At 40.1% G+C, this 60,948-nt stretch overlaps 2 protein-coding genes across 2 annotated transcripts; both read right to left on the bottom strand.

Annotated features, from left to right (window-relative positions):
* Window positions 1-13,526: 13,526 nt before the first annotated feature.
* Window positions 13,527-14,285, bottom strand: LOC141630765 (uncharacterized). Its single transcript, XM_074443524.1, has one exon. It carries the CDS (start codon window positions 14,283-14,285, stop codon window positions 13,527-13,529), a length of 759 nt encoding a protein of 252 aa, XP_074299625.1.
* Window positions 14,286-16,050: 1,765 nt separating this feature from the next.
* Window positions 16,051-18,118, bottom strand: LOC141630764 (uncharacterized). Its single transcript, XM_074443523.1, has 2 exons — window positions 16,905-18,118; window positions 16,051-16,744 (listed from the first exon to the last, which is right to left on the bottom strand). Exons 1-2 carry the CDS (start codon window positions 18,116-18,118, stop codon window positions 16,051-16,053), a joined length of 1,908 nt encoding a protein of 635 aa, XP_074299624.1.
* Window positions 18,119-60,948: the final 42,830 nt, after the last annotated feature.

The raw sequence follows: 60,948 nt of genomic DNA, 5'->3' as shown, positions 1-60,948 counted from the left end.
CTCGCACTCACCACATGTGCTGCTCCTTACATCATAAGATTGGGTAACTTACGCGTCAGGACCAATACATACGTAAAACAATGCATACAGAAGCAAAAGAACACCTTTGAATTAAACATAATATGCAACGAAGTCAAAAGATAAGCATATGACCCAAAACAGGGGTCACTAGATCGAGTACAGGTCACTCGATCGAGTGAATGGCTTACTCGATCGAGTAGGTGAAGGTCAGAGACACGTATAACAAATTAAAAGGGCTACTCGATCGAGTAAGGATTACTCGATCGAGTAACAAGAGGTGCACTCGATCGAGTAACAAGAGGTGCACTCGATCAAGTGAGGGCCACCCGATCGAGTACCCTACGCATTTCTCAGCACTGGTCAATTTTTATAAAACGGTCATAACTCACTCGTTTCTTGGTCGTTTTGGGCGTGTGACCTATCATTAGAATCGTAACAGAACAAACTATCACCTCCAATTGGAATCACATAAATATAATTTATGCATCTCAAGTTATAACAGTTTAAAGACAACTTCGCTATAATCGAAAAACACAACTACTTGATTTTTCTTCCAAACAACTTAAACAACAATAAGGTACACAAAAACAACTCAATACTCATAAAGCCACTATCCCTAACCACATGTTACTATCTTCAAAAGCCAAGCAACAAATAACTCAATGCACATATATCATTCAACTTACCAATCACATATTACCCGCATGTTTTTATTATATAACTTTACGTAAACAAAATCACAAATATATGACATCAAGTCCCCTATTCACATGTTACTAGCATAACTACATTATAAAATAACTTCCATCATATAACATGCTTATCATAAATCATATTATCATGCAACAATTATTCATATTTTTCCACCAATTCATCCATCATACCACCTATTCATCCACCATATTCGTTCAACATATTCACCCAACATATGCATAAGAACAATAGTAAACACAGAATCTGACCAGAAGCTTTTGCTAAGACGTACTCGATCGAACCTATAACCCACTCGATCGAGCTGACCCCACTCGATCGAGTGCCCCTACCTACTCGATCGAGAGCCCAAAATCTCGGTTCTGCCCAGAAAACGTAAACTACCCACTCGATCGAGTCAGACCCACTCGATCGAGCCATGTAGACTCGTAAACAATACCCGCTTGCTCTTACTCAAACTTTCAGCTATATAAATCTCATACAAAATGACAAACACAACATATATATGTATATAACTCTTTGTACAACTCAAGCAAAAGCAACCTTCCTTCCATATTTCTAAAATGCCATATCGTAAATCAATTATCATGCTTCCAACCAACAACATATAAATCACATCATCACCATTTTCTCTACACATTCCCCATCCTCCACATACACACATCCACCAATTCATAAAACTCATTATTATATGAATACATAACACACAAGATAAACACATAGCGATCCCGACTCACATCCCATGGCGACCGGTTCAAAATTGTAGGGCGAGTTCACGACTATAGGACGTCTCCCAAGCCTTTGCATTAGCTCCTACAACTTCTACCCCGGGTTCATTTTAATTCGACTCCCTATGTTCATTAGGTTCATTGGTTACAAGTTTCAAGATCTTCGCTCTGATACCACTTTGTGACACCCCCATACTCCAAGTGCCTTACAAGGACCACTTAAGATATTGAAACGTCACCATCTCGGTTACCCAAGGAAATGAAAATCATAAGACAATAAATAAACATACTTTAAAAGTAAATACGGTTTAAGTGTTTACATGTCCAAACCAAAACTGTTAAACTGAAATACAAAGTACTCAAAAATGTCTACTAGCCAAAACTGTCACAACTATAAGACATCGTCTGACACAGCGAAAGACTCTTCTAACAGCCACATGATGACTCATCCCAGCTATCCCATTGCGTCATACCATACATGCTTAATAACTGCTCACCATCCCCGAATGGAACACCATGGTTTTTAAAACAATTAAACGGGGTCAGTATTAATCACACAATACAAACCATTATGACACAAATGCCAAACAACTCAATCAACACATCAAAACCCCAGTCTCCATCACCAAACTCCACACAACTGACTACACACTAAGTGTGTAGCCCTGCCAGAGTACCCATCGCAACAGATACTCCACACCGCCAATGGGGGACCGCAGCCGTTCCCACCTAAGCCCCGCTCATCTCATCCGAGCGATAAAGCCATGTTCATTAATGTGCACATCCCTTCTGTGGTGGGTTCCACAGAAGGCGAATCAAGGGCATGAAGCCACTCCCGCAAGTGACTCCACTCAGCCAGGGACGCACCCTGAAGACCACAGACAGATACAACAACAATCAACGATATTAATCAACAATACAACCAACAACATAACCAACAATCATCACAACCACCAATAATATACTTTAACAACAATCATAATGAAACCACCAAACACATCATGTAATTAATACCGAGTAGGGAAACTCTACCTGGAATGAAATCACAGAATCAGACGATCTAGCAGCTGTCTCAAAATCTCTCTTCTACGAACCCTCCTCCTATATACACATTCATACAATTACTACTACAACAATACAAATCATAAAAACCCTTAATTCCCAAATTAGGTTTTAACCAACACTAACAAAATAATATAAAAGTTTTATGTAAAGCTTACCCTCGACGCAAGAATCACAAAGATATAAAGAATGACGAAATCCGACACTTCTAGCTCTGCGATTTGCTAATAATGCGGCGATGATGATTCAACGTAACTCCCAATCTTCTCTTGAAGGTTTTTAGGTTGTAAAAGTGTTTTGAGAAAAGTGACGAAAGCCTTATATACCATTCCCGCATTATTAACAAAACCCGTCAAATATCACTCGTAAAACCACTTACTCGATCGAGTAAGTCACTTACTCGATCGAGTGCCACTTACTCGATCGAGTGCCAAGCCTACTCGATCGAGTACCCTACAGGCAGACTACTGTTTCATATAAAAACATACTTACTCGACAGAGTAAGTGTAATACCCGCCCTTTTAGGGACCCTTTGACCATCGTTGACCGACCTTGGGAGCGGAAGTAGTCTTAGGAAAGTATGCCAAAACCTGTTTGAGCTGCGTGTTAAGAGTGGTACTCGATAGAGTAGAGGCTACTCGATCGAGTAGCTAGGGTACTCGATCGAGTAGGGGGCCACTCGATCGAGTAGGTTGGGTACTCGATCGAGTACCGGGTTTTCAGCGAGGGTTTTATATCGCGTTTTGTTATATCCGCAAATCACTACCGCCACTTTCCTCCTATCCTTCAGTCGCCCCTTTCCCTTCCCTTCACCTCAAAACCTTCATGGAAGCCTTTTTGAAGATCTTTGAACTTTGGGAGGGCGTCACTGGTGTCGGGTAGCGATCTCTTGCTGAGTTTTCCCTAATAGGTATGTCACTATCATCATCCGTGTCTTTGTCTCTTTAGTTAGGGTTTGCTTGTTAGTAATAGATATTTGTATGGTGGTTATAGGCTTTGCTTGGTCGCTGGATGTGTTATCTGTCGGCATGGATTGGTTGCGGTTGCTTAAAGGTAGGTTCGCCTACTCAGTTTCTGTAGATGGTCTAGTGTGTCGGTCGTTATGGTAGTATTGTGGTTGTTTGATATAGTAATTGATTGTACTGTGTTTGTGGTTGTGATTGCTGGTGATGGTTCTCGAGATGCGTTCTCGGCTGAGTGGGGTCACTTGCGGGAGTGACTTCACGCCCTAGTTTCGCCCTTCGTGGAACCCGCCACGGAAGGGGATGTGCACATTAATGGACAGAGTTATCGCTTGGTATGATGAGCGGGGCTTAGGTGGGAACGGCTGCGGTCCCCCACTGGCAGGGCTGGTCCAGTGGACAGTCAGTGACAGAGTTGATTGGATCGTGGTGAATGTGTTTGGGGTTGGTAGTGTTGTTTGCATTGATATCTGTAGTTGCCGTTGTCTTATCTGATCTCAGTACTGACCTTGTGTGGTTGTTTCTTTGTTATGTGTCTGCCGTGATCCCTTATGGTGAGCAGTCGGTCTTAGCGGTGTTGATGTTGTTGATAGGCGAGGTCCCGGGGCGGGAGGAGTCTTCACGAGATATGATGGTCATAGCGAGTAGTCTTTGAGTTGTACCTTTGTATCGTATTTTGGTTTGAATCACTTGTAATATAACTTAATAGTTACATTATTGACGTTTGATGATTACTTACCTCGGGCAACCGAGATGGTAACGCCTTATATGCTAAGGAAGGCCTAGGTAAGGCTCCTCTGGATATGGGGGTGTTACAAAGTGGTATCAGAGCGACGATTTTGGAACCTGTAACAAATGAACATAATGAACGTAGAGAGTCTAATAAAATGAACCTGGTGTATGTGTAATGGGAGCCCCAGCTGATGCTAGATTTTGGGTGAGTCCCTGCCCTCATTTCAAAATCTTGGCCCCATGACACTTAAGCCAGTCACATGGGATGGGAATGTGGAGTCCGTGTGTCTATGTGTGTTGTGTATGTTAATTGTGCCGGAGCTACCTCCGGTTAAGTCTTTGTTAGAATTAATAGAGGTGTGATAGTAATGTTTGGGCCGAGTATGGTAATTGTTGATGAGATTATGGAGTTCTTTGAATGATTAGTGAGCTTATATGACAGCTATGAGATACGTGACGAAATTATACGTCATGGAGATGCGTGAAAGTGTGAAATCGAATGTGTAATATGAATAGTGAACACGTGGGTGTTTGCCATAAAATTAATGATGACGGAAGTTGTACGTGAGATTATAGATCCTACCGCGATGACTATAATGATAATTATAGTATAGATGAGTAATAATCCGAATCACGGTATGTGGTAATGTGTTTATGCTTTGCTATTTAGTTGAAATTTTTCCGCTGCGTAGTATTTGATTTATGCAAGATATATTGCTTGGGATAGAATGTAAGACGTAATTGAATAAGTGGGTTACAAAGTGTATAATTATGTGATAAGTGAAAGGAGGAATTAATGTAAATTATACGTTTCAATTTGAAGTAAACACGAGTTTAGTAATAGCACGTAAAGTAAGTTTAAGTGTAATAAAATGACACGACTAGGTTCATAAATGACTCGGTGACAGGTAGACCGAGTTGGGTAATTTGTATAACGTAACGTGATATGTCTCTTAATTGTTGAAGGGTTGTATTTTGTGTGACAATGGTTATAAAACGTGATTGAATGTGATAATTAGTGTCGAATCCCGAACTTAGTTTGGAATCGACACGCGGCGTTGTTTTGCAGGTATCTTCGAGTTACTTAGTGTTCGGACCGAGTACTTAACTACACTTGACCGAGTGCGAGTGCTTACTTGACCGAGTAGACCTCACTCGATCTAATTAGGAAGCTATGATGTCGGGATGTGGGAAAATTCCTGAGCTTGCTCGACGATTTAGCTCCTACTCGATCGAGTAAGGTGGTACTCGATCGAGTACCCAAGGCACTCGATCGAGTAGGTTATCGTGCGGCAAATAATCCTACGGGTTTTCTTAAAACCCCTAATCTTTCTATTTCTTCTTCTTATTCCTCTATATTTCGACACACCTACACCTAAATCACTCTCAATCCCTTATTTCCTCTCAAATCCTCTCTTTCTCTTGGGTTAGTAGTGATTCTTGGGGTTGATTTCTTAGTTTGATTTCGTTTCTCTACTTTGTTCATCAATCAAGGTATGCTATTCTTCCTAATGTACATGGTTTATTGCTTTGAATGTGCTAGGAAAGTAAAACAATCTGAAATTTTCGATTATAATGACCAATTTGGTGCTTTTAATTGTTGAAACATGATTCACATGCCTTCTTTCCATGTTTGTTGGTGGTTAATTGCTGTAAATTAGATTAGAAATTGCAAAGATGAACCCGAAATTTCTAGGGTTTCCAAAATTGAAATCGATTTTTGGTTGTTTTACAATGGTTAGATGGTAGAATTGAGCCTTATGTATTGTTTATATCATGTTGGAGGATAGATTTTGATGATTTTACCCTTAGAAAGTTGCCTTAGAACTCCGTCTTAAAAGTGCCTTAAATGGAAATTCGTGATTTATAACTGAAAAAAATTGATGTTGTAATTGACAGTACAAGCATGAGTTGAACTTCAATATAGTAATAGAAACGATGCTTGATGAAAATATGCCAAAATTGTCTCAGCTGTAAAGACCGTCTGAAAATTTTAGTTGAGTTATTGAACATAATATGAAAGTGATGATGATATGCCATAAATTATTCTCTCTCTTGAATTAGTAACATGTAATTAGCAATGTAAACGGAATGACCTTTAGAAGCATGCTAGGATATTCGAATTGCTGAGTATATGTGTTCACATGCCAAATTTTCATAATTGTGGTTTATAAGTGGCTAAAAACTGAGACTATATGTTAAAATTGAGGAAACTATTGATGACATGTGTGGACCTAGCTGAGCATCTAAGTTTAATGGCATGATTTATGAGCTTCAAATATTGAACTGGTTGATGAGTTAGTGAACTTGCTAAGTATATAGAACTCAAATTGTATGAAGTATATGCCTACATGTTTTATATAAATTGTTTGAACTTATACCTAAAGCAGATGCCGAGACTGAACCTTGGAACCCGCCAAAGTAAGAGGGGGAGGGGTAACCCACCTGAGACGGGAGAGGGGAGTGGACCTGTGGTACCCGCAGTCCCCGAATACCCTACAGTTGTTTTTGTTGACTTCAAGCAAAGGGAGCGTTTTGTAGCCTTACAAAAACGCAAAATGAGACCTACAAAGTGTATAGACACCAGTGTGTTAGAGGAGTTGGAGATAGAGACGGATGTCCGTCACATATTCGAGACCTTGGGTTTTACGGGTTTGTATAGGCTGAGGAAGCATACTTACCCTTTTCTTACCTTGGAGTTCATGTGCTCTTTTAACTATGACCCAGTAGGTCGATCATCAGTTTAGATTGATGAATAACGGTTTTTACATGACTATGGAATTGTTTGCCTCTCACCTTGGGTTGGCCAAGCCTCCCAAGGACTCCATCACCGACATTCCACTGAGTGCGGCGTCGCCGCCTAATGCCTTGCTTGATCGGGAAGCAAGCCCCCACCTCGAGCAACATGCTGATTAATGATGTTCAGCATGTTACCTTGAGGGTCTTTCTCCGTTCTCTCTCGAACCTCCTCTATGACCGAAAGGATATCAGTAAATTGAATAACCATGAGGTCTTACTTTTGATGTCGTACCTCAACCCGGAGCGGGCCAGGAAAGTGGTCTTTAATGCTCCTTCTATAGTCTGTCTTTGCCCTTGCCTTGATGGCTTCTTCCTCTTCCCGTGCACCGAGTTGTGGTGCTATTGCCACTCGGTTAGTTTAAAAAGCTAACCTCCTTTGAGGCTTCTTCGGCGTACGTGCCTCTAGCTACCCCGTGCCTACCATGGATCGTGAATACTATCTCGACCAGAAATGGTTGAGGACCTTGGCTGACGGCAGCCTAGCATGGAGGGTGCATGGGATGAGTTGGATGAAGATTCCAGCTCCTGAGCACCTCCCACCCACGGAGCCCTTGGAGCCGACAGTAGTGACGGTGGACTCCGATGACGAGGAGGAGGAGGATGATGACGGACCCCGCCAGCTACAGACCTATCTCATCGACGGCACCATCCTTGAGGAGATGCCGGAGTCGACGAAGGGCGAGAATGCGGGAGTTCAGGTGGTAGAGAGACCCAGAGTGGTGAGGGGACCCCGTCGAGTGAGGGAGAGGGCCTCGCACCACAGCAGCAGCAGCCTTTTCCATGCTACCCTTACCTCGACACCCCGGAGACGCGATCCAACTACTTGGCGGAGAGAGTGTCATCTACTCTGACACTCAGGAACATGCACGAGATGGCGTACACTCAGGGGATAGGGACCGAGGGACCCCACCCGGTTTGGTGGAGTGGAGTCGGGGACTACACAGGGGTTTTCCATTCCTACGGGGTGGATCAGTCGACGTGGGGAGCACCTCAGTCCTTCCCTTACGGTGGCTTGACTCCATGGTACGTGGGCCCGGGAGCAGGAGCAGGAGGTGATGCGGGAGTGGGTTCATCAGGTGCGGGTATGGCTGGAGGTGGTGGTGGTGACGATGAGGTGATGTTTGAGCAGCAGCAACAGCAGCAGGAGTGATACTCCTTGTTTCTATCTTCGTTCATGATTGTTGGTGGTAGTTGTTGTTGGTAACGTGGTTAGATTTTCGGTTGTTTTAGTTGAAACTTTATTTATGAACTTGTATCGTTAGGCCATAAGGCCGGATTAGCTACTTTAACCGTTTGCAGGATGATTAAGAGTTGGGGCGTCATCCCGACTCAATTTATGTGACAGTCATGTTTATATATGTTGGTCTATAACGGGTTGTGTAAGGTACTTGGCCTGCAGGTACTCGACAGAGTACCCCACACTCTATCGAGTAGCTGCAGGAAAGGAAGAAAGAAAACATTCTGAACTCGGGCTACTCGATCGAGTAGCCAAGACACTCGATCGAGTAGCATGGCACTCGATCGAGTACCGCTACATACTCGATCGAGTAGCACTGTTACAGGAGGTTTTTGAAAATTAACAAAGTTTAATTGTTTTATAATTGCGAGTTTAATGTTTAAAGTAGTTGTGAGTGCGTAGTAACGCCTTTGAACCGTTAATTTCATATGTTACAAGTCATGATTGAAGTTTTATAAGCATATTTGTTACAATTAGTGAAGCGGTAATAATTTCTTGTTAATATTGCATACGCCTCATTACGATCTATTTATCGGAGTTGTAACTTCGCCTATATTTGTGCATATCATTTTAACGTGTGTTGTCAACGGTAACTAGTTATTCCGGTGACTTGCGTATGATTTCTAACTTAACGAGTGTATAATTAGCGAGTAATGTCCACAACAAATAATATGGTTTTCTTTAATGATTAAGATGCAAATAATAAATAATATGCGTTGAAATTAGGGTGGTGAACTTCGGGGACGAAGTTCCTTTTTAGAGGGGAAGAGTAATGTCGCGAAATAAAAAGGCTGTTTTTGAATAATGCTTTGCTTGTTTATAATGTTGTTGGTATTATATTATGTTTTGCTTTGATTACAAAAATTTCTGAGATATAACGAATTACTTTAGTTATTTAAAGGGAAGGGGTTGTATGTTTCAAGAGACGGTCATGAAAAATAGTTATAGTGTGATAAATCGTACTCGAATCACGTTGCCAAGTAACATGGTGGCATTGGTTGTACCATATGATAATTGATATGAGACATGTTCTAGATCGATAGTTTGATAGTCGATACTATATGTCGGTACTGTATGTCGGGTGATCGTAGGTGGTGATTCGCATGGCGAGTTTGATGTTTCATAGGTATATAGAGTAACGGTTGACGGTGATAACGCTTGCATGACAGTAATAAGAATCGATAGGCATTAGTGTAGACGGTGATGATGATGACATGGGGGGGGGGGGGGGGAAATGGTATTTCCAGGGAGTAATGGGTTGAGCGGGAAGATGGGTAAGGACGTGTTGTTCTCGTGTCTCGAGCGGGAGATGGGTGAGGTGAACTTCGGGGACGAAGTTCTTTTTAAGGGGGGAAGACTGTAATACCCGCCCTTTTAGGGACCCTTTGACCATCGTTGACCGACCTTGGGAGCGGAAGTAGTCTTAGGAAAGTATGCCAAAACCTGTTTGAGCTGCGTGTTAAGAGTGGTACTCGATAGAGTAGAGGCTACTCGATCGAGTAGCTAGGGTACTCGATCGAGTAGGGAGCCACTCGATCGAGTAGGTTGGGTACTCGATCGAGTACCGGGTTTTCAGCGAGGGTTTTATATCGCGTTTTGTTATATCCGCAAATCACTTCCGCCACTTTCCTCCTATCCTTCAGTCGCCCCTTTCCCTTCCCTTCACCTCAAAACCTTCATGGAAGCCTTTTTGAAGATCTTTGAACCTTGGGAGGGCGTCACTGGTGTCGGGTAGCGATCTCTTGCTGAGTTTTCCCTAATAGGTATGTCACAATCATCATCCGTGTCTTTGTCTCTTTAGTTAGGGTTTGCTTGTTAGTAATAGATATTTGTATGGTGGTTATAGGCTTTGCTTGGTCGCTGGATGTGTTATCTGTCGGCATGGATTGGTTGCGGTTGCTTAAAGGTAGGTTCGCCTACTCAGTTTCTGTAGATGGTCTAGTGTGTCGGTCGTTATGGTAGTATTGTGGTTGTTTGATATAGTAATTGATTGTACTGTGTTTGTGGTTGTGATTGCTGGTGATGGTTCTCGAGATGCGTTCTCGGCTGAGTGGGGTCACTTGCGGGAGTGACTTCACGCCCTAGTTTCGCCCTTCGTGGAACCCGCCACGGAAGGGGATGTGCACATTAATGGACAGGGTTATCGCTCGGTATGATGAGCGGGGCTTAGGTGGGAACGGCTGCGGTCCCCCACTGGCAGGGCTGGTCCAGTGGACAGTAAGTGACAGAGTTGATTGGATCGTGGTGAATGTGTTTGGGGTTGGTAGTGTTGTTTGCATTGATATCTGTAGTTGCCGTTGTCTTATCTGATCTCAGTACTGACCTTGTGTGGTTGTTTGTTTGTTATGTGTCTGCCGTGATCCCTTATGGTGAGTAGTCGGTCTTAGCAGGTGTTGATGTTGTTGATAGCTGAGGTCCGGGCAGGGAGGAGTCTTCACGAGATATGATGGTCATAGCGAGTAGTCTTTGAGTTGTACCTTTGTATCGTATTTTGGTTTGAATCACTTGTAATATAACTTAATAGTTCTGTTATTGACGTTTGATAATTACTTTCCTCGGGCAACCGAGATGGTAACGCCCTTATATGCTAAGGAAGGCCTAGTTAAGGCTCCTCTGGATATGGGGGTGTTACAGTAAGCCCCACCCGATAGAGTACCCAAAGACTCACAAAACCGTAGTATTACACATAATTGCTAAAAAAATACTTTAATATGAGGAAGAACAGAAAATTTCCAAATCTTACTCCAAAGCCATTTATCTCGGGTGAAATCCGACTGTTCTATCCCACCATCATTATCAACAAGTAATTTATAGGCCGAGCGAACAGAATATTCACCATCCTTCTCGAAGTCCCAATACCAATCATCTACTGGTCTCATCACACTAACACGGATACTATAAATTCTCTATTGTTCAAAGGGGAGGAAAAGAGAACTCACCTTCTGCCGATCGCACCCCAAGTCGTCTTCACGCAGCAGATGGGCAACCTTCATTTCTACATCGTTATCGAGCCTAGGAGAAATGACACGTCGTGATTGAGTATTCGGGATCCAAGGATCCGACCACACCGAGGTGCTCTAACCATCCCCAATTCACCGTCTTGTTCCTCTCATAACAACCTCCCTAGCTTCCCAAATGCTTCTCCAAGTGTAGCTCGAATTGTGACCGAGCTCCGCGTCCATAAAAGATCGATCCCCGAAATATTTTCCTTTGAGAACTCAGGCCATATGGCAAGTATCATTTGTCATTAGTCTCCAAGCTTGTTTTCCTAAAAGAGCTTTATTAAACTTAGTGAAATCCCAAAATCCCAACCCTCCGCGATACTTCGGCCTGCACATTTTACTCCACGCCACCCACGGCATTTTCTTCCTCCCATTTTCCGATCCCCACCAAAAGGCAGACACCATAGAGCGTAGGTCGTCACAGAAAGTCGTCGAGATTTTGAAAACACTCATGGCAAAGGTGGGCATAGCCTGTACAACCGCCTTAATCAAAGTCTCTTTGCCCGCCTTGCTAAAGAGGATCCCTCTCCACCCTTAACGTTTCTTACTTAGTTTATGCCGAATAATGTTAGTATGAACTTTCTTCGACTGGCCAATTACCGTAGGTAGCCCCAAGTATTTCTCCTGCACATCCACTTCCCTAACTCCTAAGGCACCGATCACTCCCTCCTTACGAAAAGCCTTGGTTCCCTTACTAAAAGAAATGGTTGTCTTGTCTAGATTAACCAATTGGCCCGACACATTTTCATATCTTCTCAGAATATCCCGAACCACGCAAGCTTCCCGTACATTGGCCTTAGCAAAAATAATACTATCGTCCGCAAACAACAGATGGGATACAACCGGAGCCGAAGGTGCAATACGAATACCGTGAATGCTGCCCCGTTCCATAGCACGTCGGAGCATACCTGACATAACTTCAGCATAAATGATAAACAAATAGGGTGACAACGGATCCCCTTGCCTTAACCCTCTTGTCGGGAGAAAAGTCTCCGATTCCGTCCCATTTATTAAAACCGAATAGGAGACTGTTCTCACACACTCCATCACTCTATTAATCCTGTTGGAGTTAGTATCCTCCACAATAGTGCGTTTACATAATAAATCTCATTAAAGGAATATCATCAGGATATTTATTATTTGATCCTCGTCAGTTGATTAACGTAAATCGATAACGGTTGGCTGACTAGAGTTTGACATTATTGTCGTGAGACGGCAGTGATCAACTGACCCCTTTCGGTCACACATAAAGGAACGAACCCCAATTGACAACTAATTAATTGTATGAGATACAATTTATTTAGTCCCTTGATTTATTGACTAAAAGGTTAGTCGATCCTTTTTAGAGAGATTTCGAGTTGCGAGCTCAAGGCGCGGCAGTTATTATTTAATTATGCGATAATCAAATAATAAATTTTATGAGGCGGGTTTTAGTTAATTAATTGTTAATTCACTAAAATAGTACTAATTGATTAATGTGATTAATATTAGTACGTAAATAATATGTGTAGCGGTACACATATATTTACGGAGTGTTTTGAACTAAATTTATTGGGAAGCATTTAAACATAAAACGATGTTTAAAGTAAAATTACACGTATTTGTGCGACAAATATAAGAACCGATATGGACCCGTAAATGGGACATTGGACCGTGTAAATGGAGTGTAAATGGATGATTATAAACATAATCATTACACTCATGACTTTGATCTATCCCATCAACTTTTGTTCTATTTTATGCACAATGACAATTGGACATAAAATAAAGCAAAATCTCTCCCACACTCCACCCTTACCAACCGTCCTCTCCCTTCCATATAGACCAACAATTTTGTTCTTTTATTTACTACTCACTTGGCATATTTTGCATGTGAATAAAAAGTTGGTTTATCTCTCTAAAAATTAATATACATCACTTACTAAGATTGTTAGTAAACAAAAATAAATACTAAGTGTATTAGTACTATTTACATATTATTAAGGGTAGATTTAACAAGTATCTAGTTAATACCTGTTAAATTATTGGGTTTTGTTCTTGGGTGCATATTGAAGGAGATCTTCTAAATTGATGATTTGTTCTAGGAGGATCATCCATCTTTTATTAGCACAAGAACAATCTAGATAGGTGATCTAGATTGTGTCCTTATTACCATTAAAATCAATGTAAGGAAATTGTATTTCTTTTTTTTTTTTTTTTTTTTTGGGAAAGGTAAGCTTTTCATTAAAAATTATAGTCCCTTACACCACATATAGAGAAGGCATTTTCATGCTCATCCTACCTCATTACATAGCTTTTCAATCCAATGTTTAACACTACTCTTAATACTCACTATTCTACAACTTCTAATTCTCATACGAATTTCATTCCTAACTAGACTAGCCACTAGCTTAGGACTATGGATATACTGCTCCACTCGACACACATTGCGACTCCACCACACATGCTGCATCAAACTCGCCAAAATCATAGCCACAATCCTCTTCCTGCAAATATCACGAACTCGCCACTTAAGCCACCAGTCCACACAACTCGTCATTGGTATATCAATGCAGCACCAGGTAGCTATCAGTGCTCTGCATCTTTCACTGTACACACATCTGAAAAAAAGGTGTTCATGACTTTCCTCTTCAACACCACAAAATAAGCACACATTAGTCTGCACAATGCCCATCTTCATCAATCTATCCTGGGTCAATAATCTTTGTTGCGCCACCACCCATACCAAGAACCTGTGACGAGGAATTATCCATCCTATTCTAATCCAAGGATACCAAGGTACCTGCTCCCCTTCAGGAACCAGAAACTTATACCCCTGTAAAGTAGAATAATTCCCTCCTGAACCATTCCCCCCGTATAAGACTTGCCTCAGAACAGTCCTGACTTGACAAATTTTCCGCCAATCCCAGCTACTGTTAACAGTTGGTTCATAATCCTTCCAAACCTTTCCTTTAATATAAACAGCATGAACCCATTTGACCCATAGGTGGTCAGCTTTTTGCTCTATCCACCAGACATACTTTCCTAACATTGCTAAATTCTATTCATGAAGCTTTCTAATCCCCAGTCCACCTTGCTTTATAGGCTGGCAGATAGACTCCCATGACACCAGGGCAGGCCTTTCAGTCTGCTCATTCCCATGCCACAGAAACCCCTTGCAAATGGATTCAATCCTCTTAATAACAGTCTTAGGGATAACAAAGATCCTAGCCCAGTAGGAGTGCAAATTGCTTAATACAGACCGTATCAAAACCACCCTCCCAGCGTAGGATAACTGCCTAGCACCCATTCCCCTAATCCTGTCAACAACTTTGTCTACCAAACAAGCACAGTCAAGCACAGACAATCTCTTTGGAGAAACATTAATGCCTAGATACTTGAATGGAACAGTCCCTCTATGCATACCAATCTCATCCTCTATCCCTTTGATCAAATGCTCAGCCACCCCATTACAGTAAAAATTAGACTTAGATCTATTCATCATCAGACCTGAAGCCTTTGAGAAAAATTTAAACCCATTAACCATCAATTCAATACTCTTTCTGTCCCCTTTGCAAAACATAATAAGATCGTCTGCGAAGCATAAATGATTTAAGCCCAAACTTTTGCACAGGGGATGAAACCTGAACTGCCCATGTTGCTGTACTGCATAAAGTATTCTACTCAGATACTCAACACATATCGTAAAGATCAAAGGGGATAGAGGGTCCCCTTGTCTTAACCCTCGTCTCCCCTTAAAGAAACCAAATGTCTCTCCATTCACTGCAATTGAATAGGAAGGATTGGAAATGCATTGCATAATGAGCCGAATAGTCTGGTCAGGAAAACCCAAAGCATGCATCATCCCATTCACAAACTCCCACTCTGACTAATCGTATGCTTTTTGCAAGTCCAACTTCATAAGGATCCGAGGAGAACAATTTTTTCTCTTGTAAAGCCTAATCAAATCCTGACAAATGAGGATATTCCCTACTATGTCCCTCCCTCTGATAAATGCACTCTGAGAAGGACTAACAATCTCAGGTAGAATATCACTTAATCTGTTGCATATCACCTTAGATAAGCATTTGTAGAGAGTGTTGCAACATGCAATGGGTCTGAACTGCAACACACTCTCAGGGATTTCAACCTTAGGAACAAGTGTGATAATAGTGTTATTACACTGTTTCAGCAACTGCCCTTTAGTAAACACATCTCGAACAGCTCCACAAATCTCCTTCCCTACAATATTCCAACTATCCTTAAAGAATCGCTCACAAAAACCATCTGGTCCAGGCGCCTTAGTTCCAGGGATATCAAACATAGCATTTTTGATTTCAAGATCGAAGAGGAGCTACTAATCTTGCACGATGCTCATCTGTAAGGCGACTCCTCATAGCAACAATATTCTGGTTCACCTTTACAACAGTTTGGACTCCCCGGTAATGACTTATAATAGCTCTCAAACGCACCTTTGATCTCCTCCCCGTCCCTACAGTCATTCCGATGCATATCCCGCACATGAAATACCCTATTCTGACTTCTCCTTCTTTTAATAGAAGCATGAAAAACCGAGGTATTCTCATCCCCCTCCTCCAACCAAGCAATTTTAGCCTTCTGACTTAAGAACATATTCCTAGCTTTTACTAATTCAAATCGATCAGCAAAGACAACTCTTTTCAAAGACTACAAATCTCCTCATTCAGGGATCATCAATCAACGATCTTTGCAAATCTTTGAGGGCCAATTCAGTGACATTGGTGAGATTCTCAATGTCACTAAACTGTTCCTTATTCAACTGCTTAAGCTCCTTTTTTTCAAAGCATTTTCAGCTTAGAGACAACCCTGAACATAGGAGTGCCTTGAACTTCAATGCTCCAGCAGCTAGCTACAATACTCTTAAACTCTTTGGCTAGAGACCACATATTATAATACTTGAAAGCAGCAGGTTTCCTAAACTGCTGTGCTTCACACTGAATTAAGCAAGGGCAATGGTCGAATAAACCTTCAGGAAGAAAGTTTGCCACACTATCAGGAAATTCAGTCTGCCACTCACCATTAATCAAAACTCTGTCAATTCTGCTATAAACTTTAACCCCACAATCATGTTTGTTATTCCACGTAAAAAAAGACCCAGTTGCCTTCAAATCATAAATCTGGCAATCGTGAGTAAGCTGAGCTAAAGGCTTTATATCAGCAAGCGTAACCTTAGCCCCACCAATTCTTTCATGAGTAGCCAGGATAGTATTAAAATCCCCACATACTATCCAAGGACCCACAATACTACTATGATACCTTCTAATACTTTTCCATAAATTTTCTCTTTCAGCTGCTTTATTAAAACCATACACTAAAGTGTACCAAAACCCCTTGCTCCTAATTTTGTCATACACCCTAGCATGAATGGTTTGATCAGTCATACTTAACACATCAACAATGACCTTTGTTGGGTCCCAGAGCAGCCACATCCTACCACCATTGTGTAAGCTAGCATTAGTGCAAATAGACCAACTGGCACACAGATTATTCTTAATAGTATTCCTACTATTAGTCTTGACTCTAGTTTCCACTATCCCAAATAACCCTACATTATTCTTATTGAGAAACTTTTTTATTTCATACTGTTTATTAATACTATTAAGTCCTCTCACATTCCAAAATCCATAACTACCCATTATCAACCTGAAACTTGCTGCATTCCCCTTTTTCCACAAATCTATCTTTGGTCTTCTGAATAGAATGACTCAATGCCGCCATGAAGGACAATCCCCCTGGAGTAAAATTCTTCTCCCCAGTCTCCTGTCTCATCATTCGAGTAATGAATCTTCTAGGCAAAGATTGATCCAATACAGGTTTAGTTACCATCACAGGAGTGACTATCTCAACAGACTTAGGAGAAGAATGGTTCTGGACAGGTCTCTGCACAGTAGGAGACTGAATAGGCGTAATCTGCTTCTGTACAGGAACCTGTTGAACTTTCTGTGGAGCCACAGGCGCAACTACCCTAGGTTTCCACACCTTCTTAACCACAGGTCTAGTTTCCCCCTTCCTACACTTATCAAGAGCATGCATGGCCAACACTTTACAAGACGCACAGGTGAGAGGAAGCCAGTCATACATCACCCTAATTGTGTGAGACTTGTCATTCTCATCAAGAAAAACAATCTCAGTAGGGAAATCCTGGTCAACATTCACCTCCACCATGGTCCTAGCATAACCCAGGAAATTCCTATTCTGAGTTGCATCATCACATTTGATAAATGATCCAATTGTACCACTAATTTTCTTTAAACACTCAGAACCCCAAAATTTGACATCTAAACCGTACATCTTAATCCAAATAGGGACCCGTTTGACACTGTGTTTCACCAATTCCAACTCAGGCTCCCATTCGCGCACGATAACAGGTTTATTGTCAAAAATCAGGTGACCATTATTCAACACCAATTTCTGCTGTTCCTTTGTTTTAAATCGAACCAAAAAAATACCATTAGGCATAAACGCTATCTTGTCCACCCCATAACTCTGCCACACCCTTTTCACAAAGCCAGTAATGACAGAGCTAGGTGGATTAGCGCCCAATATATAACAAACCACAGAAGTAGACCAGAAGTTAATCTCACCCATAACATCCTCCTTAGCAAGGCGAAGTAAAGGCTTGACTGTAACCGTCTGCGACTCCTCCTGCACAGGTTCCGATTCGATCCCCGTCTCGAGTTCCGTCTCTTCAACAATCGATTCTAAATCTGACTCAAATTCAGCAGAAGAAAACCGAATGTGACGTGGAGATTTCCCCTTATTGAATTGAAAATCAACTACATTTTTTTGTTGTTTTTTTGATGATGGCGATGAAGTATTTTTGTTATTTTTCTTATTTCGAGCCATTATTTCTTCAGCAACAAGACAATTCTCCCTCAATTTTTAGAGATTTTTCTCTCTCTAGAATCTCTCTCTAGAATCATTTTTTGCATTACCCAGGAAATTGTATTTCCTTAATCTTTATTATTATGCTTTTATATTTGCATGCATGTTACATTGATCACATAAAAATGAATTATGAGATAATTTGATTTTTAATTAGAGAGTCTAATATAGATCTATGATCTTTCAAGTGGTATCAGAGCTAGGCTTGTAATTTGCATGTTGATTTTAAGCATATTAAACAAATTATGAGATAATTTTAAAAACTCAAAATTGTGTTAGAAGATGCTTTAGTACGAAAATTTTTGGGCATGCATACCTACTGATCTCAAAAGATTTGTGGTAAAATTTGTTTATTTGTGAAGTTATTTTGCTATATTTAATATTTTTTGGTAGAAAACCGAGTCAAAAATGCCGTATTTTGGTTAAGATTAACTAAAAATAGTTAAAAGTTGATTCGGGTCATGAAATTTTTATATTGTTTCATGCATATTTCTACAGATTGTATGTAAAATTTCGAAGGTTGGTTTGAAGTTTTGCATGTTTATTGATTTTATGAGATAAAAGTCGATAAAAGTGAATTAAATTAATCATATATTTGAAACATTTGTTCCTGCCCTTGATAAATTTATGTACATTCAAAAATATGATTTAAAAGTTAAAAGTAGAATTTAAAATGTGATTTCACCTTATTTTGATGTTTATTGGTTTTAGTGGTTAAAAACCGATAAATATCGATCATTTCTTCATAAAATTTATCCGAACTTTTTGGGCAATTTTTCTGACATTTTGGTGTTCTTGGGAGTGTTCCAGAATACTTAAAATTTTTATTTTCAATTTTTGGTAATTTTTCAATTATTTTGGATTTATTACTTAAAAGTTATGATTTTACCGATTAAAGTAGCAAATATCACCAAATCAAACTAATTATTCATCATCAAATTAGTGAGGACTAATTTTGAGGTTCAAAACAGTTTGGACAATTATTTTGGACTTAAATGAGATTTAAGAGTTGATTATTTATTTTTACAAGTTAAAAATCGATTAAATCCACAAAACCGAGCAAGATACCAACGATTGTAAGATAGGGCGATTTTGGCATCATTTTACAGCATTTTAAACATATTTATTTATGTTGAATAAATGATTGTCGTTTATTTAAAGTATTTATTTTGTTGTACCTAGTATGGCGTAGTTTATTTTAATCGTTATTACCCGAAATGAATGGGAATAGCGATTTGTTTGTAATTTAAATACGATCTCGTATCGTCAGTTTATAATTAATTAATAGTTTTTATTTATTTTTATTAATTAATGTATAATAGGAATAGCTATGTAATTTAATTGTAATAGTTATTTTTACCGGCGTTTTTAAAAGATGGATTTACATCGAGACAGAGTCTATTTTTGGAAAGGTGTTCCAAATCCCACTAGAAGAAGCCCCTTTGGAAGATGTTCTTATGAAGAGGCAAGGGACCAAGGAGTTGGTTTCCGATATATAATAGTCTAGTTTTTATTAACTAGGAGGCCATACTAGGATTATTCATATGCTTGCTTGCTTTTATTTTTCTGCGCATGCCAAAATCGCCATTCACATGCATTTTATTTTCGCGGTTGTCATTTCATGTCATTTACATTCACCAACTTAGTTCAATTATAGGGAATTTATGATTAAATTGACAAGATCTCTCACATAACTAAAATTGAGATTAGCCGTACCAATTAGTAACACCTATGAATCCCTTGTTTATTAGAGCCACGCTCGCCCAAGCGGGGTGTTCTCTTTTTACCTCGGGTAAGTAGGGTGGTAAACGGTTATCACGCGCCAATGTTGGTGGACTCAATGGGGTATAAGATGGTCTTGTATTCCGAGGCTAGTAGATGGATTTAAAAAAATTCGTCAAACAAGAGTTCTAGAGGTAGAATTAGTCAACCGTTGACTTACCGAATTTACACGATTATGGGATGTTTCGCCCAAGCGATGCTATTTTTGTTTAAAAACGGATCTTGGAATCATTTATATAATTTAGTGGGAGATCGATATATAAATGTTAAAACTTGTTAAACATGTTTCACAAGTAATTTTAAAACAATGAATGTTAATATTTCCTTATACAAATGTATCTTAAAAGATGACGGTAATAACTTTCTTGAATGAGAATCCAACATCAAAAGTGCCGCGTTGTCCGACAACGTGCTCACTTACTTGACCGATGCCCCTCCTATCGAGCCCGGTCCAAGGGCCTCATCGGCGGTGCGGACAGCCTATGATGACCATGTGAGGATGTCGAATGATATCAAAAATGTGTTGATATGGTCGATGTCCCCAAATCTCAAGCTTTTATGCATTTCTTTGAATGCGTACGAGATATTCACTCGTATGAAAACTATGTTTTCACAAACACCAAAAGTCCGCCAATACGAAGCGGCGGCACGCTTCTTTGAAGCAAAGCTTGGGAGGGGCCTAAAGGTTGGTCCCCATGTGCTAAAAATGGTCGAATATGTCGACATCCTAGAGCGTCTAGGGTGTAAGATTCCTAAGACTCTTGTGGTGGATTGCATCCTCCACTCACTTCCTTCCAAGTTTGCCCATTTTAGGGTGAACTATAACATGAATGGCATGGATAAGAGTTATCATGAAATTCATGCGCTCCTCACCCAAGCGGAGAGGGATATGGAAGCTAGTGGGAGTGAAAAAAGAGATGTTCTAACTATGAAGTTAAAGAAGATGTCCCTTGGAGTTAAGAAGGGAAAGAGGAAGGAAAAGTCCCAATTCAAGAAATCGTCAAAGAAACAAGACAAGGGAAAGGGAAAAGCCGTTGAGAATGGAAAACCCAAGGCAAAGAATGTCAAACTCTCCGAGACCAAATGTTTCCATTGTAATGGGAAGGGGCATTATAGGAGGAGTTGTCCCAAATACTTGGAGGACCTCAAGGAAGGGCGTGTGACGCCTATTTGTATGATTTCCTCTCTTTATGTGATAGACGTTAATTATGCTTGCACTTCCACTTGGGTACTAGATACCGGATGTGGCTCTCACCTTTGTAATTATTTGCAGGGTTTAAGGGACGTGCGAGCACTAGCAAAAGGTGATGTGGATCTCCGCATGGGCAATTGTGCTAGAGTAGCGGCCATTTCCGTGGGGACCTATGTGCTCAGTTTAGCTAGTGGTCTAGAGTTGTATTTAAATAGGTGTTATTTTGTACCAACTTTAACCAAAAACATCATCTCCATTTCCGTGTTAGACGCATAAGGCTTTTGTTTTATGATTAAGGACAATAGTTGTAATTTTTCATTGAATGATGTGGTTTATGGCAAGGCCATTTCAATTGGAGGCATTTATGTTTTAAATGATGTTAATGATGTTTATCATGTGGAAACTAAAAAGCTCAAAATGGGTGATCCAAATGAATCCTACCTTTGGCATTGTCGTTTAGGTCACATAAACGAAAGACGCATTAAGAGACTTGCTTCATCAAAAGTGCTCAAACCATTTGATTTCGAATCTTATGGTATATGCGAGTTTTGTCTTTTAGGCAAGATGACTCGTGCACCTTTTGCGAGAAAAGGGACACGAGCTAGTGAGGTTTTGGCTCTCATACATACAGATGTGTGTGGACCATTAACCATCACCGCTAGAGGAGGTTTTCACTACTTCATTACTTTTACTGATGACTTGAGTAGATATGGGTATGTCTACTTGATGAAGAATAAAAGTGAAGCTTTTGACAAGTTCAAGGAGTTTCAAAATGAAGTAGAGAACCAATTAGATAAAAAGATTAAGACCCTACGATCCAATCGTGGTGGTGAATACCTAAATTCTGAATTTGATTCACACCTAAAAGATTGTGGTATAGTATCACAATGTATTCCTCCTGGCACACCACGATTAAATGGTGTAGCTGAAAGGAGAAACCGAACTTTACTAGATATGGTTCGGTCTATGATGAGTCTTACCAAGCTTCCTGATTCGTTTTGGGGTTTTGCCCTCTTGTCTGCAATATTTTCACTAAATCAAATCCCGACTAAAGCGGCCGATAAGAGTTCATATGAGATATGGACAGGGAAAGTCTCTCATTTGCCATTCATGCGCATTTGGGGTTGCGAAGCGTATGCATATCAAGAGGAGCCTTAACTAGGCCTTCCTTAGCATATAAGGGCATTACCATCTCGGTTGCCCGAGGATAGTAATAATCAAATGTCGATAAAAGAACTATTATGTTATATTACAAGTGAATTAAAACCAACTGATGATATAAAAGATACAACTCAAAGGCTACTCGCTATAACTATCAAATCTCATGAAGACTCATCCCTGCCCGGACTCCAGCTATCAACGATATCAACACCTGTTAAGACAGACTGCTCACCATAAGGGATCACGGCAGACACATAAAACAACAACACAACCACACAAAGTCAGTACTGAGATAAGATACAACAATGCCAACAACACCTAACAATACAACACAATCAGTCACACATAAGCACACCCACACCGATCAATCTCCGTCACCGACTGTCCACTGGACCAGCCCCACGCAGATGGGGGACCGCAGCCGTACCCACTAAATCCCCACTCATCATACCGAGCGATAACCCTGTCCCATTAATGTGCACATCCCCTTCCGTGGCGGGTTCCACGAAGGGCGAAACTAGGGCGTGAAGCCACTCCCGCAAGTGACTCCACTCAGCCGAGAACGCATCTCGAGAACTAGAGACAAACAATCACAACCATCAACAACAATCAATCAACAACCGTCATAAAACCAATTACGATAATACACAACAACCACAACAACCGACGCACTAGACCATCTACAGAAACTGAGTAGGCGAACCTACCTTTAAGGAACTGCAACCAATCCATGCCAACATATGACATATCCAACAACCAAGCAAAGTGTGACGATCCGCACACTTGAACCCTTAGATTTATTTATGCTTATGTAATTTCATTTCCATTGTACATTTGTAGTAAGTATTTTCTTAGTAGTTTTAGAATAGATTTCCATAAATAGGTATATCGCTATTCTACACTAAACTTGTAAATTCAATGTTTCCTGCTACCAGGACAAAACTATCAAATTTGCCTCTATGAGAGGTGCTAGTCAATGAAAAACCGCTTCTCATCCAAAAGCTTGTTGTTGCTTGTTGCTTGCTTTCAATAATCGTATTGCTTACTTTTATTGCTTTCGTGTGCCGGACTTGATAATCGTGACTAGGATTCCCGACACACACCGACCCGAGACCCGAGTATCGTGCTAGTGAGCGATCCCTCACTAGTACGAAGATCCTTGTCACTTGCATCTTGCCTTGAGACGGGCAAGGGTGCGCGCCACGGTCCGGCAAAAGTAGCGGACCGTGACATTTGGTATCAGAGCCCGGTCTTCGGACGGGCGTCTGCAAGCCGCATTTGTTTATCGAGATCGAGAAAATGGGCGAAAAGATCGAGGACCGAGTGGATGCCTTAGAGGACGCAATCGACGTCAAGCTTCCCAAACTCGAGGACATCGTTATGCGGATGGCTGCGAGCCTCGAGGAGTTGCAAAAGACGGTTTGTGACCTTGAGACTAAGGTGGACGGGATGGACACCCGCATCCAAGCGATCAGTGGTGCGATCCCCGACGATCGGGAGGAAGAGATCAATCATCTGCATCGAAAGGTCGAGATGTTAGAGAACACTTGCGCCACGCTCGTGAAAGCGGTGGCCAATGACGGGAAATCTGTGGGGAGCCATAAGGTGAAGGCCCCTCCACCTCGTGCCTATGATGGGGCGAGGGATTCGAAAGCGGTCGATAACTTTATCCTCAATATAGAGCAATTCTTCCGAGTAAGTGGGCTCGACGAAGACGCGGAAGTTGTCACGGCAAGTATGTATCTAGTCGACGATGCCAAGATGTGGTGGAGGGCTAGGTACAAGGAAATCGACGCGGGCACGATTACGGTGACATCGTGGGCCGACTTCAAGAGGATCTTGAAGGATCACTTCTACCCCGAGAATACGGAGTTTGTTGCTCGGAAGAAGTTGAAGGAAATCAAGCACACCAAATCAATCCGGGAATATGTGAGGGAATTCTCAGCATGCATGCTCGAGATTACCGAAATGTCTGAGACGGACAGGACATTCGAATTCATTGATGGGTTGAAGAGGTGGGATCAACAGGAGGTCATGAGGCAGAATCCCAAAACTTTGTCTTCGGCCATATCGACTGCGGAGCGCCTGCTCGACTTTCATGGGGAGCGAGAGGCACCAAGAGTTGTGGCACCAATGGGGAATACTGGTGTGTCACAAAGTGGGTACAATGGACAAAGGCCACAAAACAGCGCCATTTCAGTTGGGAACAGTCGGTTTCGCTCACAAGGAAGTCAAGCCCAATCGGCGAGCACTATAAACTCGCCCTCAAGCTCGTCTTTGAAGGCGGGAAACTCTACTGCTTCCACGACAAAGAGACCGTTCGCGTGTTTTGTGTGCAAGGGTCCTCACAAGATGGCTGATTGTCCGAGCAAAGCGGAGTTCAATGCCATGTTCAAGGAGATGCCGAAAGGGGCTCAAGAACGTCTTGATGGGGCATTGGCCGGCTATCACCAAGAGTGTAATGAAGACTCGAGTGATGGTGAAGACCAACCACGGATGGGCTCACTCCAACGGATCAGCGCGATGGGGAAATACGAAGATTCCTCCGCCAAGAAATCCAACGGGCTCATGTACGTGGACTTGATGGTGAATGGGAAGAAAGCACGAGCCTTGATCGACTCGGGCGCCTCCCATAACTTTGTTACGAAAGAGGAAGCGGATCGGTTGGGGCTAGTTCTGCGGGATGCTAACAGCTGCCTGAAGCCGGTCAATGGGAAAATGAGACGCGTCCAAGGAGTGGCTAAGAAGGTCGCGGTCCAAGTGGGTGAGTGGGCAGGGGAGCTCGACTTCACCACCGTTCCGCTGGATGACTTCAAGTTAGTACTCGGGATGCAGTTCTTTCAGAAAGCATTGGTAGTATTGAAACCGAGTGACGGATCGATGCTACTAATGGGGTCTATCGTAGTGAAAACGGTAGACAGCGACGAAGACAAGGGGCAGCATCGAATTTCGGCTATGAGGGTGATACCGACGCCGAAACAAGGGATGCGACCTTGGAGAATGCCTAAAGGTTCGGTGGAGCCGAGGGCGAACAAGACCCAGGCTAACTACGATGCTAAGTGGCCTGGGGGACGAGAGAAGAGTCTACCCCCTCACCGAGGAGTAGACAATGAGGGCCGAGATGCCCAAAGAAATAGGCCTCGTACCATCAGGGGGCCGCGTCGATGTGCTGAATCGACGTCCTGGTTTGCGGGTCAGTCGACCCAAGAGATGAGGCCTCGTACCATCAGGGGGCCGCGTCGATGTGCTGAATCGACGTCCTGGTTTGCGGGTCAGTCGACCCAAGAGAGAAGGCCTCGTACCATCAGGGGGCCGCGCCGAAATGCTGGTTCGGCGTCCTGGAGAACTCACTTACCCTTGAATGCAGGTACTGAAGTGGTGATGGACAAGATGAAGGTGCGATGGAGCAAGCACCTTGAACGATCTCGCAAAATTTCCGCTCGAGCAACGAGGACTTGGACTTTCCAAAATGATCAGAGGCGAGTGATAAACTTGGAGGACATGATGTTCGGGAGTCTCGCCGTCAAGGAAATGCACTCTATTCTTGAAGGGACGATGAATCCGATCATGGTGTGGACCGAGAAGTATCAACAAGCCGGACTCAAGAGAAAGCCAAACCACAATGCAGCATGGACGGCCACAGCTCACCGAGGATGTCTCACTGAAGCGCCGTTCGAGATTTTTGTGTTGCCGAGGGCGGCAACAGATTAGGTGGGGGAGAGTGTGACGATCCGCACACTTGAACCCTTAGATTTATTTATGCTTATGTAATTTCATTTCCATTGTACATTTGTAGTAAGTATTTTCTTAGTAGTTTTAGAATAGGTTTCCATAAATAGGTATATCGCTATTCTACACTAAACTTATAAATTCAATGTTTCCTGCTACCAGGACCAAACTATCAAATTTGCCTCTATGAGAGGTGCTAGTCAATGAAAAACCGCTTCTCATCCAAAAGCTTGTTGTTGCTTGTTGCTTGTTGCTTGCTTTCAATAATCGTATTGCTTACTTTTATTGCTTTCGTGTGCCGGACTTGATAATCGTGACTAGGATTCCCGACACACACCGACCCGAGACCCGAGTATCGTGCTAGTGGGCGATCCCTCATTAGTACGAAGATCCTTGTCGCTTGCATCTTGCCTTGAGACGGGCAAGGGTGCGCGCCACGGTCCGGCAAAAGTAGCGGACCGTGACACAAAGCCTATAACCACAACACAATCATCTATTACTACCAAGCAAACCCTAACTGAAAAGACAAGGATACAGATGATGATGACAACATACCTACAAGGAGAAACCCGACAAAAGACCGCTACCCGACTCAAGCTATGCTCTCCTAAGGCACAAGAACCTTCAAAAGGGCTTCCATGGAGGTTTTATGGTGAAGGGAAGGGAAAGAGGCGACTAAAGGATAGAAGGAATGAGGCGGAAATGACTTGCGGATTTAACAAAACGCGATTAAAAACCTTTGCTGAAAACCCGATACTCGATCGAGTGTCACACATACTCAATCGAGTGACACCCTACTCGATCGAGTAACTTAGCTACTCGATCGAGTAGCCTCTACTCTATCGAGTACCTCCCATAACTCCCAACCCAAGGTGATCTGGCATGCACTTCTAAGGGCTATACCGCTCCCAAGGTCAGTCAATGCTGGTCAAAGGGCCTCTAAAAGGGCGGGTATTACAGTCTTCCTCCCTTAAAAAGAACTTCGTCCCCGAAGTTCAACTCACCTATCTCAACGCACTCGATACGGGAACATAACAACATCACTTCTCTTTCGACACAGGTCACTACTCCCCGGAAATACCCTCCCCCATGTCATCATCATCACTTCTATTACTCTATTCATATCGACTCTTACAACTATCATATGAAACACCAACCTCGCAACACGAACCAACTCAACGATCACCCATCGTATATGAAATTACCCCACTCACTGGTAACAACTATCAACACGAAACATATCTCATATCGACTTCATGTCGCACGACTATACCACCATGTAACTCAACACGCGATTTGATTACAACACATGGCACCACAACTGTCTCTTTATGACCGTCCTTTAAAACACACAATCAACTTTCACTTTAACGCATGAATTACTCAACGAACTAAAGTAACCGATTACAAACTTCATACAAGCAATGTGACCGAAGCAATAGAAAATTTTGTAAATAAACAACAAAACATTTTAAACGAACAACAACATAATTTCAAAATCAGCCTTTTTATTTTGCGACATTACTCTTCCCCTCTAAAAAGGAACTTCGTCCCCGAAGTTCACCACCAAATTATCACACACGTTACTTATAACTTGTATCATGTCATAAATTAAAACCATATTATTTATTATGGAGATTACTCACTAATCATATACTCATCAATTTAGAAAACGTACACAACTCATCCGAATAACTAGCCGCCGTCGAGAAAGCATGTTAAGCGTATCATTTGAATGTGTATATATAGAATTCGTTGAAATATAACTTGTAAATAAAACGGATGTAAAACGAATACAATTAGAAGAATCACAACTCTACTATTCGCTGCAAATACGCCTCTGAAACCAAGCACGACTTCTAACATATGAAATAAACGTTCCGAACATGTTACCACTCACTAATAACCACGTTAAACATCAAACTTGCAATTATATAACAATTAAACAATTTTAATTTTCGAAAAGTTCCTGTAACAGTGCTACTCAATCGAGTATGTAGTGGTACTTGATCGAGTGCCCTGCTACTCGATCGAGTGTCTTGGCTACTCGATCGAGTAGCCCTGAGATCAGAATGTCTCTTTTCTGCCACACCTATAGCTACTCGACCGAGTGTGGGGTACTCTGTCGAGTACCTATAGGTCAAAATTTTGGGAAACTTGTCATAACCAACACATATATATACAAAATCGCCACATAACTTGAGTCGGAATGACCTCCCGACTCACCAAATCCTGCAACAAAGTCAACTAGCAAATCCGGCCTTATAGCCAAGCATACAAATCCGAAAATAAAGGTTCTAACAACCAACAACTACCAACATCCAATACCAACGATCATAAACAAGGATAAAGAAATAGAAGTATCACTCCTGCTGCTGCTGCTCCTCCTCCTCCATCACCTCATCACCACCACCATCACCTCCCGAGGTGCCCGCTCCCGATGACCTGATGCCTGCATCAACTCCCGCTCCAGCTCCCGGACCTACGTACCATGGGGTCAAGCCACCATAGGCAAAGGACTGAGGCGTCCCCCAAGCTGACTGATCCACCCCGTAGGAGTGGAAAACCCTACTATAGTCCCCAACTCCGCTCCACCAAACCGGATGCGGTCCCTCTGTCCCAATCCCCTGAGTGTACGCCATCTCATGCATATTCCTGAGTGTCAAGGTAGATGACACTCTCTCTGCTAAGTAACTCGATCGCGTCTCCGGGGTGTCAAGGTAGGGGTAGCATGGAAAAGGGTGCTGCTGTGGTGGTGCTACCGGCCGTGGTCTGGTCTCAGCGGTCCTCTCTCTCACTCGACGGGGTCCTCTCCCCAACCTGGGCCTCACCTCCGCTACCGTCGCGTTCTCCCCCTTCCTCGGCTCGGGCATCACCTCGAGAATCGTGTCATCAATGAGGTAGGTCTGCAACTGGCGGGGCACGTCATCATCCTCCTCCTCCTCGTCGGAGTCAACAGCTGTCACCACCGGCTCTAACGGCTCAGTCGGTGGAAGGTGCTCAGGAGCCGGGATTCCCATCCAACTCATCCCCCACACTCTCCAGGCTAGGCTACCGTCGGCCAAAGTTCTCAAACATTTCAGGTCGAGATAGTAGTCACGGTCCATCGTGGGCACCTGTGTAGCCAGAGGCACGTACTCCGAAGAAGCCTCAAAGGAGGTTAGCTTTTCAGCTAACCGAGTGGCGATAGCGCCATAACTCAGGTACCGGGAAGAGGCAGTAGCAATCAAAGCAAGGTTAGCGCAGACGATGGCAGGAGCATTGAAGACCACCTTCCTGGCCCGCTCCGGGTTCAAGTAAGACATCAGAAGCAACACCTCATGATTGTTCAATTTACTGATATCTGGTCTATCATAAAGGAGGTTCTAGAGAGAACGAAGAAAGATCCTCAATGTGACATGCTGAACATCATTAATCAGCATGTTGCTTGAGGTGGGAGCTAGTTTTCCGGTCAGACAAGGCATTAGGCGGCAGACACCGCACTCAAAGAGAATATCGTGATAGAATCCTTGGGAGGCTTGGCCAACCCAAGGTGAGAAGCAAAAAGGTCCATAGTAAGCAAGAAACTGGTGTTCATCAACCGAAACTCAACGGTCTGGGCAGCTGGGTTATAACTAAAGGAGCTCATAAACTCCAAAGTAAGAAAATGGTAGGAATGTTTCCTCAGCCTATACAACCCCGTAAATCCCAAAGTCTCGAATATGTGACGGACATCCGTCTCTATTCCCAAATCAGTCAGAAGTGTGGTATCCACACACCTCGTTGGCCTCATTTTGCGTTTTTGCAAAGCTACAAAACGCTCTCTTTGTTTGAAATCTACAAACACAATCGAAGGGTACTCCGGTACCGCGGGTACCATGGGTCCACTACCTTCCCCAATCTCAGGCTATGTCACCCTTTCCCGTTTACTCTGACGGGTCCCTACGTTCGGTCTCGTCATCTGTTTCAGTATATAACTTCAACAACTTGCATAAACATGTAAAGCATATGCTTCAGGCAATTGGGTTTTACATACTCAGCTAGGTACACAAATTCACCAACAAGTTCCCAATTTTGAAATGCAATTTCAGTTTATAGCAACTCATAATCGATAGTTGTGAAAAGTTTATCATGGTAAACACACATACTCAACCAATTCTAACATCCTAGCATAATTCAAATGCTATTCTATACATATGTTTTAATAACATGTGAGATATGTATACATGCTCATAGAAACATAATTTAGAACATATCATCATCAACCTTCAATATTAGAAACAAAACAACTCAGTTAGACTTGTCAGACAGTCTCTACAGCTGTAACTATTTGGGCATATCCACCATCAAGTAACACCACCATTACCATGTTGAAGTTTACTCCTACTTAAACAATCATATGCAACACCAAACTTTCAAATATAGAAGACGAATTTCAATTTGGGCACTTTTAAGATGGAGTTTTAAGGCAACTTTTAAGGTGAAAAAAATTACTAAAATCCAACTTTCAATATGACATATATGACATGTAGTACTCAATTTCATCATCCAACATGTAGAAATCAACCAAAATAAATTTTGATTTTGGTAACCCTAGAAAATTTCGGGCCCAATTTGGCAATTTCTAGCCTATTTCTACAGCACTTAATCACCAACATTCATGAAAGGGAAACATGTGAATCATATTCCAGCAATTAAAAGCAACAAATTGATCATATGAATCGAAATTTCAGATTATACAATCATCCCAACAATTTTAAAGGCATAAAACATGTAAATAGGGAAGAAATCATACCTTGATTAAATAGGAAAGTAAAGGAATGCAAACCAATAAGAAGAAATAACCCAAATCAATCACCACACTACAAGACTATGAGAGCTTTTGAGGGATTATATGAGCTTATGGGTCGAAATAAGGAAGAAGAATGAGGAGAATAAGAAAGAATTAGGGGTTTTAAGAAACCCGCAAAATCACTGTACAGTAACCTACTCGATCGAGTGTCTTGGGTACTCGATCGAGTGCCTTCTACTCGATCGAGTGCCCTCTACTCGATCGAGTAGGCGCTATTTTGTCGAGTATCTGCAGAAAATTTCCACATCCCGACGCCATAGCTTCCTAACGAGATCGAGTGAGGTCTACCCGGTCTAGTAAGCACTCGCACTCGGTCAAGTAAGGTTTGAGTACTAGATCAGAAATACGAGATAAGTAGAAGATTCCTGCAAAAACAATATCGCGTGTCGATTCCAAACTAAGTTCGGATTCGTCACTAGTTATCATGCTCGTTCATGCATTACCATTATTACTCAAGCATACCATATCGTCTCAACAATTAAGGCTTATGTCATATTATGCTACAACAAATTACCCAACTCGGTTTACCTACTACCGAGTCATTCAAAAACATAATCACGTCCTCCTACCATACTTAAACTTACCTTACCACTTTATTACCAAACTCGTGTTCATATCAACATGAAACATATAATTAACGATAATTCATCCTTTCATATGTCATATAAATGCATACTCTTCATAGCAAATTAATGTCTATCACGTTTCTAATTCAATCATAAGCAAATCATCCTACATAAATCGATTGTCACGCAGCGGAAAATTTCAACCAATAAACAAGGCATATACACATTACTATATGCTATGTCTCATATTATAACTCAACATTTCTTTAACTATCACCTTTATAGCTACAGTAGGAATTATAAACTCATATACGATTACCGTTATTAACAACCTGAAGCAAACATTAACATGATCACCTTCCTATCACGGCATACACTTTCACATTTTCACGCATTTCTATCGAATAAACTCTTGTCACGTTCCTCATAGTCATCGTATAAGCTCACTAATCATGCCAATTCCTCACTATACACCATCCAAACGCAACTAATATACCCATCTCTACGTTAGCAAGGACTCAACTACAAATACTCCGACACAACTAACATATAATTCACATATATACACACGGACTCCACATTCCCATACCATGTGACTGGCTTAAGTACCATGGGGCCAAGATTTTGAAATGAGGGCGCCTACTCACCCAAAATCTAGCATCAGCTGGGGCTCCCATTATACATACACCAGATTCTTTTTATTAGACTCACTACGTTCATTAAATTCATTTGTTACAGGTTCCAAAATCGTCGCTCTGATACCAATTTGGTACACCCCTATATCCAGAGGAGCCTTAACTAGGCCTTCCTTAGCATATAAGGGCATTACCATCTCGGTTGCCCGAGGAAAGTGATAATCAAATGTCGATAAAAGAACTATTATGTTATATTACAAGTGAATTAAAACCAACTGATGATATAAAAGATACAACTCAAAGGCTACTCGCTATAACTATCAAATCTCATGAAGACTCATCCCTGCCCGGACTCCAGCTATCAACGATATCAACACCTGTTAAGACAGACTGATCACCATAAGGGATCACGGCAGACACATAAAACAACAAGACAACCACACAAGGTCAGTACTGAGATAAGATACAATAATGCCAACAACACCTAACAATACAACACAATCAGTCACACATATGCACACTCACACCGATCAATCTCCGTCACCGACTGTCCACTGGACCAGCCCTGCCAGTGGGGGACCGCAGCCGTACCCACCAAATCCCCGCTCATCATACCGAGCGATAACCCTGTCCCATTAATGTGCACATCCCCTTCCGTGGCGGGTTCCACGAAGAGCGAAACTAGGGTGTGAAGCCACTCCCAAAAGTGACTCCACTCAGCCAAGAACGCATCTCGAGAACCAGAGACAAACAATCACAACCATCAACAACAATCAATCAACAACCGTCATAAAACCAATTACGATAATACACAACAACCACAACAACCAACACACTAAACTATCTACAGAAACTGAGTAGGTGAACCTACCTTTAAGCAACTGCAACCAATCTATGCCAACATATGACATATCCAGCAACCAAGCAAAGCCTATAACCACAACACAATCATCTATTACTACCAAGCAAACCCTAACTGCAAAGACAAGGATACGGATGATGATGACAACATACCTACAAGGAGAAACCCGACAAAAGACCGCTACCCGACTCAAGCTATGCTCTCCTAAGGCACAAGAACCTTCAAAAGGGCTTCCATGGAGGTTTTATGGTGAAGGGAAGGGAAAGAGGTGACTAAAGGATAGAAGGAATGAGGCGGAAATGACTTGCGGATTTAACAAAACGCGATTAAAAACCTTTGCTGAAAACCGATACTCGATCGAGTGTCACACATACTCGATCGAGTGACACCCTACTCGATCGAGTAACTAAGCTACTCGATCGAGTATCCTCTACTCTATCGAGTACCTCCCATAACTCCCAACCCAAGGTGATCTGGCACGCACTTCTAAGGGATACACCGCTCCCAAGGTCAGTCAATGCTGGTCAAAGGGCCTCTAAAAGGGCGGGTATTACAGTATGTCAAGATTAAGTTTGACAATAAGCTTGCACCCAGGTCTGACAAATGTCTTTTTGTAGGATACCCAAGGGAAACACGTGGCTATTACTTCTACAATAAACACAAGAACAAAATGTTTGTGGCTCGTGATGCTGTCTTCCTAGAAAAAGAGTTTATTTCTAGAAGACAGAGTGGGAGAAAATTTGAACTTGACGAAGTTCGAGAGCCACTAACCGAGAATGAGGTAGAGGAGAACGTGGAGGATAACGTTCCCTCCTCCTATTCAACGGTGATCGTTCCTAGAAAGTTAAGTAGGATTTCTAATCCACCTGACCGCTACCTTCGTAACATCGAAGACGATAGTGTTTTGTTACTTTTGGAAAGTGACGAACCCACTACCTACAAATTGGACATGTCTAGTCCCGACTCCTCGCTTTGGCTAGAAGCCATGCGGTCCGAAATGGATTCCATGTAGGAGAACAAAGTATGGGACTTGGTGGATTTACATGAGGGAGTGCGACCCCTTCAGTGTAAATGGATATATAAAATTAAGCCCGGCGTGGATAAACATGTAGATGTTTACAAAGCTAGGTTGGTGGCAAAAGGTTTCACCCAAGTTCATGGTCTACACTATGATGAAACCTTCGCTCCAGTCGCTATGCTTCGGCCAATTAGGATAATCTTAGCGGTTGCCGCGTTTCATGATTATGAGATTTGGCAAATGGATGTCAAAACCGGCTTCTTGAATGGGATTCTAGAAGAGGAAGTGTACATGATACAACCTGAAGGTTTTGTGGATACATCTAACCCTAAGAAGGTGTGTAAGCTCAAGAAGTCCATTTGTGGTCTTAAGCAAGCATCTCGGAGTTAGAATCATCGTTTTGATCATGTTATTAAACAATATGGTTTCACTAGAAGTGTTGAAGAACCATGTTTATACATGAAGTTTAGTGGGAGTAAGGTTTCATTTATTGTCCTATATGTGGATGACATATTGCTCATCGGGAATGATATACCATCGCTCACTTCCGTTAAGGAGTGGCTAGGGAATCACTTTCAGATGAAGGACTTGGGACAGGCACAACGAATATTGGGTATCCGGATCTATAGAGATATGTCCAAAAGGATACTAGCATTGAGTCAAGAAGCTTATATTGACAAAGTTCTTGACCGGTTCAATATGTGAGACTCCAAGAGAGTATTTCTACCTATGGGCCAAGGGATTACTTTTGAGCAAGTCACAGTCTCCCTCTACCCCTAAGGAGATTGAACACATGAAGACCGTCCCTTATGCTTCCGCTGTTGGATCAATCATGTATGCTATGATTTTCACTCGTCCCGACGTCGCGTATGCCTTGAGCATGACAAGTCGTTATCAAGCCAAGCCTGGTGAGAGTCACTAGATAGCCGTAAAGAACATCCTTAAGTACTTGAAAGGATTAAGGATTCATTCTTAGTGTTTGGAAGAGAAACTCAGTTGCGTGTAAGAGGTTACACGGACGCAAGTTTCCAAACCGATCGGGATGATATGAAATCCCAATCCGGCTATGTGTTTATGCTAAATGGAGGAGCTGTTTGCTGGAAGAGCTTTAAGCAAAGCGTTACCGCGGATTCTACAATAGAGGCTGAGTACCTTACAACGTCTGAGGCTGCAAAGGAAGCTGTTTGGATTCAGCAATTCATGGAGGGACTAGGAGTAGTGTATTCTGCCAAAGATCCGATCACTCGATATTGTGATAACAGTGGGGCTATTTTTCAAGCCAAAGAGCCGAAGTCTAGTAACAAATCTAGACACATTGAAAGGAAATACCATGTAATTAGAGATTATGTGGAAAGGAAGGAAATAGACATTTGTAAGGTGGGACAGACAATAATATTGCCGATCCTTTAACCAAGCCTTTATCAAAGGCTAAGCATGATGGTCATGTCGTCGTATTGGGATTGAGACGAGTACCATATTTTCTTTAGATTATGGATATGTAATAATTGGATAGTGTATCTCTTTTTATATATATGATAATCGCATTCATTGTTTAAGCATTCATTTATGAATCTTTTATTTAGTGTGACTAAATTTCTAATACCTTGTTTATCTGAATAAATTGTAGAAGACAATGTTGAACACTATTCAAGTGAATAATATGAACATTGTAATAAGGTGACGTCTCGGAGTGATTAGATTGCAAGTCGATTGATGGTTGTTCAACACCATGAGGTCATACGTGATGACTAGTCGATTACATAGACAGAGTGTGTGACACTTTGCCGGACAATGACCATTTAGAGAGTCCATTAGTTCTATTATAGACGCCTGGTCGTGGCAGGGTTCTCTAAGATGTTCCTATGAGTCGATTCTTTTGACTGGAGACTATTATCTAAGTCAGTGCAGTTTCCGAATGACTTTGGTTTTTGTCCTAGGTCGTATCGTGAAAGGAGGCCAAAGGACATCTTCCGAGTCATGATGATCTGTATTGGGCAAAGATAGATAGGGCATACAGGAATTGTCCACCCACGTTGGGTAACTATATCTCAAGGCCACTCGAGGAGTTGTGACTATAAATGCGTGGCCACACTCGGAAGTAATCTGTGGGATATTTTTCTGGTCTAGAAGTCACACTCCCGATCGAGAAAACCACTCACGATATGTTCATGTGCAAGTGCGACCTGATAGACACCTTGCATTGAGTGGGAGATTAAAACGGACAAGAGAATTGGTAGCGCACACCTTGTGTCGGACAAGTGGGAGATTGTTGGAGTTAGTATCCTCCACAATATTGCGTTTACATAATAAATCTCATTAAAGGAATATCATCAAGATATTTATTATTTGATCCTCGTCAGTTGATTAACGATAATCGATAACGGTTGGCTGACTAGAGTTTGACGTTATTGTCGTGAGATGACAGTGATCAACTGACCCCTTTCGATCACACCTAAAGGAACGAACCCCAATTGATAACTAATTAATTGTATGAGATACACTTTATTTAGTCCCTTGATTTATTTACTAAAAGGTTAGTCGATCCTTTTTAGAAAGATTTCGAGTTGCGAACTCGAGGCGCGGCAGTTATTATTTAATTATGTGATAATTGAATAATAAATTTTATGAGACGAGTTTTAGTTAATTAATTTTAATTCACTAAAATAGTACTAATTGATTAATGTGATTAATATTAGTACGTGAATAATATGTGTAGCGGTACACATATATTTACGGAGTGTTTTGGACTAAATTTATTGGGAAGCATTTAAACATAAAACGATGTTTAAAGTAAAATTACACGTATTTGTGCGACAAATATAAGAACCGATATGGACCCGAAAACGGGACATTGGACCGTGTAAATGGAGTGTAAATAGATGATTATAAACATAATCATTACACTCATGACTTTGATCTATCCCATCAACTTTTGTTCTATTTTATTCACAATGACAATTGGACATAAAATAAAGCAAAATCTCTCCCACACTCCACCCTTACCAACCGTCCTCTCCCTCCCATATAGACCAACAATTTTGTTCTTTTATTTACTACTCACTTGACATATTTTGCATGTGAATAAAAAGTTGGTTTATCTCTCTAAAAATTAATATACATCACTTACTAAGATTGTTAGTAAACAAAAATAAATACTAAGTGTATCAGTATTATTTACATATTATCAAGGGTAGATTTAACAAGTATCTAGTTAATACTTGTTAAATTATTGGGTTTTGTTCTTGGGTGCATATTGAAGGAGATCTTCTAATTTGAAGATTTGTTCTAGGAGGATCATCCATCTTTTATTAGCACAAGAACAATCTAGATAGGTGATCTAGATTGTGCCCTTATTACCATTAAAATCAATGTAAGGAAATTGTATTTCCTTAATTTTATTATTATGCTTTTATATTTGCATGCATGTTACATAGATCACATAAAAATGAATTATGGGATAATTTGATTTTTAATTAGAGAGTTTAATATGGATCTATGATCTTTCAGATCCACCTCCTGTCCATCCCCATCACGCAAAGGACCCGCTCTGAAAAATCCCATTCCACCCTATCATAAGCTTTTGACATGTCCAGCTTCAGCGCCATATGTCTACCCGCACCTCTCGAATTTTTCATATAATGGAACATCTCAAAAGCTATCACAATATTATCAGTGATGAGACGCCCCGGTGTGAAGGCACTATGGTTTTCAGAAACAATATCGCCAAGGAAAATTTTCAACCGATTAGCCAAGACCTTCGAGATAATTTTATATAACACATTACATAGGCTAATAGGTTGAAAATCTCCCAATTTGTCCGGGGCTTTCTTCTTTGGAATAAGGAGAATTTGAGTAGAAATCAGACCAACGGGAAACGGAGCACTATTTAGGCCTTGTAAGGCCATGGGGATCATAGAAGGACCTACAATATGCCAATAAGTTTGATAAAAAAGAGCATTTATATTGTCAGGTCCCGGAGCTTTGAGTGGATGCATTTGATTCAGCGCTTCGACAATTTATTCACTCTTATAAGGAGCTCTCAGTTCATCATTCATATCTTGTGTCACACATCCCGCAAATCCCTCCAGAATATCATCAAACTCATTTGGTTCCGATGATGTAAACAGAGCCCTAAAATAGCTAACAGCTGGCCCTCTGATTCCCTCCCCATCCTCAAATTTCCGCCCATTCTCATCAACAATTTATCGAATAAAATTCTTTTGCTTGCGTTGTTGGGCTTTGCGATGGAAAAATTTGGTATTCTTATCCCCATCTTTCAGCCACAACGCCCTCGATCTCTGTCGCCAAAACGTCTCTTCTTTGCGTAATAATTCAGCAATATCCCCCATCACTCTTTTCCGTTCCCTGATCAGAGCCCTCGACTGAGCAGTCTAATTGAGCCTCTTAAGAACACCTCTCTTTGTCTTCAAATCCTTCAAAATTTGGCCTATATTCGCACCTTTCCATTTCCCCAGTTCTGTCGCACACCGACTAATAGTATCGGTCAGATCAAAGTCCCCCTCATCCCAAACCTTTTTAATAGTCTCCTCACACCCCACTTCACCTCTCCAAATCTGCTCAAACTTGAATTTTATCTTGTGTCCTTCAAACCCTTCAACTCGCGCATCAAGATCGACCCTAAGTGGAGCATGGTCCGACCATTCCCTATTTAAATGTGTAAGTTTAGCATAAGGAAATAAATTCCTCCAAGCATCGTTCATCATTGCTCTATCTATAGCCTACATTGACGGTTGTCTTTGCCTTCTTGTCCATTATTATAGGTAAAAACATACCCCTCAAAATCAAGATCTCGTAGTCCACAATCTTCCACTGCCGCTCTAAAATTGTTCATTTGCCATTGAGCCCTCTCTCCTCCTTTCATTTCCGCCGAGAATAAAATTTCATTATAATCACCTATGCAAATCCAAGGATCATCCGACTGCTGAGCTAGAAGCCTCAATAATTGCCAAGAGAGGTGACGGTCTTGAACCACAGGCCACCCATAGAAGCCCGTCACTCTTCACTTAGCAACCTCTCTCTCGATCACAAATTCCATATGGTGTACCGACGCAGAATTAAATATACAATTGGCCTCTGGTCTCCACAGAAAAGCTAAACCACCTGACCGCCCTACACTATCCACCTCTATACCAACAAAATTCGGAATGCACTGCTTTACTTTTATCATTTCGACACTACTAAGTTTAGTTTCGCATAAGAAAACTACAGAAGGGGCCTCTCTTCGGATTAGATCCCGAAGTCCGCCTACTGCATCAAGGTTGCCCAGCCCCCTGCAGTTAAGGCTCAATATTTTCATAATGCTCGGCGGGGTTGAGTCATCTCAACCTCCGCCTCAGGTGAAGTTACACCCATCGATAATTGAACCTTTTTTTGACTCCCATCCTCTGCGAAATTGTCCACTCCCTGTATCCCTCCAACCTCCAACCTCCTGCTTCTTGCGTTTCTTCTCCACCGTCACCCTCTCCCCTCCCCCTCTGCACGTCCTGCACTCCCATCCCTGCAATTGTAATTCCCGTCCCTACACTCGCCACCTGATCTCTCTCCAACCTTCTCCATGTACTCATCCCCTTCGACTGCCCCTCCACCAGCCCACCATCAGTTTACATTGCCTCCACTTGATTAATCTCCATACGCCCCATCAGCAGCCCCACCTATCCCCTCACCAACAGCCCTAGTCTCTTTCACCTCCTCAACCAGCGTAACCTCCTTCTCCCCTATATTGAAAATCTCCGTTGCACTCCAGTTCTCCTCAGCCTGCCTTTTTTCGATGCCCCCTTCCTCTACCGTCATCACCATGCTATTAGCCTGCTCCTCCTCCCTCTCTTTCACTCTTCCCCCCTTCAGTTTTAGTGTAATGGATTTCAGCTTATCAATTATGTTAACCACCGCTTCTTCTTCCCTTCTTTTATTCTCCCTCTCGAAAGCTTCATTTAGGGATTTCGCTCATATCAATTTAACCTCCATTGCAGTTTTGAACACCTTCCAAGGAGATGCTCTCAAAGCTTCGCTAAACTGAAATTCGCCTTCGTCATATGGTTCCTCATCACATTCTTTCTCATTGTGCCCTAGGATGCCACACCCATAACTGAATGTCGGGAGTCTTTCATATTTCACTTCAAACTCTACCTGCAACCCGGTTGGCATTCTCACCCCAACCTTTGACTTTAGGGGTCTCCTAACATCATGAACAACCCTAATTCTAATGACTCGCTCCATTTCAGGAAAAGGTGTCTAATCTACCATAACAAATTCTCCGAGCTGCATCCCTAGCCTACGAATATTTTCCCCATTCGCTCTCCCCGTAACTGGTAAATCATACACTCTAACCCGCAGCGGGACAAGAAATAGAGGCGTGTCTGACAATTTCCCATCCTCACAAACTTGTCGAAATGCCATTGTAACACCCCCATCTACAAAGGAGCCTTAACAAGACCTTCCCTAGCAGATAAGGGCGTTACCATCTCGGTTGCCCGAGGACAGTAATAATCAAATGTCGATAATAGAATGATTATATTATATTACAAGTGATTTAAACCAAACAAATAACCATAAAAGATACAACTCATGACTACTATCAGCTATGTGAAACTTTCTCTACCATGACTCGTGGTAGACTCATCCCTCCAAGCACCCAACTAAGATCCATACATCAACCTACTAAGACTGACTGCTCACCATAGTGGATCACGGCAGACACAACACAAGAAGACAACACAACCACACCACACAAGGTCAGTAACTGAGGTACAAATACAAAAGCAGACACAAGGAAATACAGTAACACACACACACACACACACACACACACACACACACAAACACACGTCACCTCCTCCACCCAACCACACATCACTGACTGCCCGAAGGTCCAGTCCTGCCAGTGGGGGATCGTAGCCGTGTTTGAGTATGTGTCCTCAACAATAGTGCGATCACATGTATAAATATCAAATTAAGAATACATAAGGGATGATTCAATTATAAGTCAACTGATCAACATTAATCAGTAATAATTAGCTGACTAGAGTTTGACATTACTGTCGTGTTGAGGTGGTGATCAGTTGATCCCTTAAGGTCACACCTAAAGGATGAGACCCAAATAAATAATTAATTAATTGTATTCGATATGGATTAATTAATCCCTTATTTATATGAGTTGGATTTTGTATCTTATTGTAATGTGATTTAATAAGATTCGATTTAGTGGATTAATATATTAATTTACTAAATTATGTTGAGGTTTTATAAATATTTCGAGGTAGAGGTAATTAGTTATTTACATTTACAAGAGGTTGTAAATTTAACTAACTAGCTATTATGGGACCCATTATATGTTGATATAATGGTAAAATATTACTCAATAACTTGAGTGAATATATGTTTATTAATTTGGCACATAATTGTTATGTGATTAAATTAATATTTGATTATGTAAGATAATTAAACATAAGACTATTAAGCATTTGTGGGACAAATATTATAAGACAAAAATGGACCCATATATACTCAAGTGCACCGTCCAAAATGGTGAGCATGCTTGAGTTTTTGGTTTTGTCATTTTGTTGTTGGAAAGATGCTCCAACATCTTATGACATGCTTTATTCATGCTAGCGTACTACTTACACATAAAGAATATTGCATAAGACAAAATAAGAAAACCAAAATGCTTTACATAAGGAGCATTTGGACGGCACATGTAGAAATGAAGAGGAGAATAATTGTTGTTCTTATTTTTACTCTACCTTTCTCTCAAAATATCACACATGTAAATCCTCTAAACTCATATATACTCATTTTACTAATGTTTAGCAAATATTACTAGTGTAGTAATATTAGTTATATTAAGGGAATATTACTACCTAATGTCTAGTTAGTATTAGTAGTAATTTTGGGTCAAATCTTGGGTGCAATCAAAAGGAGGGCTCCTAATATAGAGTCTTGGAGGATCATCCTAATACTTATCATAGCTCAAGAACAAGTGAAGGTAGGAGACCTTACTTGTGCCCATTTCGCGCCATACAACAATGTAAGGAATATTTGTTTTCCTTCCTTATTCTTTTATTTTGTTATGCATGCACTAGATCCACTATGACAAATTTAATATGTTTATTAAATCACTATTATAAATGTCTAATAATAGGTATATGAACCTAAAAATTGGTATCAGAGCATAGGATGTTGCATGCATAATCGATTTAAAGTTTTTTCGAGTTATTAGTAACTTAATTAAAACTAAAAATTTGTGATTTATTAGATAAAGCCACGAAATCTTAATCCATGTTATATATTCTGGTCCTAAAATGTATTTAAGTCATTTTTATGAGATATGGTATTTTATTGCTCATTTTAGTGATTTTTAGTAATTTTATTACTTTTTTATGACTAAAATGGTATTTAAAATACTAAAAATAGTTAAACATAGTCTCTGATCTTGAAATTTTTATATGACCTTACATGCATATTTTACTTATTGTATGTAAAATTTCGTATAAATTTGATTTACTTTGCATGATTTATGATTTTTATGAGATAAAAATGAATTAAATGGAGGTAAAATGGTTAAATATAGTTAAACTTTGAAACCGGCCATGAAATTTTAATATGTTGTCATATGAACATTTTAGTCATTGTGTGTAAACTTTAAGATGAACTTGATTCATTTTGCATGATTTATGAATTTTTAGAGTAAAAATAACATAAATAGTGACTATTTTAGCAAAAATAGCTAAAACAAATTACATGGCATGATAAAATTATTTTAGGTTGAATTTATATCCCACTTATTAGATCTAAAGTTTTAAAATTAATTAGATTAATTTTTGTATGCTTTAGATGTTTTATTTGATAAAACCGATAAATCGCAACTACTTTTTTCTCGAAATAAATTCGAAAATTTTAACCATGATTTTTGACATTATGAGTGTCATGGATATATTCCAGAATGATCAAAAATTTCAAATTTAAATTTTGAAATTATTGTAATTAAATTTGGATTTATTTCATAAATGTTATGATTTTGGGGTCAAAATGAGCATAAAATTATATCAAGTTGAATTATTGTCAAAAATTGAGTAATGACTAATTTTTGAGACATAAAAGTGTTAGGATAATTAACTTGGACTAAAATTAGATTTTAGTATTAATTTACGATTTTGATAAGTTAAAAGTCGTGACTTTCCATAAAACCGGGTTATATAATCGATATATGTTAAATAGGGCAGTTTGGCACATAACTTAGCATGATAGACACATATTATAATGCTGCATATTTCATTGTTGAATGTCATATTTTATTTATGTAATTTTGAATTATGTAATTTTATCTTATTATGGCCTTAGTTTTTTAATCGATATTACCCGTAATGTAAGGGGATATGGATTCGGTTGTAATTTAATGTGATCTCGTATCACTTTTTATTTTTACTATTTTATTATTATTTGTAATTCCGGAGTTTCTTCAAGACGGTACCATTCGGAAAGGCGTTCCGACAAAGACGGTGTCCTTGGGAGGCGTGTCACTTGAAGATTCAAAGGACCAAAGGAGTTGGTTTCCGAATTTATAATAGATTATTTGATTTTCTATTTTAGGAAGGTCATAATAGGAATTTATTACTTGCTTTGCATTTCTTTTAATATGTTGCATGCATTGCCAAATCGCCATAACAACACATGCATATCATATCGAGTCTTCGACCGTGTCAATTATAATTATCGATAATTCGACTTTTAGTAACTTAAAATTGATAGATAATAAATTGACAAGACCTTTACTTTTAAAAGATTGAGACTTAGCCTTACCAAATAGTAGGAGCCCATGAATCTCAATTTCATACGGGGTACAATACGATTTTTCGGGGTGCTTCTATTGACGTTGAGTAAGTGGGGTAATAAGTAGTTGTTACACTTCGAAAATTTGGTTGATCTCAACGAAGGTATTTTGCGACCGTAGCCGCAATAGGTTCGGGCTAAAGATGAAATTAATGTAAAATCATCGACCGAGAGTTCTAAATGTAGAATCAGTTAAGAGGGTTAACCTACCAAGTTATATTAATAAAGGTGTAGAGGGCCCGTTGGCTCACATCCAAGTTAATATGAATTTTGGATCTCGGAATCATTTATTATAGTTGGGTAGAGGTCACTATATAAATGCTAGACTTGTATTTACAAGTATTATAACGATAAATGTTAATTGTTTCCTTCATCTCTGTTTTTGTAGTTATTTTTTCGCAATGGATTCATCTAATACTCTTACACCGATCATCATTAATTCGTGGCTCCAATCATTCAATGAAAAATGCTCCTTGTATGACAATGATACGACTAGAGAACTACGCTTTGGTATTGGTGAGGATGGAAATCTTTGATACCTTACCTGTAACACCCCCATACTCCAAGTGCCTTACCAGGACCACTCAGGTATAAGGATACTACTATCTCGGTTGCCCGAGGTACTGAATATCATAAGACAATAAAGAAACGTACTTTTAAAGTAATTATAGATTAAGTGATTACATGTTCAAACCAAAACTAATAAAAGGAATTACAAGGTTCTCATACGGTCTCAAAACTAAAACTATCAAAGCTACTAGACTTCGTCCCGACACAAATGAAGACTTCTAACCGCCACGTGATGACTCATCCCGCTATCCCATACGCGTCATATCACACTGCTCAATAATCGCTCACCATCCCCGAATGGATCACCACATTTTAAAACATTTAAACGGGTCAAGACTAATCACACAATTCAATATATATATCAACAATAAGATAAACAGACAGTTTAACTGTCACACACACACACAACCAACCAATTCCAATCATCTCAATCATTGATCGTCCACTGGACCACCACGCCAAAGGGGGGGACCGCAACCGTTCCCACCTAAGCCCCGCTCATCATACCGAGCGATAACCCTGTCCATTAATGTGCACATCTCCTTCCGTGGCGGGTTCCACGAAGGGCGAAACTAGGGCGTGAAGCCACTCCCGCAAGTGACTCCACTCAACCGAGAACGCATCTCGAGAACCATAGACAACCAATCACAATCACAATCACAAACCCGTCACAATACAATTACTATATCAAACAATCAATCTCAACACATCAACAATCATCCCATTATGGGACTAATATCGAGTAGGAAATCCTACCCGATATGCACACAATCGACGGTATCAACAAATTTGTATCAAAAAGTCTCTTCTACGAACCCTCCTCCTATCATATAACACATAGAGGCTACACATCACAAACTACACACAAAACCCCCAATCTCTAAATTAGGGTTTAACCAAACTTAACAAAACATTATAAAAATTATATTAAAAGCTTACCCTCGACGCAGGAACTCAACGATACGAATAACGACAAGAACCGACGATCCAACTCCGGAATTGCTAAGGATGCGATTAGGAAGATGAACTGGTTGCTTTCTCTCTTAAACTGGGTTTTAGGTTTTGTAAAAGTGATTTAAAACAATGACGACTATGTTTAAATACCTTAATCGCATAATTAACAAAACCCGAGAAAACTCCCCGTAAAACCGGACACTCGATCGAGTACCCAAGGTACTCGATCGAGTACCCCCTTACTCGATCGAGTACCCCAGCTACTCGATCGAGTACCCAACAGTCGAAACTATTTTATCTCGCAACTTACCCTTACTCGACAGAGTAAGGGCTACTCGATAGAGTACCCCAAGACTTATAAATACGGAGTATTACAGTCTTCCCTCCTTAAAAGGAACTTCGTCCCCGAAGTTTAACCCATACATAAAAACAACCATACAGACTCGACCAAGACACAACAACTTAGCTAAGGACTCAAGAACTCGACCGAACATAGAACATGAACTCTTAACACCCACTCCACCAACTATGTTTACTTCCACAACATGACTCACTATATCGTATCTACCACATATATATCTCTCACGACACCAACTCCATACATAACCAACTACCATCCTCTAATGCTGCTAGCTCCATAATATCATCAACTATCAAATCCAATACCAAGACACTCATAGACATCAAACGGGATGTTACATTCTACCACCCTTAAAAGGAACTTCGTCCTCGAAGTTTACTCACACTCGTAACCTCATCATCCAACTGTCAATACTAGCGAAATATTCTCACACTCCTAAACATCACGCTACTACAAGCACGGTCATGACCTTTAATAAAATCACCCACAACACAAATCGATCTTTTATTCTACATCAAGACTCAACTTCCGAATATATTACCATATGTACAACCATCAAAATCTGTTTTATTGCATCCTACTCCTCTTAAGACAAATGTTACGTCCTCGTAACTCACTAATACCAAACCATATCTATATCTCATTACCCTCTGTACCACCACATGTCAAAGATAACCGTCTATAAACCAAACACTCACCATTCTTATATCCAAGGCTCCCATACATAAACATTTCCCATTCCTCAACTCATTCGGCAAAAAAAGACCTAACCTATACCATAAACTCGTAGCAAATCACCATACCCACTCTTCATTATTACTGCCAAACAACATACCTCTCTATGTAAGGCACTTATCTCCCAGAAGCATAACTCACGATCCGCACTCGTTACGTACACGCACACTAGATCCTCAAGTGCTTTCTTTCATTACCGCAAAATTCATACACAACTTAACATGACACTAATTTCCCCAACACCCTACACTCACTGTCTCAACAAAAGATTATGAACTACCTGCCGCTTTCAGCTCATTACAACACATGTTCCACGAATCATTTTCCATTACCATGTCTACCGATGTCTCATCTGAAAACAAGATCAAAATTACCGTAACAACCTCTCACAACCGTGTCCCATCAACAGATTATCACTATCCCATGACAACAACGAAACATATACAACTCTATTTCACATCATACTCTACCTCATTCCCAACTTAACCTGGTAAAGAAAACATGAATAAGCAAGACAACCGTCTATCAAAGACAAACTGACACTCGCAGAGAGCAACATCAAACAAAACAACAATCTATGTATAACTGGTATGTACTTTCGAAACCCGAATCATAATCATCCCGCCTACTCCACCACAACCGGTGACGGCATCACAACACCGCCACCAACAGCCACACCGTAGTGCGAAAATACCCGCATCACAACACTATGTACCATGCCCGGATCACCACCCGAGGCACCACAACCACACCGATAGACATCACAACTGCATACAATTTCCATAAATACTGACTCAGCATAACTTCTCAGACAAGAAAAACTTACTTAAATCCACCTTATTAAATCACCACGCAACATATTATATGGATAAACAGATAAGCATCTCATAAACATCATCGCTACCATTTCCCGGAATACACATGTGTTATCAATACACATAAAATTATAACTAGCTATGTCAAATCAATCAAGTTATTACCTTTTTGGATATCATTCAATTAAATTACCGTGCCCAACATATATATTACAGAACATTCATAAAACAACTTTATAATTATCACACCATACCACTTCTTGTGAGGTCAGAACCTCACACAAACATTTACACAAATCACAGACCCGTAATCACAACCAACTAGTCAATCCTGACCACGTAAGTCACCACTCGAAAAAGGTTACCTGCCGCCCGAGTTTAACTCATATGCCCCTCATAACATATTCCCCCATTCGCACAACCATCACTTCCTGCCAAATATAATCACACCTTCACTATTCAACTAATAGCGTCCGCCTCATCTAACCACATCTTATACCCTCTCACAATCATACACAACAATCAGGTCCCTACCAAATCAACCTCTTTAGAATTGCTACCTTTCTAATATTCCATCACTCTTAGCCATTAGTGATAACACCACAATGCCACCGCTGCTCGTATATCAAATCTCTTACACTCATATCAAAATAACATGGTTTTTCTACCATTTTTGGTTAACATTGCAAATAACGAACATCAAACCCATCCACAAAATTACCTCAACATTATTCCCAATGCTATCTTATTTGTATTGTCATCCAACTCTCCACCAAATATCTCGTATCGTGCCAATACTCCACCAACTTCTTACTCCCTTAATTCCTCGAAAGTCATTACCAATCATGTTGCCCTGAAACTCCTATATAACCTTTAGCAAACATCCTCGTGATACCATCACATATTTCGATGATTTCTTATCTTTATATCACATAGCTCCGGTGAACATTTTCCTCAGCTTACTTTTATCCTTCTTTTCTCTTTACACTCAATAATACCAATTAATAGTTCAACTCCTTATTCCTTCTAGCTAACTCTTTAGAAATCTGGTTACCCCTTCGTTGCTCCAAAACTTAATTCCATTATTTTCTACCGACATCATCTCACTCTTTCTTACCATGGATCTTCTCTTATTATGCTATCACTCATACCTGCCACTAATCTATCCATAGAACCAACGTTTAATGTTCAAACAATTGCATCCCCCTTTTTACATCTCTAGAAATCAGAATTCATTTAATACCGTTAATTACCCAAGGAAATCACACAGTAGTTTCATCTTTTAATAAACCAAACCTCCCAAACTCACTCACTGTCTACAAATACACCTCGCGACATGTCTCCACAAAGTTCACTATATATTACTCTTCTCAACCCCTTTAAACGAACTTTCACTACATAAATCCATAACCCACACGACTCCTAACCATTTCCCTCCTTAACTCTTTACACATCTCAAGCTGCCACTATCCACATTCTTACTTTCAATCTTTTCATTCTCACGTTCATTATACTCACATCATCCCTTGTCTATATTCACTTATTTTTACATTACTCAACACACAATCATATCACTCATCCCGTCTCGCAAAACGTACGCCATGCCTCAATAAACTATACCAATCTTCCTTTTCTTTTTCCACCATCTATCACAATCACATATATCTCATGTCCTCTCCACCGAACTCATACTCATCATAGTGCCACTCTTTACATCATAAGATTGGGTAACTTACGCTTCAGGACCAACACATACGTAAAACAATGCATAAAGAAGTAATACAACACCTTTGAATTAAACATAATATGCAACGAATGTCAAAAGACAAACATATGACCCGAAATACGCATATGACCAAGCACAGACCCACTCGATCGAGTACCAGAACCTACTCGATCGAGTTGAGGCTACTCGATCGAGTGCCCAACATGCTCGATCGAGTGCCCCGACTCCAGAACCCAAACAGACCTTCTGATCTCTGACTTACTCGACCGAGTAGCCCGGATACTCGATCGAGTGACCCCATACTCGATCGAGTGCCCGAGGTACTCGATCGAGTGCCCAAAAACACGATTCTGGTCAAAATAACGACAAGTACCCACTCGATCGAATCAAACCCACTCGATCGAGTCATGCAGACTCGTGAATACTACCCGAATGTTATCTCACATACCCTAACGTACTATGCATTCATTATTATTTCAACATTATGATTACAACTACGTATTCAAATCTGCGCGACTCCTCATACAATTAACAAAATAATCTACTTCGTGTTATCAAGTGCCACGTTATAAACAACCATCATGCTTTTCATCCAATTCGTTATATAAAACACATATCATTGAACCTCTTCATGTTACTACTTACCAAAAGTCAAACATTACCATCTATCATGCTCATATAACATTCAACTTTCAATCATGTATTACTCGCATGTTTTAAATTTTCATAACTTTTCATAACACAAACCACACCCATACACTACAAATCCTATTTCCATGTTGCTAATACAACAACATTACAAATCCACTTCATCACACATCATCATATACGAACTACTTTCTTTTTCTACCATATCACTCATCATTCTCATATACTTTTCCAACGATTCCAACCAACATGTCAACCAACTATCATGCAACATGCTTTCAACAAACCATATACAACACAATTAACATACACGTCGCACATATACACACGGACTCCACGTTCCCATACCATGTGAATGGCTTGAGTATCATGGGGCCAAGATTTTGAAGTGAGGGCGCCTACTCACCCAAAACCTAGCATCAGCCGGGGCTCCCATTACACATACACCAGGTTCATTTTATTAGACTCCCTATATTCATTATGTTCATTTGTTACAGGTTCCAAAATCGTCGCTCTGATACCATTTGTAACACCCCCATACTCCAAGTGCCTTACCAGGACCACTCAGGTATAAGGATACTACCATCTCGGTTGCCCGAGGTACTGAATATCATAAGACAATAAAGAAACGTACTTTTAAAGTAATTATAGATTAAGTGATTACATGTTCAAACCAAAACTAATAAAAGGAATTACAAGGTTCTCATACGGTCTACAGCTAAAACTATCAAAGCTACTAGACTTCGTCCGACACAAATGAAGACTTCTAACTACCACGTGATGACTCATCCTGCTATCCCATACGCGTCATATCACACCCGCTCAATAACCGCTCACCACCCCGAATGGATCACCACGCTTTTAAAACATTTAAACGGGTCGATTAATCACACAATTCAATACATATATCAACAATAAGATAAACAGACAAATGTTTAACCGTCACACACACACAACCAACCAATTCCAATCATCTCAATCATTGATCGTCCACCGGACCACGTCGCCAGCTGGGGGACCGCACCGTTCCCACCTAAGCCCCGCTCATCATACCGAGCGATAACCCCGTCCATTAATGTGCACATCCCCTTCCGTGGCGGGTTCCACGAAGGGCGAAACTAGGGCGTGAAGCCACTCCCGCAAGTGACTCCACTCAGCCGAGAACGCATCTCGAGAACCATAGACAACCAATCACAATCACAATCACAGCCGTCACAATACAATTACTATATCAAACAATCAATCTCAACACATCAACAATCATCCCATTATGGGACTAATATCGAGTAGGAAATCCTACCCGATATGCACACAATCGATTTCGGTATCAACAAATGTATCAAAAGTCTCTTCTACGAACCCTCCTCCTATCATATAACACATAGAGGCTACACATCACAAACTACACACAAAACCCCCAATCTCTAAATTAGGGTTTAACCAAACTTAACAAAACATTATAAAAATTATATTAAAAGCTTACCCTCGACGGAGGGAACTCAACGATACGAATAACGACAAGAACTCGACGATCCAACTCCGGAATTGCTAAGGATGCGATTAGGAAGATGAACTGGTTGCTTTCTCTCTTAAACAGGGTTTTAGGTTTTGTAAAAGTGATTTAAAACAATGACGACTATGTTTAAATACCTTAATCGCATAATTAACAAAACCCGAGAAAACTCCCCGTAAAACCGGACACTCGATCGAGTACCCAAGGTACTCGATCGAGTACCCCCTTACTCGATCGAGTACCCCAGCTACTCGATCGAGTACCCCCTTACTCGATCGAGTACCCCAGCTACTCGATCGAGTACCCAACAGGTCAGAAACTATTTTATCTCGCAACTTACCCTTACTCGACAGAGTAAGGGCTACTCGATAGAGTACCCCAAGACTTATAAATACGGAGTATTACATTACCACTTCTACACCTCCCACTCCCATATTCATGCCCACCTCTTTGGTAAGAGAATCTTGTGAGGAGAGTCTCACAAATTCCATGGCATCCTTATTTGTAGAAGCAAGGAGAAATATTATATTGAGTGGGAGTTCTAGCAAGAATGTCCTTGCAACTGAAAGGAGTAATGGTATTATTTAAGGAAAGGCAAAGAAGGGTAAGAAACCCAAACCCGATAATGGATTGGAAGTGGATAGTGAGACTACCACAACAAAAACCAAGAAGGGTGCCCAATCCTACGATGAATGTCATTATTGTAATGTCATGAGCCATTGGAAGCGAAATTGCCCCAAGTATTTGGGAGACATCAATGTTAGACTTGACGCTCCACTTAGTAATATTTCATCCGAAATCTTTGTTATTGATATAAATTATACTTCCACCTCAACGTAGGTATTGGATACCGGTTGTGGTTCTCACCTTTGTAATCATTTACAAGGGCTTAGAAATGTGGAAAAGCTAAACATGGGTGATGTGGATCTCCGACTACGAAATGGAGCTAGGGTAGCCGGCACTTTAAGAGGGACTTATGTACTTGTTTTAGCTAATGGCTTTGAGTTGTACTTACATAATTTTTATTTTGTACCTTCTTTATCGAAGAACATCGTTTCCATTGCCATGTTAGACATGGAAGGATTTTCTTTTGCTATTAAGAGTAATTGTTGTGAAATTTCTAAGAATTACTTGGCCATAGGCCAAGGCACTTCAATTAATGGCATTTATGTTCTTGAAACTTTAAACTCAAGCAAAGATATCTATAACATACAATCCAAAAGACTCAAAACAAGTGATCCAAATGAATCATACATTTGGCATTGTCGATTAGGTCACGTAAACGCGAAACGCATCAAAAGGCTAGTGTCAACTGGAATTATTGGGCCATTTGATTTTCAATCATATGGAATATGCGAATCTTGTCTCATTGGCAAAATGATTCGTGCTCCCTTTAGTGGTAAAGGGACACGAGCAAGTGATTTATTGGGACTAATACATACCGATGTATATGGTCCAATGAGTATCACCGCTAAGGGAAATTATGACTACTTCGTCACTTTTACCGACGATGTAAGTAGATATGGGTATGTTTACTTAATCAAATATAAAAGTGAAGCTTTTGAGAAATTTAAAGAATTTTAAAAGGAAGTAGAGAACCAACTGAACAAGAAAATTAAAGCATTACGATCCGATCGTCGTGGCGAATATCTAAGTAATGAATTTGATTCTCACTTATGGATTATGACCTTGTGTCACTACCTATAAGATCAAAGTAATATGAGTCGGGTTGAGTTGTCGAACTCACTTTTGGGGATTTGCAATCCAAAACGGACACATGATTTTAAACGAAAGATCAACCTGGAGATACCTAAAATAGCAAGTCTATTTAACAAATGACATGGATCAGACTCGCATATTACATGAATCAAACTGCCATAATAGAGCTGGTCTATTTACGAGCTAACACGTCAGTCTAGACGAACTTGTATTACTTCACCATATATGTTTGTACCTCACAAAGCTATCTCTTAAGAAGATAGAAGTATTTCTAAGAGATAGAGTGGGAGTAGATCGTCACAAACATGTCTTATAGTTAATGTGTTACTTTTTGAAAGTAATGGAACTATAATCTATTGAGATAGATTGGGAGTAAAGTACACATGTCTTATTGGTAATATGTTTCTTTTCGAAAGTAATGGAATTATGACCTATTGAATGATCAATTGCGAGTAGTCCCAAATCGACTTTGTTGCATAAAAGCATAAAAGCCATAGCATTACAATCCAAAAAAAAATTTTTTTTTATACTCACGAGTAGATTTACTTTAAGGCGATTGTCTCTTTAAAGTAAATAGAGTTTTAGAGTACCTAAAAGCATAGATAGACATGAAGATGTTAATCAAGATAAATCATGTTAGGAATTGCCACATTTCATTTTAATGAAGAATGGCAAGTGATATTAAAAATTCGCTTTTCTAAAATGGGAACTTAGAGAAGGATGTGTACGTAACACAAAACTTTAGATAAAGATATAAGAATCCTAACATATTATGCAAAGCTTACTTAAGCGATCCTAGAATGGTCTTAAGCAAGCATCAAAGGATTATAATAATCATACTTTTCGTTCATGTGATAATTGAGAATGGTTTCATTCACATTGTTGAAAGAATCATGTTTATACATGAAGTTAAGTTGGAGCCAGAATTATTTTTCCCATGTCTTATATGTTGATAACATATTACTCATTGAGAATAATGTACCAATGCTCTTCTCTATGAAAGAGTGATTGGGAGACTAGGAAAAGGTGCGATGTATTCTAGATTTCCGAATCTATGTGTTAAATTTGAGAGAATATTGGCATAGAGTCAAGAGCCTTATGATGATAAGATCTTTCATATCTTAAACCTCAACATATCAAGAAGGTTTTTCATATTGATGAAAGTGGGATTACTTAGAGCCAGTAGTAAAATCACCCACTGAACCTGAGAGTTGATGGACGCATGAAGTTGAATCCTAATGTTTCCGCTATTGGATTAATCATGTATGCCATAATATGTGCACACAACTTGATGACTTGTATGCCGGGTGCATAACAAGTCAATAACAAGTCAATTCAAGTAAAGATCATCAGATAGCCGTCAAGGACACCCTTGAGTTCTCTAGGAGGACTAAGGGTTCATTCTTGTGTTTGGAAGAGATGTTGAATTATGTATTGAATAATACACAAACTTAAGTTTCCAAACTTATTGAGATGATTTGAGATCTCAGGCTGGACTTGTTGATGATTATCAAAAGTGCAAATAGCCAGAGAGACCTTAAAGAGTCAGTCATTGAAATTCTACGAACGGAGTCTGAGTATATTGTGATAAGGATAAGGTGGTTTATAAAAGAACCATTAGCAGGTCTTTCCACCAGAGATCCCATCACAAGTTATGTGATAACAGTGGGAGTATCTTTCAAGTTAAAGAACCCAAAGTCTAGTTACAAGATTAGACATGTACTTAGAAAATTTCATTTGAGATTACATCGATAGAAGAAAATTATAGTTTTTCGAAGTTGGAATGGATGATGTACTTTCCAACCAAATTATTTTTGCAAGCTTGATGAAATCACCATGAAGTTTCATGGATTTTATATGCTTTAGATTATAAGATGTGCAGTAATAATATTGTATTGATTACTGATATATGATAATCGCATTTATCGTTTGAATTTTTTTTAAAAACTATTTTATTACTTTGTTATATCCAAATGGGTTGTTGAGACAATATTGAACCCCATTAAAGTGAACTGGATTGACATAGTATGCGCCCCTGCTTACTTATAAGAGGTGACGCCTCAAAGTGACTAGAGTGTGATGCGATTGATGGCAAGTTCAAATGCCATAGAGTCGTAAGAGATGACTAGTCGATTACATAGGCAGACTGTATCGGACACTCTGTCGGGCTGTGACCGCTTATAGAGTTCTGGAAATGCATAAAGCCTGGTCGTGGCAAGAGCTACTATAGTATTCTTATGAGTCAATTCTTTTGACTAGAGACTATTCGCCCAAGTTGGCACAAGTTTCTGATTGACTTTGATTTATACTCTACGACTGTCGTAACTGAAGTCAAATGAGTATATATGGGGCTATGATTAACTGTGGCTATACTAAGTGAATAGTGCGATAGAAATTTTCCACCCCCTTGTCAGGGTTGTTTGAAATCTCAGGGCCACTCGAGGAGTAGTGAACTGAAAATGCGTGGCCACGCTCGGATGGTATCTACGGTAGATAATTCCGGTCAGTCAGTTACTCTCCAGATCGAGGAAACCACTCAAGATATGATCAAATGCAAGTACGACTGCAAGACACCTTGCATTGAGTGGGAGATTGTAATAGGACAAGAGAATTGGTGACGCACACTTGTCTCGGACAAGTGCGAGATTGTTGGAGTATGTGTCCTCAACAATAGTGTGATCACATGTATAAATCTCAAATTAAGAATACATAAGGGATGATTCAATTATAAGTCAACTGATCAACATTAATTACTAACAATTGGCTGACTAGAGTTTGACTTTAATGTCGTGTTGACGGTGGTGATCAGTTGATCCTTTAAGGTCACACCTAAAGGATGAGACCCAAATAAAGAATTAATTAATTGTATTCGATACGGATTAATTAATCCCTTATTTATATGAGTTGGATTTTGTATCTTATTGTAATGTGATTAAATAAGATTCGATTTAGTGGATTAATATATTAATTTACTAAATTATGTTGAGGTTTTATAAATATTTCGAGGTAGAGGTAATTAGTTATTTGCATTTAGAAGAGGTTGTAAATTTAAGTAACTAGCTATTATGGGACCCATTATATGTTAATATAATAGTAAAATATTACTCAATAAGTTGAGTGAATATATGTTTATTAATTTGTCACATAATTGTTATATGATTAAATTAATACTTAATTATGTAAGATAATTAAACATAAGACTATTAAGCATTTGTGGGACAAATATTATAAGACAAAAATGGACCCATATATACTCAAGTACACCGTCCAAAATGGTGAGCATGCTTGAGTTTTTGGTTTTGTCATTTTGTTGTTGGAAATATGCTCCAACATCTTATGACATGCTTTATTTATGCTAGCCTACTACCTACACATAAAGAATATTGCATAAGACAAAATAAGAAAACCAAAATGCTCTACATTAGGAGCATTTGGACGGGACATGTAGAAATGAAGAGGAGAATAATTGTTGTTCTCATTTTTACTCTACCTTTCTTTCAAAATATCACACACGCAAATCCTCTAAACTCATATATACTCATTTTACTAATGTTTAGCAAATATTACTAGTGTAGTAATATTAGTTATATTAAGGGAATATTACTACCTAATGTCTTGTTAATATTAGTAGTAATTTTGGGTCAAATCTTGGGTGCAATCAAAAGGAGGGCTCCTAATATAGAGTCTTGGAGGATCATCCTAATACAACAATGTAAGGAACATTGTTTTTCCTTTCTTATTCTTTTATTTTGTTATGCATGCACTAGATCCACTATGACAAATTTAATATGTTGATTAAATCACTATTATAAATGTCTAATAATAGGTATATGAACCTAGCAAGCCGTTCCCACCTAAGCCCCGCTTATCAATCCGAGCGATAACCCATGTTTCTTAATGTGCACATCCCTTCTGTGGTGGGCTCCACAAAAGGCGAATCAAGGGCGTGAAGCCACTCTCGCAAGTGATTCCACTCAGCCGAGGACGCACCTCGAGAACCACAGACAAACAATCACAACCAGCTGTACAAACAACAATCACCAATTCCTATTCCAATACAATGTTAACCAAATGACCACAACCAACCATCCAACAAAGACACTAAACTAACTGTACAACAACAATAGACCCTCTAGACAATCAACAGTACTGAGTAGGAAAACCTACTTTTAGCAAACCGTAGCGATTCCGCGCACGACCACAAGATAACAAGCAACCACAAAAACCACCTATAACAACCAGCATAACCATCTATTATTACTACCACAACCATAACTGAAATCAAGGGAGACGATGATGATGATGACAACATACCTATACAAAGCAATCCGGCATCAAGACCACTACCCGACTCAAGCTTCCCATCCTTACGGTGAAACCACTCTCAAAGGCCTAAAGGAGTGGGACTATGGTGGAGGAGAAGTGAAATGACGGCATTTAGGTTTTGGAAGAAAGGAGAAAATGATTTGGGTTTCACGATTAGACGATTTATAATTCCCCACTGAAATACCGTTACTCGATCGAGTAACGCACTTACTCGATCGAGTGACATCTACTCGATCGAGTTCCCAAGTTACTCGATCGAGTAACCTCCTCTAGATCGAGTAACACGCACACCAAGGCTCACATCGTCACAAGTCATCACTCGTAGGGTTTTCGAAGATCAAAGTAGGTGTCTAAGGTCAGTTAATATCGGTCAACGGGTCCTTAAAAGGACGGGTATTAAAGTCTTCCCCCCTTAAAAAGAACTTCGTCCCTGAAGTTCAACTCATCCTCCCCTCATGTCACAAAGCAAAAGGAACTAAGACAAACTACCACTATCCATCCCGACAAGGGCCAACACCACCGTTCATGAATACCACCCCGATTTGAATGTTCATCAACCATCATCAGCATCTACCTTAGCAAATATTACACAACACGATTTCCTATTAAATATAAAGGAACAACCAACTCGACTATCATCACTTGTACTTATCTCATGTCATTGCTCAAATGTAAACCAACACTACTATCAAATTATTCCTCCATCAATTACTTGACAACAATCAACCATACGTTTAAATCACTTGTCAACAATCATTTGTTATCAAATACCCAAAAGCAGTAGATTATCGATCACTTACACACCAGCAATATAACATTCATTTACATTAATTCCTTTAAATTATTTCTATTACTCAATCATGCAACAACGATTCAATTATTTAACAACTACCACTCAATTATATAACAACATTGTGAACAATTACTTGGAAATGAAATACAACAACATGATAATTTAATCAACGTTTGCAAACTACTACTCAATTTTACAATAACCACTACTAATTACTCAAACAACCACTTAAAATACTATAAAATTGTCATAATTAAGTCATTTCTCCATGCGACATTACTCTTCCCCTCTTAAAAGGAACTTCATTCCCGAAGTTCACCATCAACACAACTGTAACTATTCCGCAAGACAATAAATTTTTTTTTTCCATATTGACATTACGAACAAATCATATTATACCTTGGGACACACAACGACCACGATACGTCTTTGACATTACATAACTATGATTCATTTATATGAAACCATCGGAATAGTGAACCACACAATTACGCATTCTGTCATCCATTATCATACATGACACCAATTAATTTCTTATGCGACCATACAAATTATGCAACAAGAATTTTAACCATTATTCAACATTTCACTTGAGGCAAATTGATCTAGTATGCAAAAGTGTATGAATCAAACCCATATTATATATACCACATCTATATATAACTTCATAAACCATACTTGACACACGAAAATGTTGTCACTCACCCAAAACAAGGGACATTTATCACAAGAACCACCAACTTGAAGATACAAACAAATGTTGAAACGAAACAAACATCCTACAGGGGCACTCGATCGAACTTGAGAGGTACTCGATCGAGTTGACGTTACTCGATCGAGTTCATGTATTACTCGATCGAGTACGTCGAGATTAGAATGCATCCCAAAGTCACTCTTGCAGTTACTCGATCGAGTAGCCACAGGTCGATATTCCCCAATTAATCACTTTACCAAAACCAAAAGAATATATATGAGTCAGAATTTCATTTCCGATACCAAATTCTTGCATAAAAGTACGAAAATCATCCAAAATACGGCCTTATGGCCACAATACAAACCAAGGTAGAACAAAAGTACCAACTAACCAAATACCAACAACCGACAAATCAACAACCAAGTACTAACTACGACAATTCCATAGGAATGAGTATATATAAAACAAGACCAAAGATACAAGCATCACTCCACGACCTGCTCCTTCATCTCCTCATCGCCACTATCTCCTTCGGATGTGCCCGTTCCAGCTGTGCCCTCACCCGCGATGTCACCAATGCCAGAATCCGCTCCCACTCGCCATGGCGCCAAGCAACTGATACGGTCGTTATGTACCAAAAATAACAACCCAAGTACTACTAACAGAAGTCAGCGGTAAGTAGGATCGATCTCCACAGGGAGGCTATTTTGCTAATTATCTGTTTAACTCAGTCTGTCAGAATGTCACAGAAATGGGGGTTTAAATTATTTTACTAAAACTATTAAGAGATTAAAAGAGAGAAATTAACAAAGAAGAGAAGGAACTAGGATTTCGGTCATCAATAAACTTCGATTAATCACGGCTAAGGTCACGAGATCGGTCGATGTGTCGGTCTAAGGGGCAACGAATATCTCCTTTCGGTCTCAATTCGCCCTAAAATGCTATTAGCTTAACTTTCGCCCTCACTAAAGCATCCTATTATTCACTGCAGGTCTCACCCCTTCCAACTTTTCGGTCCAGGTCAAGGTTTACCAATATTAAAAGGCTAATTGCTTCAATCAACTAGCAGGATACGATTAAAGCGGCGATTAACAACATAGACATAACTACAACGACAGATCTAATAACCTAATTAGCAATTAACATCGGTCTATTGAATCACCTAATCCTAGCAGGAGAATTTAGCTAGACATAATTAAATAAGCAAGAACAAGGGAAAGAATGATAAACATTTAAATAAATTAAAGAGGAAAAGGAAGGGAAAGAAGTTACGAGAAAAGGATCCTAAATTAGAGATGAATAATGTAGCGAGTAATAAAAGTGTATGGAATTATAAGAGATCCCGAGAGGGGAAGAGAAGAGAGAATTAAAAATGACGTAATACCTTCCTATTTATAAGAAAATAGGAATTATTCAACCTAATGACGGAAATAAACTAAAAAGCCCAAGCCCGTAGGAGAATCCACTCGATCGAGTGATTTAAAACCACTCGATCGAGTAAACTAAAGCTTAAACCACTCGATCGAGTAGAAAATCTACTCGATTGAGTAAATCCTAAAATGCCACTACTCGATCGAGTAGAAAAAGGACTCGATCGAGCAAAATTGTACTCGATCGAGTACTTTCCAAAGATCAATTTCCGCTTTGACCGAACTTCAAACGGCTGCCATTTCTTCGTTACTTGGGCAAACAGGGTGATTCCGGTGGCGTTGGAAAGCTAAGAAGACAAGCTTTCATGTTCAATTGGAATCCTCTGAATATCCATTGTAGAACTAGAGATATGGCTCTCCAAAGTAGGCACTAGGAATTTGAAGTTCTTCCTTTGCTCGCCTAGCTATCTTTCTTCTTTGCGCATCTCAAATAGCTACATTCCTGCTCCAAATTCACTCTTCCTCCAATTGCATGCTAAACGGACGGTAAATGGCTTGATTTCACTACTTCCTGGTCCATTCCTGCAATTAAGACAAAATAAACCAAAGTAGCATATTCGGGGCATTTCGTAGCAATAAACTACGATATTAGCATAGAAATACGTGCATAAATAGGCCAAAAAGACTATACAAAATGCACGTATCAAATCTCCCCAAACCAAACCTTTACTCGTCCTCGAGTAAACTAAATGCAAACTAATGGAACAGAAAAGATAACTCAGAGCTAGCGACAAATGGCCACTTAAACCAATTTAATGCAAGCAAACTAACACTTATAGTTAACAGTCAAATGCAAACGAGTTATAAGATGTTTATAATAAAGCTGAACCGTCGACCTTGCAAGACCTTTAATAATGGACTCTCACGGGTCACTCTTCTCTCATG

Source organism: Silene latifolia, chromosome Y (assembly GCF_048544455.1).
Source record: "Silene latifolia isolate original U9 population chromosome Y, ASM4854445v1, whole genome shotgun sequence".
NCBI classification, from domain to species: domain Eukaryota; kingdom Viridiplantae; phylum Streptophyta; class Magnoliopsida; order Caryophyllales; family Caryophyllaceae; genus Silene; species Silene latifolia.
This window is presented reverse-complemented; position numbering and strand designations above follow the sequence as displayed.

Excerpts from the sequence above, each read along its gene's own strand:
- LOC141630764 (XM_074443523.1), bottom strand. The coding sequence starts at position 18,118 with ATGGCTCGAAATAAGAAAAATAACAAAAATACTTCATCGCCATCATCA. Across the intron at positions 16,745-16,904 it reads AAGTTTCAGGTTGATAATGG|TTGGTCTATTTGCACTAATG; the intron begins GTAGTTATGGAT and ends TCTGTGTGCCAG.
- LOC141630765 (XM_074443524.1), bottom strand. The coding sequence starts at position 14,285 with ATGTTAGGAAAGTATGTCTGGTGGATAGAGCAAAAAGCTGACCACCTA.